At 45.6% G+C, this 71,234-nt stretch overlaps 1 protein-coding gene and 1 non-coding gene across 3 annotated transcripts; one reads left to right on the top strand and one right to left on the bottom strand.

Annotated features, from left to right (window-relative positions):
• Positions 1-4,747: 4,747 nt before the first annotated feature.
• Positions 4,748-51,541, top strand: TRAF5 (TNF receptor associated factor 5). Of its 2 annotated transcripts, XM_032393151.1 has the most exons (12): positions 4,748-4,879; positions 17,763-17,857; positions 31,846-32,064; positions 33,190-33,247; positions 35,686-35,787; positions 38,018-38,182; positions 39,019-39,096; positions 39,425-39,499; positions 42,732-42,824; positions 47,219-47,359; positions 48,846-49,014; positions 49,658-51,541. In XM_032393151.1, the coding sequence occupies exons 3-12, from the start codon at positions 31,847-31,849 to the stop codon at positions 50,233-50,235; spliced, it is 1,677 nt and encodes a 558-aa protein (XP_032249042.1). In that variant the 5' UTR covers positions 4,748-4,879; positions 17,763-17,857; position 31,846; the 3' UTR covers positions 50,236-51,541. The 2 variants fall into 2 exon arrangements, with proteins under 2 accessions (XP_032249042.1, XP_032249043.1); XM_032393152.1 differs by lacking the exon at positions 17,763-17,857.
• A 154-nt stretch (positions 51,542-51,695) lies between these two features.
• LOC116624967 lies at positions 51,696-51,830 on the bottom strand. The gene has a single exon (XR_004297984.1). It is a non-coding gene; the product is annotated as a small nucleolar RNA SNORA1 (small nucleolar RNA).
• Positions 51,831-71,234: the final 19,404 nt, after the last annotated feature.

Here is a 71,234-nt window from a genome sequence, read left to right on the forward strand (position 1 = left end):
AATATAAAAACATCTTTTCAAAAGATGCAACTAAGAAAATAAAGGCAAGTTATTGACAAGGGAAAAACATTTACAGATATATTATCTGATAAAAGATTTGTATCCAGAACGTATAATGAACTCTTAAGAATCCAGTAATAAGAATTCTTACAAGTCAATAATAACAGGACAAAAACAACAGAAAACAATTAGAATGGGTAGAAAATTTGGATAGACATTTGGATAGAGAAGTCATGCAAATGACAAATGACAAAGGACTACAGGAAAGATGTCACATCATTAGTCATAAGGGAAACGCAAAGTAAAGCCACAACGAGGCACCTGTAACACCCACTAGAATGGCTACTAATAAAAAGACTGGCAATACCAACCGTTGCCAGGGTTGTGGAGAAACTGGAAACCTCTCATATGGCTTGTAGAAATGTAATATTATGCAGTGATACAGCCATTTTGGAAACTGGCAATTTCCAACAGATTAAACGTTCACGTACAACACGACTCAGGTATTTTACTCCTAAGTACCTACCTAAAGAGAAATGAAAATGTATGTCCATATAAAACTTGTATTTTAATGTTCATGGCAGCATTATTCATAATAACCCAATACTGGAAATAATCCAGTGTCTATCAGCTGGTGAATAGATAAACAAAATGGGGAGTATCCATACAATGGCATACTAATCAGCAATAAAAAGGGAGAAACTATTGATATATGCAACAAATTGAATGAACCTCAAAACATTATGCCAATTGACACAAAATACTGTGTAGTTATTTATATAAATTTTTCAGAAAATGCAAAACTATAGAAACAGAAAGCAGATCTGCTTTTGCCCGAGTCCAGGACTAGGAGTAGGGATGGACTATAAAACAACACATGGGGTGATGGTTTTGTTCTAAAATTTTATTGTGGTTATGGTTGCATAACTGAATTTACTAAAATTCATTGATTGGGTGAATTTTGTGGTATTGAAAGTATAACAGTAAATATGTTTAAAAGAGGGAAAAAATATGTAACCAAAGTGTGGGCAATGGATGCAGCAGCCGTGGGCTTGTGAACCATAATGAGAGGCCCTCGTTGTGCCTGCTGAGAATTGTATGTGGTTTCTCAGGATAGAGGGGCAAGGTCATAGACTACGATATTGGAGTCAAAGACATTTGAACTTTGTCCGCTTTTCCCAGGATAAGCCCTTTCCTGGCTTATGCCTTTCCTTCTTAATGCTTCTGTCCTGTTTTCTGTGAAACAGAGGATGTGGCTAATCAAGGTTGTAAGAGCATTGTTTAAAATCTCTCCATATAGGGGCACCTGGGTGGCTCAGTCAGTTAAGCATCCGACTCTTGGTTTCAGCTCAGGTTGTGATCTCAGGGTCGTGATCTCAGGGTCCTGAGATCGGGCTCCTTGCTCAGTGCAGGGTCTGCTTGAGTTTCTCTCCCTCTGCCCCTCCCCCTGCTCTCTCTCTCTCTTCCTAAAATAAATAAATAAATCTTTAACAAAATAAATAAAATCTCTTCATATAGAGTAGGCTTTATTCTCAAGAAAAGAAAGAAAGAAAGAAAGAAAGAAAGAAAGAAAGAAAGAAAGAAAGAAAGAAAGGCTGAATAAATGGTTTCCTTGTTACTGACCAATTACAAAGTCTCACAAAACCAGATTGTGCCAATCAAGCCCATGATCTTACTTCATTGTTCCTAAAGCTAAGTAATAACCTTAAAAATATTTTTAATGCCTTACAGTGACTATGCAGAGTTAACATGTTAAAATGTTTTTCCAAGCACTGATGGGAATTGCATGTGTGAACCTTATTAAAGGAACTGTCAAAATGGACAAAATCTGCATTTAGCCAAGCATACAGTGAAGACAGCAGGCCTAATTTTAAAACAATAAAAATCTAATTTCTCCAACAAAAAGGCTGATGATCACACAAACCATGAACAGAGAAGGAGAGGGCAGAACGTGTATATTGAGTGAGGGATCCTCTGGAACAAATACAGACTATATGGAGATGTATATCCCACCAAAACCTGCATACAGATTGATAGCAGCCTTATTCATAATTGCCAATTAATTCCAATTCATAATTGGAAACAACCAACCTGTCCTTGATCATGTGAATGGATAAATAAACCGTGGTACTCCCTGACAATGGATATACCTTTGGAAAAAGAGTCTTTGGAAAAATGAGTCTTTTTTTTTTTTTTTTAATTACACCTGTCCTGGGAAAAGCTCCCTGCCTCCAGCACTCCTTTGCCTCTCTTCTTGTGGTGGTCAGCCCACTGACAGGCAGAGCTGGGTTAAAGGTTATTTGATGAAAGCAAAAGGACCACATGTCACTGGGTCAAAAATTTAAATACAGAAAACCCACAGATATTCATTCATTTATTGCCTCAATGCAGGACATACTTAGTGAGCAAGTGAGCATTCTATGTGCTCAGCACCCAGAGGTTTTGCTGTTATATCATACTTTCCATGTGTTGTTCCATTACAGGCAAAGACTTTCCACTGTGACTTACAGTGGAAGTTAGTGCAATCTAAGGCCCAAGAAGAATATTTTTGCTTTTTGTTTGAGCTCACTGACTTCTAGGTGATGGAAGATATGACCTTTTACTGTGCTCTAACTGCCTATATTGATCAGTCTTGTCACAGAAGGGCAGCATGAGGAAGGTAATACATCCATCTACTTTTCCAGTAGGTGGCGCCCTTCCCGCTGCATCAGCACAATCTTTCCATTGACCGCCAGGGCTGCAATCTCTTACCCTATTAATTTATCCAGCAAATGAAACAGCTGAAAGCCATGTCTTTTTGAAGTTTGAGGATAAACTTAGGGTGTTTATAAGAGACAGATAAAAAATTGAGCCCTTTTCTTTTGTGTAAAAATTTAGTGTATACTCAAGTCTTGCCCTTATTTTTATAGATGAATTTAGTTTGAAGACTGGGTTCTGTTCATAACATTGCAAATATTTTCAGAACACTAAAATTGCTAAAATTTGTCTCCTTCTTGTTTTGTTTGAATTTACACCAACCATTTCTTTGAGAGGCACGGTGGTGTGATGGCTAATAGTGCCAGAAGCAGACTCCCCAGGTTGAAATCCCATCTTTCCCAAACTAAGAATTTTGCAATTTGGGGCAAATTGTTCAAGAGACAAGTTTTCTCATCTATACAATAGGGCTGATGATTAAATGGGTTAATATGAATAAAACACTGAGCACAGTACCTGGCATAGGATAAGACAATAAATGTTAGCTATCATCAGCAAGTACTTAATACTGGTTTTATATGTACGTTTACATCCTGTCCTTCCCATCCATCTTCAAGATTCTCAAGGAAAGGAATCGTATCTCTTCCATCAGACTGGTTTATTCCTAGGGTCTGTCTTCTCTATTCTCCCAGACACCTTGCCCAGGATTCTGCAATCAACATGAGGAGCTGGGAACATGTCCTTTAGTTCCAACTAGTACCTGTCGAAAATTCCTCTACCTCCCGACTTAGATTCCTAGCCCTGAAGTCATGCAGCCCCCACTTCCCACAAAGATTCACTATCTATCCCAGAATCTGATTTCATTATATTTAAAACTCTGATCTGATTCTAGGGACAAATTGTTTGCTTTATTCAGTTGATGGGGAGGAGAAGGGGGGAGAGACCATTGAATCACAGTCAGTGACAGTGTCAGGAACCCCGAGTATGTATGTCTGTTTCCCGCCTGGCTCCTATGCGTATCTGGGTTGTGCATTTCACTAATTCTCCCCTTTTACTGATGAGTAATTAAAACTCAAGGCAGTCAAATTAGGCCCAAATTTGCCTAACTGAAAGTGAGGAAGCTAGAATTGGAGTTCTGGTCTATTTCATTCCAAAGCCATGCTCTTCATGCTCCATCAACCTTCACAGAGGAGATTTATATATATAAATCTATTTTTTAAAGAGATTTTATTTATTTATTTGTCAGAGAAAGAGAGAGAACACAAGCAGGGGGAGCGGCAGGCAGAGGGAGAAGCAGGCTCCCCACTGAGCAGGGAGCCCGATGTGGGGCTCGATCCCAGGACCCTGGGATCATGACCTGAGCCGAAGGCAGACGCTTAACCTACCGAGCCACCCAGGTGCCCCCACAGAGGAGGTTGATATAGACTACAAATATCATTCAGAGCAGATGCTCATGGAGAGAGGTATTGTAAGAAAGAGTCCTGTGTTTAGGAGTCGGGAGAGGCGGGTTCAAGCTGTAGCTAGAGCGCAGCTTCTGGCACTTCACTTCAGGTCACTTCTCTGGACCTCAAATAGCTCGTAGGTAAAATGAGGAGGACCAGGCCTACTTCGCAAGGTTATTTAGAAAATCCAAAGAGATGTTTGGGAAGCCCTTGCTTCAAGGGCAACCTCGACACCTCTAAGGGATTGCTAGACCAGCAGCAAGGAGGAGGGCTGGCAAATTTGCGCTACTGCTAAGGAAGATCAAGAAGGACTGATTGGGGGTCAAAGCATGAAGAAGGGTAGGCTGAGCTTGGTTGTGCCAAGTTGAGGGGTAAGATGTATACAGTTCAAAGGCACTTGAGGAAAATCTGAGAAGCTTTTTATTTGTAAGTACTTGTGATTCTAGTGAGGGTGGGTTAGACTTCTAATGGCTCGGTAACTGTTCTCTCAGCGTCCTACCGAGCACCTTCCCGCGCCTCCGCCCTTCCCCCGGGCCTGCGCCCCTCGCCCAGACCGCTCGCGGGCCCCGCCCCAGGCCCCGCCCCTCCCGGGTCCCGGGCCCGCCCTCCTTCTTCCCCCAGCCCGGCTCGGTTCGCAGGGCTCGGGGGCTGAGAGCTTCGCCCCCGCCTCGCCGCCGGCCCCTGCCTGGAGTAGCCGCGCGCCTGCGGACCAGCGCCGGCGGACAACACGCGCGGAGCCACACGTGAGTCCCGGCAAGTCGCCGCCCCGGCGGTGGCAGCAGCGACCAGCCCCGCAGCTGTAGGGCTGGAGTGAGGGGACCGAGGAGCGCTTTTCGGCCCGTCCCGTTTGCTTTGAAACCGAAAGCGGCGCGGCGGCACGAGCCCCTCAGCCTCCTCCCCGCGCCCGGCGCCGGACTGCTGGGGCCCCGGGCCTGGCCACCCGCCCCTCCCGCCCCGCTCGCGTTCAGCGAGTCCCGCTACCAGCGCTCCAACCAGTGCGGGGAGGGCGCGGCGGGGGGGAAGGCTGGGCGCGAGGCGGCCGGGCCGGGGCCGGGGCAGCCCGCCCGGCAGGTGGCCGCTGCTGCGGGCGAGGGGGTGCGGTGTGGGGGTGCGGTGCAGGAGACAGCTGGGCTCCCTGGCTCGGAGCGGGTTTTCTTAGCAGGGGAAGCGTGCGATGTGGACGCAACTGGGGGTCCGGAGCTGGGGAGCTGGTCCAGAGCGCGGCTGTAGATTGGAGGGACCAGGTTCAGGTTGGGGGAAGCAGAAGGGGGTGGGGGAGTTCGGGCGAGCGTGGTACACACACACACACTGCAAACCCTAGGCTCTCCCTCCGAACCCTTAGGCACCCCCGCCACTTCTGCAGGACTTCTCCGACCAGAGCCCTCCGGAATGAAACTGGAATATTGGGATGAATGGAAACCTCCACAAACTGTTCGATTGACCGTGCTCATTTAGAAACACTACACAACACGAGACAAGCACAACACTGCGTGCACACACACCCTAAGCTGAGCCCAGAGGGGTCTTGGAGGAAACCAAGGTTCAGGGAGGTGGAGTGAGTTGCGCAGGGACACGCAGAGAATTGGTGGGATCTGGGTCTTCCAGGCCAGATTGCCTCCCCCTTGGTCCTGCCCTGCAGGGGTTTGGCGGTTCTGAGACTTTTCAGTGAATCCTGGGGCCACGCTCTTGTGGTTCACTCCGCTGCGCCGCTCCGCCGCTGCCGGCTTTCTCGGCTCGTTCTGCCCCCTCCTGCACAGTTTCCATATTTGGCTATTTCAGATTTACTTTCTCCTAACTCAAGTTATCTCGCTGTGGCTGGAGGGGCTGCTCTGGGCGAGCGGTGAAGGGTGGAAGGAGGCGTGGCTCCCTGCCCAGGCTGTCCCTGCAGCCCCACCCTTCTCAGCCCTGGGCTCCCACCCGTGTGCTGTGAGGACAGGCATCTAGTAACCAATTTAATTCTGTAAATATTTATTGGGCACAAGTGCTGTGTGGCTGGGGCCAGTGGAATACGGTTTCTTCCTTCAGGGGCATTTGCATTTTAAAAGGGCTCTGGAAGACAAAATGCAAAGACACTGAAGTACTTATGGGAATAGAACTGGTTCAGTTCGTGTGAGGGAGTTTTAGGCCGGGAAAAGCCGGGGAGGACCTCCCAAATCCAGAGTGCCGCTGGCCGCTCTGCCCTTCTCACATGGGCCATGAAAGGGTGTTAGCACTGCTGACCGTTGTGAAAACCGCATCATCTGAACACTCCTCCCCCCAGTTCTACTCCAGTTTGCACAGGACAGACATTGCCGCAGGACAGATGGGTGTGGGGTGGAAGCAGAAAATATCCAGCCCCTGTAGACTCTTTCTTGGTTTTGTTATTGTTTTGTTTTGAACTCTGTGGAATGGGTAGGCACTCAGATCCTGGAATCTCCCTCCCCCGGTCCTAGACAGAAGCAGAAGAAAGGCTCCTATCCGAGCTAGCCTCTGGATATCCTGCTGGAGGGGCGGTGATGGAGGAGGTGATTTTCTTTGGTCCTCTGGGCTGAGGTCTGAGGCAATGGGAGTAGGATGGGCAGTGTGTCCATCTGTCAGCAAGCCATCACCTGAGTACCCATTGGCCCTGGGTGGCAGGGCAGTGGGAAGAATAGAGAAAGGAGAGGAGGCCCCATCCACGACAGTACCAAGTGCAGTAAGTGGGATATTTCAGTGGGGTATGATGTGCAGAGCGAGGGAGCTGGGTGCCTCTGAGTCAGTCCCGTTAGGCTACCCATGGGAAGGGCTCACCAGCATTTTAGACAAACAGACCTTCTGTGATTATCTCAGCTTCACTGCGGAGGACCCTGAAGAAAAATAAGTCCATGTTTATAAAACTCTTTACTTTTTGAAGCATTTTCTCATTGCTGTTCTCATTCTGTCCTCCATGAGATCCTAGGGAGTCAGGCCAAAGCAGGATTATTGTCCACATCTCCCAGATGGTGAGGGCGAAGCACTGCCTACAGTAACCCTTTAGGCGCCGGTGCTGGGCCAGGTGTCTGCTTCCAGGCCCCCACCCTGGAAGCTCAGTCTGCCCACTTCCTCCTCAGCCTGGACTCTGATGACGCATGTCTGGTCTCTTCCCACCGACACGGAGCAGGTTCTGGAGACTCTGCCCTGGCCAGCGCGCGAACCGACACCCGCTGTTAGCTCTGCCCAGTTGAGTGAGCTGGGGGCAAGACCTGTGTCTATTCTTGTTGGTATCCTGGAGTCTGGCATAGAGTAGGCCTAAACAGATGTCTGTGTCGAATTCATTTGAGATGTGTCTCCCTTGGGCTCGGAGACTGCTAGGGGCTGATGGCTGGGGGACAGGTGCCGGGCGGGGCTCTAGAGAGGCTGAGCTGCCGGCGGGACTTGCTTAGATCCCAGAAATCAGAAGAGCGCTGGGCAATTTGAAAATAGCCTTTCTTACCTGGTTAACCTCTCCCTCCCTCCCTGGGAGAGGCAGGTGCTGTTCCTTCCACTTATCTGGCTGCAAGCTGGGGCTCAGAAGTGACTGGAAAGATCTCACAGAATGTAGGGACCTTCCAGGACCCCAGCCCAAGTCTTTGGGCTCTACGTCCCGTGCTCTTCAGTTACTTCAGCTAGAGGAAGTCAGGATTCTGGGTTGGAGGAGCAGGAGGGAACCAGAAAGGCATTCATTAAAGGCTGCCTGACACCTTCAGCACTGATCCGGGGTCTTCTAGAGCTAATTGACCGAGGGAAGGGGGGAGCAGTGGCAGACCCAGTCTCTCAAGAGCTTTTTCTGCCCAGATGGTGGCTTTTACTGAGGCTCCTCTGGGGCAGGAGTCATCACCGAAGCAGGGCTGTGTGGGTGTCTGTGTGTGTGTGTGTTGGGGGAAAGAACAGGTCACAGGGGCAGAAGTGATCCCCCAGGGTTGGAGGGTTCCTGCCACGGCTGAGGCCAGGGTTAGGCTCCACTGAGTTTGTTGCTTGGCCCAGAGAAAAGCTTTATTTGGAAGGTCAGACGCAGTGGATCCATATGGCCCCCGGCAGGCCCTGTCTTGTGAGGAAGTGGGCTAGAGGACCAGAGAGGAAATAAAAGTGAAAATACTCATCAGTCCTGACAGAAAAATTCAAAATCCATTTGCAGCGACAGTGATGAGTCTGCATATTGTTATCAGGAGGCAGGTGGTGGTGCATGCTAAGATCAGGTGGCAGCGAGGGCAGGGGACGTCTGCATGTACCTGCAGGGTCTGTGGGCCCCGCGTTGAATCACGGAGCCCCGGGGAGCGCCCCTCCCCGGGGGGTGTGAGCAGGGAAGGGGGACCCATCTCACTTTCAGCAGCTCCCCGTGCCTCATGGCTGGACACGCGCTCCACAGGCTTCTCTGCTCACTAGTTCAGAACATCCCTGGGATTTCCCCCGTGGTCTGTTTTCTCTCAGGGAAAAGTTACTCTCCTGACCCACGGGAGAACACCTTCTCCACCTTACACCCCTGATTCAGCACTTTCCTCCCTCTGACAGGTTACCTCCGTTGTTCCCTGACCACTGACTCCTTCGTCTACCCCACTAGCTCGGCCTCTGTTAAACAGGAAAACCCCATGTTTCTGCATCCCCTCTTCTCTCCCTTTCACTGAGAAGCTTCTGGAAAGAGCAGTGAGCACTTGCACTTACGCTGTATTCCTCACTCAGTGCCATGCACCTGCCCTGCTGCTCAGATTGTGCGAGGGTTTCTGGGGCCTGGTAATCCTCAGTCGCCAGCCTGCTCTGCAGCTGTTGCCCATCTCCTTGGAGGGTGCCCCACTGTCCCCACTGACGCTCCCTTCCTTGACCTCAAGCTTCTCATCCTCCTCCTGCCCTGCAAGTGCTGGTATGAAGCCCAGGCTTTGTCCTCAGGCTGGCCCTCTATCCCCAGCGCTCCTCTCCCTAGAGCCCTCCTGACCTCCCAAGGCTTAAACCAACACCCTTAAGGAAAGGATTCTGTCTCTCCCCCAGCTCTCTTCCCGGCCAATTTGATTTGTGACACACAAAACCTTCACCATGATGTTTCAGGAGCCCCTTAGACACCTGACCCAAGTCATCTGAAGAGAAGGAAGCTCTGAGTTCTCCCTAACCCGTGCAGACACCACGGTTCTCCCACCATAACATCTGGCCTGTCTCCTCCAGCCGGTTCTGGGCACCATGGCTGCTACTTGAGTTCCCATCCAGGCGACCTCTTTCCTGGACTACCTTAATTGTGCATTCACGTGCTGCCCTGCCCTCCTCCTGTTTCCCCTCCTGCCAGCTGCAGAGGGGCCGCCGTAATGCATAGTGGAAATAGTGTGGACTTTTCAGAAGCTGGGAGGTCTGGGTCCGAATCTGAATTTATGGCTTGCTGGTTGTAGTTGTATGATCTGGGCAAGTTGCCCAACTTCCAGGAACCTCAGTGCTTCCACAGAGATAGTAATGTCGCTCACTTGAGGTTAGTGGAAGGATTAATGGGCCAATACGTACCCAGAACCTGGTGTCTGGTGGGTACTCAGTAAAGCTGGTTTTCTTCTTCCATGTGTGTGCTAGCAGTAGGGAGTTGTGGGGTCTCTGGGGAGGCGCAAAATGTGTGTCTAGCCTAAAGGCATTCAAATTTAAATTAAAAACAGACAAACAAAAGAACTGCCAAGTGCCGGGGCAGACCATCATTTATACTAGCCTGGTGCTGTCACTTTGCAATCTCTACACCAGGCAGACCTCAGTCTTGGGGGCGGGGTGGGGGGGCAGGTGAGCTGGGACGGGGCAGGGCATGGCGGGGAGAAGCTGGGACAAGCCCTTGGCAGGCAGAGGGCAGACAGCAGCAGATAAGGGAGGCCCAGCCCCAGGGAGTAGGTTTCAGGGGCAGGATTCCAGTCTTTAGAATAATCTGTGGGCAGAGCAGCTGCCGCTTTGGAGGGAAAAGAGTGCTGGGTAGGGAGGTGAATCAGGCACCCAGCAGAAGAGATAGGAAGGATTTGGAAAGCAAAATACAGGCACTGGCCTGATTACCAGGAGCAGAGCCATTCCTTTAGTGGGATCCAGCTATGCCACCAGAGCAGGATGTGGAGTGAAGCTGGCTGGGTGCAAAGCTGCCAGCCAGAGCCCTTTCTGTGCCCCCCTACCGGGCGGAGGTGGGATGCAGGTAGCTTGGAATAGCCAGGCTGCGTGCTGAGCCCTCTGGTAGAGGGGCCCTCGATGCTGGAGGGTGGAGGCAAGCGGGTGGGGTGAAGCCAAACAGTCATGAAAGTCCCTCTTCTGCCTTCATGACATTAAGATTCTGAGGAAGAGGCTGGGCAGATAGCTATGATACAACCTAGGAAAATTGACGATGCTTCCCTGGGTTAAAGGCAAATAAGTTCACATAAAGTGAAGGCTTCCATGCTAAGGAGTTGCACAATAAAAGAAGTGATTCGACAGTTGGGTGGGGTTATTCCAGGAATCCCTCCTGAGGAGTGAGGAGAAGTGGACCGGAGGGATGGGAGGGATATTGGACTGTGGGCAGAGGCATTTCAAAGGGACAAAGGAAGGAGTGAATATCTGCCCTTCATGGATGGGAAGTAGATTATTCTGGAGCAGACTGATTTCCTCACATTGAGGTTGTTTATTTGAAAAGCCAATAATTTGGGATGTTGCTTCAACTGCTCGGTGGCACTTCTGGAGACCTTTCTGAGAAATGTCCGATGCTGTGGATGTTAGCTGTGGACAGCCAGACACTAAATTCTTTAATCCTTCCTTGGCACTAATTCCATATGTGTGACTTCAAGTGGTTCACTTCACTGATGCTGGATCGTTCGAACAAGTGTGACTTCCCTAGCACCCATCTCTTCCACCTGCAGGCGTGATGCTTGATTCTTTCAATGTCAGCTCTGCTTGGCTCTGTCAAACCGTCTGACTTGTCTGTTTCCAACTTTCTTCACATCATTTCTTCTGCCTTGAATGCCTCCTGTTTTAATTGACTAATTCATGCCCCTCACCCTTTTCAAAGAAAACTCAACTTCATCTCTTGTTAGGAATGCTTCCCCAAGACCATAACCAGGTTCCATGATATTCTCTGAGGACTCACAGGATTCAGCATATAGTCATACAGCTACGATTTGTTACAGTGGAAGGATATAAAGCAAAATCAGCAAAGGAAAAAGGCACACAGGGCGAAGTCCGGAGGAAGCCAGGCGCAAGCTCCAAGAGTCCTCCCCACCAGAGACGTCACAGAGGGTCACGTAATTCCTCCAGCAATGAATTGTGACAATGTGTGAAATGTTGTCTACCAGGAAAGCTCATTAGAGACTCAGTGTCCAGGGTTTTTATTGAGGACTTGTCCTGTAGGCATCCTCTGCCTAACTTATACCAAAATTCCAGACCTCCCGAAGAAAAACAGGTGCTCAACAATAATCACATTGTTTGCAAAAACAGTTTGGGCACAGTGCACCACCTGAATCAGTTAGGAGAACCTGCCACAAATCCACCCTCCAAGAGGTTAACCAAGGGCCATCCTTGGAAGCAGAACTTTCTAAGGATGGCAGTCTCAGGCCTGCTATGTTACCTCTTTTCTGCATGGCTTCCCTGCATAATTTCACCCATCCGTGCCTAGCTGTGATTATGCTGGGAGAAAATCACTCTAGTTAGAAGCCAGGAGACCTAGGACTAGCCCAGCATGGCCATCTACCGCTGGTGACCTTTTGAACCCCTAGACTCCATTTTCTTCCCTCATTTGGAAGAGGGCAATTGTAATTCTTCTTTGTAGGCCTCAAGGGTGACTGTGAGGACCAAAGAGATGACATAGTGGGTACTCCATCTGTCCCTCTTGGTTGAGCTCCTACCTTGTGTCAGGTGCTGAGGGAAGCGTGGTGTAGTGGCTTTGAGAGGAGACCAGCCTGAGATTAAGGCAGCACTTACCACCCGTGGCCCCTCGAATACGTTTCTATAATCCTAATCGGTAGAATGGGAACGCAAATAATAAGACTAGTGCCCATACCTCATTGGGTTGCTGTGCAAAGTGGGAACAACCCATGTAAGTTTCTAGCACATTGTAGGCGCCCAAAGCGGTAGCTCTTCATTCACTCAGCTATCTGAGCGTTTGCTCTGCCAGCACCTGGAAAAGACCCGGCCCCAGCCCTGCCTTCCGTTTGCTGGTGCAGATTCATATTGAACCGATAATTACATAAAAAAACGAATTGCAATCACAGTCTGTGCTATGAAGGAGAAGCACAGTGTGATGAATAGCATACGAGGAGGAAGAGGGGACCGAACCTGGCCAAGGAGGCTTGTGAAGGCTTAGCTGAGTATGAGATGCTTCAGCTGGGCCTCAGGGGGCGTTTGGCTCAGTGAGAGGGAGGCGAGGGCGGACAGGCTGTTTCCGGCAGAGACCGCAGCTTGAGCAGAGGGAGAGGGAGAGCAGCGGGGTGAAGGCCGTGCGGGGGGCAGGTTTGCCGCGGGTGTGAAGAATGACAGGGAGGCCAGGGAGGATGGAGAATAAGGGGGGGGAAGGGGGCTCCCAGATGACACTGGGGATGTGGGCAGGACCGCTGCAGCATGTGTTAGGGCTTGGGGACATTAAGAGGATTGGGAGGCCGTAAAAGGATTGTGTGAGTGACGCAGCTTGGTGTTTTCAGAAGCTCAGTTAGGCTCTGTGTGAAAAATGCTCTGGAGGAGCGAGTGGGTGAGGGAGACTAGTTGTAGGAGGCTGTGCGGTGGGCCCAGCTGACGGGGTGGCGGCTTGACTCAGGGTGTTGGTTGTGAGGGTGGTGGAGAGAAGGAGATGGAACGCACCCATCAGGTACACTCGAGGGGCCTCTGTGACTGATAGGATGGGGGCGGGAGGGAAGGCATTGGCCGGATGATGCCAAGGAACATAAAGAGTGGGTCTTCACCACAAGGAGCTCTGGAGAGAGAGCAACTTGGGAGAGGGGATGTGTTGGCTTTGGAGTGCCTGCAAGACAGTCAGAAGGAAGCACTGTGTAGGCAGCCTGGATGTGTCTAGATGCAGAGGAGGTCCAGGGTGGGGGGAGAGAGACGGTTGGGAGCTGTTAGTTCATACGTTGTCTCTCGTGTTGGGCAGTGTGGTTTCAGGGAATCGGAAGGGAGAGTGTGTGTTTGGAGGAGGGCTTGGGGGGCAACAATGTCAGACATTGCGAGAAGCCAGGTAAGATGAAGACTGAAAACGGACCATTGGCATTAGTGACCCAGCCGTCGCTGCTTTGGGTGGCTTGGTGAGGATGTGAGCCCGGCTGGAGTGGGCTGAGGATTGGATTGAAGAGAGGCCAGTGGAGACAGTCACTCCACTGGGCGAGGGTGAGGGTGAGTGAAGAAGTTTGGCTGTGAAGGAAGGAGAGAGCTCGAACTTTCGAGAAATATGGGTGTGTGGATTTTTAGTGTTGCTTTGCTCTCTGGAGAGACCTGTGTGAGCGCTGATGGAAGGAGCCAGCTGACCGGGAGAAGTTGGCGATGAAGAAGGTGGGGTGGGAGACAATGGATGTCAAGTCCAGTCCCCCCGAGAAGGCAAGAGTTCAGGACAGGGGAAGAGGTTGGCCTAATTCAGAGGTCACCTCTAACACGCCCTGGGAGGGAGAGGGCAGAGCAGCGCCCCCCCCCCCCCCCCCCCCCCCCGTGCAGGGAGACACGCAGGACTGATGTCAGGAAGTGGAGGTCGTTCTGGTCTGAAGACTTCTATTTTTTTCTGTGCAGTAGGAAGTGAAGTTTCTGGGTGAGAGGGGGCCAGGCCCCGGGCGGGTGGCGGGGCGTGGTCAAGGTTTGTGGAGAAGAGAAAGGTTTGAAATCGATACTGAAAACAAGAGAATGAGCTGAAAAGGAAAACCTGGCCTCAAACTCTGTTACCTGTCCGCGTGATGAAGCCTCCAGAAAAGCAACCCTGGCAAATGTGTCAGCTCTCTAGCATCTTGTGAGGCACCTGGGTGAGGGCCCCAAACGTGTTGATTGACTGAAAGCTTGGCCTGTCTACCTTTAAAAATCCTTCTCGGCATCTTCCTCTCCTTCCCCGGTACCTGGCTCCCCTGTGACACGTCCCCAGGAGCTAGTTCACTTTAGTAGGGGTAAGGAGTGGGGCTCAAACTCAGCTTTTCCAGCCCCGTGTGGCTGGACCCTCCCCTGCTGACCCTGACTCTTCGTCCCCAAGTCAGCCAGCGTTAATAGCCAGCTTTGCCCCGTCTAGCTGGAACTGGTGGCATCTCAGGACCTAGGAAGGGTTGAGATGAGAAGGTTTAGGCACTGGGCGACAGGATGGGCGGGAAATGAAGCTTTTGGTAAGGGAGCTGTTCAGTATCAGCTACTCTCCGTCAGTATCTATGGTGTACCTATCACACGCACTGTCCAGCGTCAGGGCCTCGGTAAACAAAAGAAACCCCTCTGCCCCCGCGGAGCTTGTTTTCTGGCTGGGGAAGTTCGGAGGTGAAGAAGGAAACCTATACCGTGCCTGACGGTGGTGAGCCTTTGAAGAAAAATGCCTCAGGGGAGGGGGTGTGGCGTCAGGGAGCTGGTGTTTCCACGTGGGGCAGTTGGTGAAGGCCTCCCTTGTGAGGTAGCGTTTGAGCGGATACCTGAAGTGTGGGAACAAGCCATTCCGCCATCAGGGGGACAGACAGCAAGGAAAGGCGCTCGCACTGGTTAAGAAGGAGCGAGGCCAGTGTGGCTGCAATGTGTGCGCAGGAGGAGAGTGCTAGAAAATGAGGACAGGCCAGATGGTGCAGGACACGAAGAACACTGGCTGTAACCCTGAGAGATGGGGCCACTGGAGCTGAGGAGTGGAATATCTGACTTCTGTTTTTGAACAGATGGCTCTGGCTTCTGGGGTGTGACTGAGCTCTACGGGGAAGGGCAGAGGCAGGAGGCCCGCTAAGAGATTAATGCTGTTTCCAGTGGGAGAGGATGCTGACTTAGAGCAGAGTAGCTGTGCTGAAAGTAGGGAGCAGCAGTTTGAGATGTTTGAAAGAAGAGCTGGGAGGATCTGTGTTGTGGGGTGCAGAGTGAGAAGAGCCAAGGGTGACTCCAAAGTTTTGGCCCAAGCGGTAGGGTGATTGGTGGTGCCATTCTCCTGAGGTGGAGGAAGGCCGTGGGAGGAGCAGGTTGGGTGGGGTTGGCTGTGTTACTTCCGAGGTGACTGGTGAACGAACAGGGAGGTGTGGACCAGGCACTTGGAATGAGGAGAGGTCCAGATTGAGGATAGAAATTGGGGTGCTGTCAGCCTCAGATGGCCTCTATGGCAGGAGCCAAGATGAGCTCACCAGGAAAATGAGCCTGGAGAGAAGAGAAAGGTCCAGCACCAGCCTGGGTCCTCTGAGCGATGGGGCAATGAGGAGCGGCTAGTGGGGAGGAAGAGGAATGGTCTAGGAGCTGGCCCAGTGGTCCAGGTCTGTGTGTCTCACGTGGTAACCCACTATGGAATCTAGCCCAGAAGCTTGCTTAACAAGCAGACTTCTCGCCACTCCTGAGAGATCCCAATTCGGAAGTACATTATAGGGTAGGCTAAGATATTGCTACACGTAGGCTCCCCAAACAGAGGTCTGTTTCTCTGGGGGAAGGTGTCCAAGCCAGCATCTTTATCATGCTCTAGGGCACACTCTTAGGGCATTTGGTTGTTGTACTTCGTATGTAGGCATGGTCCCCACCTGGACTCAGCTGTCTGGGGGACGGGAACTGTCTGGTAACTTGGGGTCCTCCCCCCCTGCAGAATGAGGCATGGGCCTCTGCACACAGCAGGCACTGAATAAATGCTGACCAGGAGGGAAGGATGGACATGCGTGGATATTAAGTGCTTATTTATACGTCAGGCACTGTGTGCTAGCAATTTACATGAATGAACACATTTAATCCTAACCCCAAGCCTTAGAGGCAGGTACTATTATTGTCCCATTTTCTAGATGAGGAAGAGATGACCCAGGGAAGTGGATGGCAGAAGGACGTGAACCCTGCGGTCTGATTCCAGAGCTGGTCTCTAGGCTGTGCTGCTTCTCACCCAGACCTCCGTCCAGGTGTCGGGTGAAATGTGGTGCATTTCCCTGTCGCCATGACACAGAGCAAAGAGCCCTGGACTTGGAGTCAGGAGGCCTAGAGTGCTGTTCTGCTCCGCCACGTGTTAGCTGTGCGATCTGAGGCAAGTTGCTTGACAGCTCGGGCCCCGGGTACGTCCTCCATCAGAAGGGTGACGATGGTAGTATTGCCACAGGGTTGGTGTGAGGACTGCGTGTGATGCCGTGTGTAAGCCTACAAACTGCTAAGGACTAGTGTGTGTGAGTGGTAGTGTTAGAATTATTATCTTGAAAGAGCAAACCGTGGCACCCCTAAGATGACCCAAAAAAGTTGCCAGAGGGGTATACATCGCAGGAAACCCAAACAGGCCTTGTTTCCCCCAAAACAGTTCCTCTGTACACTTTTTTATTTACTGATGTTTCTGCATGAGATTTGGTTTGATGAGTGTCACTGTTTTTTAAAAGCTGTGATATCCTTGGCTCGCTGATCCCTTAAGCCCTCGTACAGTTGACTGGCTCAGTTGTTGGGGGGAAAGTCATTCTTTCAAATTCTTTCTCTTCCTCTTGCCTCCCCGCCCCACCCCGGGCTCCCTTCCTTCTCTCCCTCTTCTGCTGTCCTGATCCCAGGAACCCGACGTCCAGGGTTGTGTGAGGGGCTAGAGCGTTCTGTGAGTACGACTCAAGGACGCCCACCCATGTGTGCGCTGGGCATCTGGGGTACACCTGGAGTAGCAGACCTCAGGAAGTTTCTAGGTTATACTGCCCCAGTACAGAGCTGAGATGAGAGGGCCACCCCTGGTCCCATCCGCTTTCTCCCTGGGCCCAGGCCAGAGCTGGTCAGGACGGGATTGCTCCGTCTGCCCCTTGCAGAACATCGACTCCTGCCCCAGCCCCAGCCTCTCCCGGCTCTGAGGCAGTGGGCAGTGTGTCACACAGCTTTGGAGATGTGACCTGGCCCAGAGGCAGCTGTGCATGAGCTCGTGTGAGAGATGAGGCACGGCTAGAATGATGTTGGCCTTTAGTAGCTAAAAGTTGCCAAAAGGTCAAGCCAAGGTTTCTGAATCCACCTCAGCATGTCTGTTGTGTATCCTGCGTAGGGAGGTCTCAGGGCTCTCCCCTTTCCCCAGAGCACCCGTGGGCCATGGAGGGTGGGGCCGGGCAAGGCTTCTGATTCCAAGCCCGATCTCAACCTCTCAGCCATTGTCTCTTGGCTGCGTCTCCACACTCACACATGGCTCTGCTGGCCGGGCCCCTGGACTCTCCTTCTCCCCGTGTATGTGAGAAGATAGGATGGTTGGGAAGGGAGAGGGCGAGAAAACCGTAAGGCTCAGATGACGCCCCAGGATGTGAGGAAGTAGGGACCCCCACCCACATTTGGAAAGAAGTCCAGTTGGGATGTGGCAGCCTTTCCCGTGAGGAGAGGTGGGAGTTTGGCAAGAATGAGGGACAGAGGCTGACCTAATCTCAGGGGAGTCCCGCAGGGAGCCCCGCAGAAGTGTGGTCAGGGGTGGGAGAAGGCCACACGGCACAGTGTCCCCAGGGCCAAGGGATCAGGGGGTTTCAAGGAGGAAGTACCAAATGCCACATAAAGGGCAACGGGACTACAGTTTAGGACAGACTGGTGAGTCTGATTGTATGATTACAGTTTAGGTCATCGAACTAATATAATATGCTTTTCCAGACTACCTAGGCCACCCCACTTCGCTCACCCAACACCCAGAGGATTCGGGCCCCCCGGCTTGTTCAGGGGCAGGGTACGGAGAACTGGGAGAGCAGGTAAGCTGCAGGGAGGTGCCCATGGGGTCCTAGGAGGGACACAGGTCTGCAGGCCCTGCTCGGGGTGGGCGGGGGGGAAGTGGCCGGTGCGGGAGCTGCTGGGCTGGAGCCCACTGCCCACTGCCCGTGACGGGATGGGGGTGGGGGAGCGGGTGGGGGTGTGAGGAATCCGGGCCCACCGTGCTACATTGCTGTTTCCCCATCAGTGTCTGCGTGTGGTAGGTCCTCAGCAAAGGAGTGATTTACAAAAAGTGATTGAATGAGTGAACCTTTAGTGGGAGATAGTAAAGTGTAACCATGAATTCAGAATAATGCATTGGGTGAAGTGAGGAGGAGAATGTGTTTGGAGGAGGAGACAGAGAAATGAGAAAGGCGGCTCTGGTTAGAGGAAGAGCGGTTAGCTTAGCGAAGGGTCCCCGATAAGGGGGAGCAGCGCCTTGTCTTGGGGAGGGGCTGGTATCTGGGGGAAATCATGGAAGTAGGTCCGACTTAATGCATAGGTGTGAAGATGAGTCGGCGAGGTGCCGTGCCCACCCACAGGGGTGTGGTGTGACTCGAGCCTTAATGGGGGTGCTGACTGTAGGGGAGGGCACAGTGGGTGGGCTCTCAGGACTCAACTCTGTGACCAGAACTGCCACTCATCACTATCACTTCTGGGCCCGGACAGGGGGATGGGGGGTAGGAATATAGGGATGCAGAAAAAGCAAAGTGCATGCACAGCAAACCAGTGAGTGAGGGAACACACACAAGCATGAAAAGAACATAGGAAGGAAAGGGGAATATTTAGGCAAGTCGCACTGGGGTGGAGGTGGGAGCCCGAGGTCATTGTCTCCTGCGTGAAGGGGTGTCTTCAGGAAAAGAGACTACGCTTTCTCCCTATGGTCACAAGTGCCTCCTGACTTCCCTCCCTTTGCCTTCATTCTTCCCCATGTCAGGGAACAGCACCACCTCCACCCAGGTGTTGAGGCCCAATCCTGGCGTCAGCCTCCCGTCCTCCCTGCCTCCCAGCCTCATATTCAGTCACTGGGCCGCCCCATTTCCCTGTCACCACCACGGTCCAGGTCTGCGCTCTCTCCCCGACCGCTGCAGTGTCCGCACTCCATCAGCCTCCTGACTGCTCTCCCCCCGCCCCCGGCCCTCACAGCCCCTTGTCCGTGCGGCCTCCGGAGTGGTCTTTGCAGGCTCCAAAGCAGACACTGCCATTAGTTCCTTAAAATACTCATGCTGCTTCCCGTTGCTTTTTTCTTAGAACAGACCCGGACTCCTTCCTGTGGGCGCCCAGGCCCATGTGACCTGGCTCCTTCCCCAGCTCCTGCTGTTCTTCCCCTTGTCCCTGACATTAGGCAACACGGGCCTCCTCTCTGCTTCTCAAACACAGCAAGGCCTTTCCCAGAACCGAGCGTTAGCCTTGCTGCCCCTGCCTGCTGTGTCCGTCCTGCTGCTCCTCACATCCTCCCCTGGCTGTTCAAGTATCACCTCCTCCATGAGGCCTTCCTGTCTACAGTGGCTGCTTCTGTTTCTTATTTCAACATCCTGTTTATTTCCTTCAGACGACTTATCACAGTTTGTAACTGCCTCCTTTGTTGCTACTCCCTTGTCTCCTCCATTAGGCTGTAAGCCCCACAGGGGGAGGCTTGGACCCTGTCTCTCTTGTTCTTCCCTGGCCCCTGGAGCCTGATACAGTGCCCCACATGTCAGACAGTCAGGTTATCCTCAGAGTGGGGGACATTGATGGAGGGGCTCTGAGGCAAATGCTTAATCAGAATCAGAATCATAGCCCTCCTAGCAATTCCTGTGTACCACCATTATAAGCTCTTCATGCATACGGGGGTCAGCAAACTTCTGTAAAGAACCAGATAGTAAATATTTTAGGCTTTGGGCTATATGATCTGAAGCACAACTGTTCAACTCAGCTGTGGTAGCAAAAACAACAACAATAACAACCAGCCAACCATAGATGATATGTAAACAAATGAACATGGCTGTGTTCTGATAAAACTTTATTTACAAAAACAAGTGGTGGGCCGGCTGACCCTTGATGTATGGTATTAACTTATTTAATCTTCAAAGATTCTCTGAGGTAACTACTATTATCATTATCACTGTTTTATAGATGAAGAAACTGAGAAGCATAGAGACTAAGTAACTTGCCTGAGATCATACAGCTATTCAGGAATAGAATCAGGATTTGTGCCCAGGCAGGTTGACTCCAGAGTCCGGAGTGGTGGCCAGCATCCCACACTGCCTCTTGGCAGGCTTTGGAGAAGCAGAGAGGAACCCCAGCACCTCCTTATCCCCTGAGGGCCTCCACTGCTTCCTGGCTATGAGAAATCTCCAAGTTTCCTCATTCAACAAACTGGGGATGCTAATGATGTATCCGTTATTGGGTTGCTGTCAGGATTAAAACAAGACTGTGCATGTAAATTAGCTGGCTCTGAGCCTAGACATAGCCTCACTGAGTGTAATCCTGACCCATATCCAATTCCAGCCCTTAGGTTCCATTCACATCTTTTCATATCGTCTCCTTGCTGTCTGTCTGCCTCATTCAGATTTGCCCTAGGTTGTCTTCGTGGCCCTCCTTCCAACAGCCCCTTTTCAAGAAGGTCTCACATTAATCCTAGAGTTCCCCTATTAGGCGAACACTGACTGAGTGCTCTGGGCCGGGCATGGTGCTGGCTCTGAGGATCTGGAGACCAATGAGGACAGCCCCTCCCTGAGGAGCTCGCCAAGGAGCTGACCCCACACAGCAGGGAAGACTGGGAAAGGGTTGGAGCTGAGTCTGATGGCTGAGAGACTGGAGTCAAAGCTTCCCAAAGAAGAAGCTTTTGTGTGGGAAGATCAGTAGTGTTCTATTTTTTTTCTCTTGGTCTTAAGTTCTGAGAGCCAATCTAATAGCATCACTTGGAGTCAGGTGGACTCGAGATGGGCTCTGAGACTTCCCCATAGGTGAGATTGATGTTGAGGGCACATGGGGGTGGGCACCCCAGGAGGGGTGCGGGGATGCTCTTCAGCCCTGGAACCCCCTTCTCTTCACCAGCAGTGCTTTTCTGCACTCCCAGGAAAATGGGGAACCGGGCTTCCTGACAGCTTGGAGAGAAATCACAGTTGTCTTCAAAGGAATTAAATCTTACCCACATCATTCATCCTGTATCCAAGAAAACCTTCTCCTGGGAAAGTATAAGGAAAAGAAAAGAAAAAGAAAATACACCCTTACCTCTGCCTCTGCAACACCAAAGCCACCCATCCTGTGGATAGGCAGTGGGTCGTCGGTAGGCTGTTGTCACATATTATCTGGCTGTCGTGGGGTCACCTGGCCTGTGCATGGTCTCCCTCCCACGTTATGCCTGATGGAAAATGGCCTCATTACTTCTGCGTTTCTCCAAGGCCCTTCCTCTTTGTCTAACCAACATGGCTAAAGGTTATTGAAAATAAAACCAGTTTCTCCCAGAGTTCTCATAGTAGTCATATTGTTGTGTTAAAAGCTGTGGAAGTGGTAGAGAGGAAGAGAAGGTCAAGGGTTGGAGCAGAGGCCTAGCAGTTGTCTTGGGGGGTTTCGTCGTCCAAGGAAAGATCTTTCTGGGCCATTGAAGACCGAGGCTTTGGTAACCACTTTAAATGCATCTCACTTCTCCCTCATGCCATGCGGATAACATACTAAATAAAGTGTCTTCTTCCTCTTCTGCTGTCTCCCCCACCTCCATCTCCTCCTCCTCCTCCTCTTCTTCTTCTTCTTCTTCTTTTTTTTTTTTTCACTTTCCTGGTAGTAACTGTTCTTCCTGGAAGAGCAGAATCTTAGAACTCAAGGGCCAGGTGACTGAGAGCAGGAACTGCCTGTCCTTCTAGCAGATGGGCACCGGGCTCTCTGAGCCAGGGAACAGATCCCAGAGTCTCCTTGGGTCATCGCATCTTGGGATTTGACATTTTAACTTTTCCTCATCACTAAGCACATTTCTCCTCCTTTAATTTCAGCCCAGGACCCTTTGTTGGCTCTCGGGTGGGTCTGGGGAAGAACATACTTATACCTGCCCCCTGTTGCCAAATGCAAGCGTCAGTCACGGAGTTGGCTTCTTACGCTTCTGGCAAGGCCTCAGCGGAGCTGAGAAACAGGCAGTTTGCCTTCTAGAAGCCCATCCTGGGATTGGTAGCTTTCATTGGCCAGTGTGGGGTTGCCCCTCCATTGCCCACAGCTCAAGGACCATCCTGGGGCTCCTGGCCAGCCTTTGTGCCCCCTCCTTGTCATCCAGCCCTGTCAGTCCCACCTGTCAGAGAAAGCAGCCTCTCTTGACTCTGCAGCTCTCAGGACCCTCCCTTACAAAGTAGCCTTGGGGCAAGACTGTAAGCCTCTCAAACCCCTCCCAGACACCTCTGTACACTTACCAACAGCCCCTGGATCCTAGAAGTCACTAGCAGGAGGGATCTCGGACCTAGTAAGGGGTAGGGGGTCACACAAGGCTGAATGGCGGTTACTTTGGGGGAAGCAGCACCTGTTAAATCCCAAGTAAGGAGTAAACAAGGGCTGCTCTGTAGCCCCAGGTGTGAGTGGGAAGGGCAGACTTCAGTATTGGCTTCAAGGAATTTTCCCATTGCTATCCCTCTGGGATGTCTTCTGTCTCCAGATCTTACTTTCCTGACATAGATCTAAACCTATTACGTCAAATGCCATCACTAAAATGACAACTGAATTATTTGTAAAGTAAAAAAAAATTTTTTAATGCCTTGGGCAATTTTAAAACAATTATTGATTCCGCACAGGAAATGTGGCCATTCCTAGAAATCATATCATTTATTCTGGAAGAGATGTTGGATGTCAGCTTGTCTCACTCACCTCCACTCTCTTAAGATTGTCCCTAAGGGACCCCAACCTCGAAAAGTCCCCTACCCACATCCTTGCTTCTCTCCTTCTCTCCTTCATCCTCTCCTATTGGTGCCATCAGTTAGTCAGTCTTCCAAACGAACCTGGGATTCATCCTCCACTGTCCTCTCTTTCAGCCCTTCCACTGAACCCATTTCTAAATCCTTGCGTTTTACCTCAGAAATGCCTCACAAACATGGCTTCTCTCTTCCTCTGCCTTAGATCAGGCCATTGTCATCCATGTCTGTTGTATTAGCCTCTTCCCTAAACTCCGTGCGTAGGCCTGTCCTGTATGTTTAGCATCCCTAAAATTTTCGAAACCACGAGGTAAAATTTGGAATTCCTGGCTGTGGCATTCATTCAGGGCTCTTCGCGCGATGCTCCTCCCCCCTGTCTCCACACTCCCAGAGACCTTTTTAGTGGTTTCTGACAGGAATTTATTTAGTTACACAGGAATCAGCTTACGCAGGTGATGGCAAAGCTGGGAAGCCGAACAGAAGACTCAGGGTGAGACAACTCAGAGATGAGTTCTGGCGGGAGGCCTCCCACCCCCTCTAGAGCTTAGGAGCAGGGGACCACTCTTGGCCGGCCTGGCGGGAGCTAGTCCACAGAGACAGGGACCATCTGGTGGTGACAAAAGCCAGGGAGGAGACCCAATCACCGTGGGGATGCTGCCCAGCACCAAGGGACGGGAGAGAAATACCCTGGCTTCTCCCTTCCTCCCACCCTTCAGTCCCTTGCTAGTGTCTCTTATTGGCTGAACCTAGCCAGAAGCCGGAGAGCCCAGAAAACAAGAGTTTGTGGGGGGTCAGCCTCACCCCACCTCATGATGCAGATCAGGGCAGGAGAGCAGAGAGTGGCTCTGAGAACAGACAGGCAAATGACTGGTGTGTTCCCTTCGTTCCACTTGAGCTACAGTTAATTATTAACCATCCCAGAATTTTTATGATATCCTCTGCAAAATTCTTATATCTCCTTCATCTAGAAAGGCGAAGGGATACCTTCTTCATGACCAGCTGAGATGTTTTCTTCTCTGTGAAATCAACAGACACCTCAGAAAGCGTTAGCTACTCCTCACCTGGGCTCAGACAGTTTTTTTGTGGTACTTGCCACCAGGGCATTATAATGCATCATTCTTGTGTCTGGTTGCCTCTACTTGCCCTGGAGACCCTCCACAACAGATGTAATATCACAGATCTCTGCACTCTTGGGATCCAATCGAGGACATGTGCCTGCTGAGTCCATGCGGGGATGGACAAACGAGGGAGCTGTGGGGGGTGTCTTGTTCAAGGTTGCATAGCTGGTGAGTGGCAGGGCCGGGACGGAGCCCAGGTCTCCAGCCCTGTGCCGTTTTCACTCTGGATTTCATCTGTAGTAACTAGTAACTCCCAAGAACCAGATCTTGAAAGCTCTGTAGGCATAGTTCCTGGACTTATGTCTTAGAAAGTATAAAATGATTGGGGCGCCTGGATGGCTCAGTCAGTTGAGCCTTTGACTCTTGGTTTTCGGCTTGGGTCGTGATCTCAGGGTTGTAGGGTTGGGCTCCTCGCTCTGCAGGGAGTCTGCTTGAGATTCTCTCTCTCCTTCTGCTGCCCCCCCAATCCCGCTCTCACGCTCTTTCTCTCTCTCAGAATAAATAAATCTTTAAAAAAGAAAACAAACCCACAAAGTATAAAATGATTTATAAAAACATTCCCAAGTTTTCCAAACCTTCATTAATCTAAACAAGATGTTTGGGATCCTATGGAAGGAGTATGGACAGACAGACAGACAAGGATCTGCCTTTCTTTTTTAAACCTGAGACTGAATTCTGCTAGATATGTGTTTTTTATGGTAACTAAAACCTAAACTCTTGTTGCTTCAGAATGTTAGACTGTTCATTATGTGTTCCCCAAAAATGAATCAGAAGAAATTTGTAAGTAAAGAACTTAAATCCTGACATCCACAGATGTCCTTGGGAATGCCTAGAAAATTCTCAACGAAAAGAGGCAGCAGTTTATGAAGCTAAAAAATGATGTTTATAAGAAACTCAGTAAGAGTCCGTGGGGAGCATATTGTATGTGATTTTCTTTGTCCTTTTAGGTTTGAGTCAATAACTTCTCAGCAGGAGGACCACACTGTGCGTGCCATCAATTCCTGCCAGGCAGGAATAAGGCCCCGTTCACTGCAGTAGGGAATATAGAGGCTCTGACAGTAATTTCAATGCCTTTCTTTTCTTATTTGCAAGAACTGAACTCTTTTTACTCTTCCTGTTACATAAGCTATTATACCCAAAGGGGAAAGATTTTAATAAAATGGAACTCTTTTTTTTTTTTATGATTATTTATTTATCTATTTGACAGAAAGAGAGAGAGAGACAGCGAGAGAGGGAACACAAGCAGGAGGAGTGGGAGAGGGAGAAGCAGGCTTCCCGCCGAGCAGGGAGCCCGATGTGGGGCTCGATCCCAGGACCCTGGGATCATGACCTGAGCCGAAGGCAGACGCTTAACGACTGAGCCACCCAGGTGCCCCTAAAATGGAACTCTTATTTATTTCCACGAAATAGCTGCCTGGGAATGACAGTACTAGCTGGAAATGTTCAATTAATTAGAGAAATATGTTTATTAGATATGACCAACCTTTATGGTCATATTATTGGGACTCTCTCATGTCCGTGAACACACTGAATTGATTCCATTTTAGGGGCCGGTCATGGGCCTGAAGAAACTTCAGAGGAAGGAGCCAGACCCTGCCCTGGGAGCTATCACGGTTCGTTTATATACAAGAACACTGTCCTGAAACATTGAAAGTGCATATTGTGTAGCAGAACATAAGTGCTTATTTAAAAAAAATATATATCTAATGAAATAAAAACTCAATTTCGTAAAAACGAATACTGGGCAAGACCACAGATGAGAGTGAACAAGGTCAGTAGGTGACTCCTGCGTGCTGCCTACAGCTGGGCTAGACACAAAGGGAGGAGCAGGGAGGGAGGGGCATTGGGTCCTCAGGCCTCTGCGGGCCATGCAGCAGGAGCAAGGAGACCGTGAGGGTCACACGAATGCTGGGCGGGCGCCACCAGCACAAAGACTGACAAGGCCCGGTGCTGCCCAGCAGCCTGATAGGACAGTGGTTCCCAGAGTGTGCTTCATGAGCCCCGGGGGTGCCGGAGAAACTCTTTCCAGGAGAGCAGTTGATAGGCTCTTACTTAGTTCAGGTATGTTCAGGCACAGAAATTGGCAAATTGTACACGTTGGCCTCCCCGAAGCCCTTTCAGGGGATCTGCATGGGCAAGACTATTTTCATACTACTACTAAGATATCGTTTGCCATTTTTACTCTCCTTTCCTGAGCATACAGTGGTGCTTTCCAAAAGCCACAGGAGGCGTGATACTGTAATACCCTGAATGCAAGAGTATCACATAGGAGAACCCAGCCGTCTTCTGTTAAACCCAAACAGATGTGCAAAAATGTAAAACAATGCCATCTCACTCATTTTTTCGGTTTGGAAAATGGCTATTTTTCACAAAAATGCTATTTATGTTACCATATAGTTGGCTTATTATTATCTTAAAGTAAATTAAAAAGAAATGTATTTTTTAAACTCAATTTTTTTAAAAAAGATCTATTTATTTATTTGAGAGAGAGAGAGCACGAGTGGGAGGAGCAGAGGGAGAGAGAATCCCAAGTAGACTCTGCTGAGCGCAGAGCTTGACACAGGGCTCGATCTCACAACCCTGAGGTCATGACCTAAACCAAAACCAAGAGTTGGACGTTTTTTTATTTTTTTTTTATTTTTTAAAAAATTTTTAAAGATTTTTGTATGTTCATTTGAGAGAGACAGAGATAGCGAGAGAGAACACGAGTGGGGAGGAGAGGGAGAAGAAGGCTGCCTGCTGAGCAGGGAGCCTGATGCAGAACTCGAGCCCAGGACCCTGGGATCATGACCCAAGCCGAAGGCAGATGCTTAACCAACTGTGCCACCCAGGCACCCCTAAACTCCTCAGTGTTATCTCAAATTGGTAAATATTAATAGCTATAACCCACATAAACAACTCAGGGGGTCCTCAATTTTTTTGAGACTTTATTTTTTAGAGTGGTTTTGGATGCACAGCAAAGTTGAGCAGAAGATACAGAGATTTCTCACAGACCCCCTGCCCCCTGCACAGCCTCCCCCACCATCAACATTCCCTACCAGAGAGGTACATCTGTCACAGTTGATGAACCTACATTGTGTAAGGGAGGAAAAATACCTTCCCCTCTACTCTTCTGAGTTCTTAGCTGAGACGTCTGTGATAAAAGACAGATTAGCAAGAGAAAAACAGGCAGAAGTTTATTAACATCTATAACTCATATATGCGTGGGAGATACCCAGGGAAAAATGAGTAGCTCTCTGAGATGGCTTGAGATTCAGGCTTGAATATCATCCTAAGAGGGAAAGGGGAGGGGGAAGTAGGCCTCTTAGGGGAGAGCAAATGATTTTTAGGAGAGATAAATGGGCCCTTAGAAGATTAGGTGGGATATGTGATAGTTTATGACCAAGTTTGTCTGGGTATCACCTAGTTTCTTCTCCTGTAATGAGCCACTCTTTCCTGGTTGATGAGACTCTTGGAGAGGTGGTTTATAATAATTGAGTTCCCTTTGGAAGATCTGTCTTTAGGCAGATACGGTGTTGTTTTAGGACAAATGTATAATGACATGTATCTACTGTTATAGTATCATACCGAGTGTTTTCACTGCCCTAAAAATCCTCTCTGCACCTCTTATTCATCTTTCCCTACCTCCATCCTAACTCCTGGCAACCACCGATCTTTTTACTGTCTCCATAATTTTGCCTTTTCCAGAATGTCCTATAGTTGGAACTGTAGACTATGCGGGCTCTTCAGATTGGCTTCTTTCACTAAGTAATATGCATTTAAGATTCCTCCACATCTTTTCATGGCTCGATAGCTCATTTCTTAGTAGTGCTGAAGAATATTCCATTGTCTGGATGTACCACAGTTTATCCATTCACCTACTGTTGGACATCTCGATTGCTTCTAAGTTTTGGCAGTTATGAATAAAGCTCCTATAAACATCCATGTGCAGGGTTTTATGTGGACATAGGTTTCCACCTGCCATGGGTAAATACCAAGGAGGGATTCTTGGATGGTAAGACATGTTTAGTAAGAAACTGCCAGGCAGTCTTCCCAAGTGTCCCATTCCCACCCACAGTGAGTGAGGGTTCCTGTCCCTCCACATCCTCACCCATATTGGGGATCGTCAGGGGTGGGGATTTGGGCCATTCTAGTAGGTGAATAGTGGTATCTCATTTTATTTATATTTTCCTGACAACATATGATGTGGAACACCTTTTCATTTGCTTATTTGCCATCTCCCTATCTTCTCTGGTGAGGTATATTTTGGACAACAGTCCTTTTTCAGATGTGTCTTTTGAAACTATTTTCCCCCAGTCTGTGGCTTGTCTTCCCATTCTCTCTTTTTTTTTTTTTTTAAAGATTTTATTTATTTATTTGACAGAGAGAAACACAGTGAGAGAGGGAACACAAGCAGGGGGGGTGGGAGAGGGAGAAGCAGGCTTCCCGCCGAGCAGGGAGCCCGATGCGGGACTCGATCCCAGGACACCGGGACCATGACCTGAGCCGAAGGCAGACGCTTAACGGCTGAGCCACCAGGCGCCCCTCGTCTTCCCATTCTCTTGACAATGTCTTTCACAGAGCAGCAATTTTAATGAAGTCCAGTTTACAAATTCTTTCTTTCATGGTTTGTGCCTTTGGTGTTGTCTCTAGAAAGTCATTGCCATACCCCAGGTCATCTAGATTTTCTCCCATGTTGTCTTCTGGGAGTTTAATAGCTTTGCGCTTTACATTTAGGTCTATGATTTTGAGTTAGTCTTTGTGAAGGGTGGAAAGTCTACGTCTAGATTCATCTTTTTTTTTTTTTGCATGTGGATGTCCAGTTGTTCGGCACCACTCGTGAAAAAACTGTTTTTGCTCCATTGTATTGCCTTTGCTTCTTTGTCAAAGATCAGTCGACTGTATTTATGTGGGTCTGTTTTTGGGTTCTCTATTCTGTTCCATTTATCTGTCTGTCTCTTCTTTCACTGCTTCACAACTATCTTGATTATTATAGCTTCATAGGAAGTCTTGAAGTGGGGTTGTGTCAATCCTCCAATTTTGTTCTTTTTTTTTTTTTAAAGATTTTATTTATTTATTTGACAGAGAGAGACACAGCGAGAGAGGGCACACAAGCAGGGGGAGTGGGAGAGGGAGAAGCAGGCTTCCCGCCGAGCAGGGAGCCCGATGAGGGGCTCGATCCCAGGATCCTGGGATCATGACCTGAGCCGAAGGCAGACACTTAACGACTGAGCCACCCAGGCGCCCCCTCCAATTTTGTTCTACTCCTTCAATATTGTGTTGGGTGTTTAGGGTCTTTGGGTCCTCAGAGTCTAAAGGGTGGGAGGGAGGGTCCTGAGACCAAAAAGTTTGAGAACTGCTGTTGTAGAGAAAGATGGGCCCACAGATGAGTGTATTAAATTCTTTTGTTTGGAAAGAGGATAGAATGTAGTGGAAGGGAACCCAAACTGAGTTTTGTACATCTTATTGCCCTGTTTTAGGAGCTGAGCAAGCTTGTTGTGTTAGGGCACATCTCTGAGAGTCCAAATTTAGATGCTGTGTGACAGAGACAGGAGCCTGGTCTCAGAGAGAACCCTAGAGGGGTGTAGGACATGAATTGTTGTCTTCCCTTGGGACCAGAGAACGCAGGGCAGATGAGGGAGGTTTGGAATTGGTGTTTCCATTTCTCTAAGCGAAAGGTGAGTCTTGGGTATTAGGATGGTGCAGGTGAACCAAGTGCCGTGCCTCTTCATCTCTGCAATTAAGATGTGTTAACTCTCAAGAATAAACCAGGTTACAAGGGCAACAATCACATCTTGTACTGTTCACCTACCCCCCTTGAAGTTCTACAGGAAACATATGCAGAGTGGGAAAGGTGGGGCTTTGGTCTCAAACTCCAGGATTAAAAAAAAACAAAAAAACCCCCAAAAACCCTGTTGTGTGGGTCTCCTCCAGAGAGAAAGCTTTATTTGCTGAAAGAGGCCAGTTGCTTTCTCTGCTCCATTCTTGCAGGCCACACCCCAGACTCAGACCACTCCTGCACTGGGTGAGGCCAGCAGCTGACTAGAGCGGGCCCGGGTGCTGGATGGCGCCTATCTCCCACCTGCACTGTCAGGCCACCCAGCTGCTCTCAGGCCCAGTTGAACTCATCAGCTGCAGGAGAGTCTTGAGGGATCCCAAGAGCAAGCCAAAGCAAGCAAGCCTGAAGGCCAAGCCTTCCTGTTGCCTAACCACGTGGAAGGATATCACTCCCAGGGACCACCCTTGATTGCCTCCCATCCTTTGGCCACTTGCCAGACACGCTGAAAGCACCAGTCCAGGCCCTGTGCCCAAAGTAACAGCGTTCTTACTGGGGAGGCAGGGCTGTTGTTAACCTGGGGAAACCAGTGGGTTCAGAGGGTCTGCAGAGGTCCAGAGATCAGGTGTCTGTGCTGTTTTACGGGGAGAAGGTCTAGACTTTTCATCAGATTTCAAAGATGGGGAAAGTCCTTCCTTATAAAAAGTTAAAGGATCATTGTGTTAGCGGGCAACACTAGTTAGAGCCGTCCTGTTGCAGGTTAGTCAAAGAGTCCATTCAAGCATATTAATTCAGCAAATAGTTGATTTGCTCTCCATGCCTGGCTCGGTGCTGAGGGCTGGAGACGCAACATTGAGTAAGACCAGATGGGATCGCTGTGTCATTGAAGCGCACGGATGTAAATCAAATACTCACACAAACGCATGTCTAATTTATGAGACTGATGCACTCCCACTGCGCCAAGAGGGCCGCTACGCATGTCTAATTTAAAAAATCAAATGTTGCTCTGAATTTCAGAACCCGGTTCTATGATAGATACAACAGTGGATGTTTAGTTTTTGTTTTTGTGTATTTGTTTATTTTTGAATAGGTACTATATTCATGTTGAAAAATTCAAAAGGATTATATAGTGAAAGACCACTCCACCCACCCACCCCCAACCCCCCGCCACGCGCCACCCACTTACCATTATCCCTCAGCCACTCCCTGGAGGCCATGCATGCTTCATAACATGAGTGGCTGTTCTGCTGTTCAGCGGGGGCGGAGGAAGGGAAGTGTAGAGAAAGCTTACCTGAGGATATGACACTTGAAATCTGAATCATGAATGTGAAGCAAAGAAGACTGGAAGGCATAGGGGAGGCATTCTAGGTAGAGGCAATAGCTTATTCAAAGGCCCTGTGGCAGGAGACAGAAGAATGAAAAGAAAGCCTGTATGGCTCAAGTGCAGAAAGCAAGGGGAGGTGAGGTCCAGGATGCTGCTGGGTGGAGAGGGTGCAGTCTTGTAGCTCTCTTAGCATTGTGGACTTTCCCCTAAGAGCCTGGCAAGCCACTGAACAATGAGAGGAGGTAACCTTCAATCACACTTGCATTTTGAAAATGTTACCCTGGCTGTAGTATGGAGAATGGATTGTAGGAGAATGGATTGTAGGGACTTAATAATTGACCTGCATCCTGGGGAATGAATGGGAGTTTTTCAGCAGACTGGGGAGGTGCTGAAGCTACAAAGGGCGGGTGGGGGAGAGAGAACCCTTCCTGGGGGAGGGAGCGGCAGTTAATATGCTTATTTCGTTCAGGTGAGAAATCATGTGGCTTGGTGGTGGTGATGTATCTATATATATTGCAAGAAATGCATTGGTATACAAGGTTCTTCTGAAAAATGTTAACAAAACATTTGTTTCCGTTCTCTCAACCGAGTGGAAGAGTCAGCTTAGAATGTAGTTAACACCCTGGTTGTATTTGGTCCAAGTGCGTGGCCAAACTAACGGGATAATTTAGCATCCTGTAAGAGGCTGGTGGGCAAAGGTCTGAAGTCTCCTAAAATCTTGCTAGAAGTCGTCTGGTCCAGGCTCCTGCTTGAGCACCGTGAAGACATCTCCCCTGTGCGGGAGCCCTCCAGTGGCTGGAGGTTGTTACTGTTGTTACCAAGTCATAACAGAATGACCGTGTGGGTGATGTGCGCTAATTAGGAAACAATTGTTTTGGCCTCTGCACACTCAATTTTCCTTCTCTTCTCCTGACCCCCCAAGAATGGCTTATTCTGAGGAGCAAGGAGGTATCCCGTGTGGTTTCAGACGCCAGAATTCCGGCAACTCCATTTCCTTGGACTTTGAGCCCAACACGGAGTTCCAGTTTGTGGAGCAGTTAGAGGAGCGCTACAAATGTGCCTTCTGCCGCTCCGTGCTGCACAACCCCCACCAGACGGGCTGTGGGCACCGCTTCTGCCAGCACTGCATCGTGTCCCTGAGGTGAGCTTGCAGGGCTCGCAGCTCTGGTCACAACCAGAGGCGGGGGGGGGGGGGGGGGGGCGTGGGTGTTCCTGGGACCCAGGTGTCCAGAGCGAGCACTCGATGGGAATTGCCGCGGTTGGCCACAGAACCGCGAACACGAGGAGGGGCCCTCCCGGAGCCCTTCTCCGAGAGACTAAGGAATCATGTTTTGGTTTTTTAGTTTTTGGTTTGGGGGGCTTTTTTGCCACTCACTAATTGATAGTCACCTTCCCCCCCCTCCCTTTTTTTTACATCAAGTGTAATGAAAATACAGTGTTCTATTAGTTTCAGGTGTAAAATATGAGTCAAGAATTCTATACATGACTTGGGGCTCATTTCAGTCACCTTTTTTTTTAAATGTAGACCACACCTGTTTTGCACGGGAGGGCAAACCTTGATGCACAGTCTGTGTTGGGAAGGACCTGTGTTTCACCAGGGTCTTTGTGGTGGTTGCTTGGACCTTTCCTTGCCAAAAGGCAAAGGTGGTGTCCCATCCGGAAAGGGACCGCACCTCAACGGGGGCACTGTCTGCTTCGGAGGCAGCTGTAAAACCTGGGTCCTGCCATTTTGAAGGTGGAGACCAAGAGAGATGTGGAAGCAGGCTTTGGGGGCTTATTTAGGGCAGTAAGTAAGCTGTCTGCTACCAAGCTTGGAAAGGGGGTTAATTATAGCACATTCTCATTCATTCATGGGTTTGTCCATTCAGCACCTGTGTGTTCCAGGCACCTTACTAAGGAAGGGCTGGAGGTTCGGTGTGGAACAGGAGCCAGCGTCTGCCCTCTAGAATGCTCCAGACTAGTGGTGTTACAGGGTGATAAGCACTGGCAGACGACATTGAACTCTGTCTGGGGGACTTACTAATTGACTGCATCCTGGGGAATGAATGGGAGTTTTTCAGCAGACTGGGGAGGTGCTGAAGCTACAAAGGGGGGGTGGGGGAGAGAGAACCCTTCCTGGGAGAGGGAGCGGCAGGAGGGGAGACAGGGCCCGGCCTGTCCGGGGGGAGCTCTAAGGGGTCAAGCATGGCGGGAGTGCTAGGGCTGCTCTTGGAAGAGCTGTTGGGGTCAACTCTTAATTCGGCTCTATTTTTATTTATCTCTCCAGAGAATTAAATGCAGTCCCACTCTGTCCTGTAGATAAGGAGGTTATCAGATCTCAGGAGGTAAGAAAATCCCCACTTTGGTTTAGCAGTTCTCTGGGTGATGGAGAAGCCAGTGTCCTGGGTTGAATTGGACATGGAGGTTGGAGCAGTAGAGCAGGGGAGGGGGCCCTTTCTTAGAGTCCACATTCCTCTCCTATGGGGTCAGGTCAAACCCCACTTCTACCACTGTTTCAGAGGCTTCTTTAGGTCTTTATTGACTCCACCCCCCAGTTTTTCCTCTGTTCTCTCCTTACCCCCTTCCTACACCAGCTCCAGGTATACTGAGTTGCTTGGAGAAATGAAACACCCTGTTCCCTGGAATTCACTTTCTCCTCTGGTCTATTTCTAGAACTTCCTTCTATTATTATTATTATGTCTAACAATAGCTTCATTTAGATATAATTCATATGCCATAAAATTTACCTTTAAAGTGTACGTGTTTCTTGGGTATACACCCAGGAGTGGAATTACTGGGTCATGTGGTAATTCTGTTTAGGGTCATAATGGTCACTCTATGTGTAACATTCTGAGGAACTGTCAGATTATTTTCCAAAGCAGCTGCACCATTTTACATTCCATCCAGCAGGGTGTGAGAGTTCAAATGTCTTGGATCCTTGCCAAAAGTTGTTACTGTCCATCTTTTTGATTATAGTCTTTCTAGGGGGTACCTGTTTTGATTTGCATTTCTCTGATGATTAAGGATATGGAGCATCTTTCATGTGTTTGTGCATTTGTATATCTTCTGGTAGAAATGCCTATTTAATTTCTTTGCCCATTTTTAAGTGGATTATTGGTCTCTTATTGATGAGTTCTAAGAGTTCTTTTTATATTCTAGATACAAGGCTCTTATCAGATATACGATTTGTAAACATTTTCCTCCCATTTTGTGGGTTGTCTTTTCATTCTCTTAGTGGTGTCCTTTGAAGCATGAGAAGGTTTTCGTTTTGATGAGTCTTACTTGTTTTTGTTTGTTTTGGTTGCTTGTTCTTTTAGTGTTGTATCAAAGAAATTGTTTCCTAACCCAAAGTTTTCCTCCCTTAAAACTTCCTTTTTGCGGGGGAGGGGGGTGCGGGCACGGAGGGAGAGAGAGAGAATCTTAAGCAGGTTCCACATTCAGTGCAGAGCCCAACGTGGGGCTCGATCTCATGACCCGGAGATCATGACCTGAACTGAAATCAAGAGTTGGACCCTTAACCAACGGAGCCACCCAGACACCCCTCCCTTAACACTTCCTTTTAAGCTCAGTTTTCTTCCTTTACAATTCTGCTAGAGGACATTCAAGCATCACCTCCTCTAGGAAGTTCCCCCCTGAGCACCTGGTCTGATGTACATGCTCCTGCCTTTTTTTAAGATTATTTTTTAAGAGTATTTATTTATTTATTTATTTATCAGCGAGAGAGAGAGACAGAGAGAGAGAGCATAAGCAGGGGGAGTGGCAGACAGAGGGAGAAGCAGGCTCCCTGCTGAGCAGGGACCCCCGATGCGGGACTGATCCCAGGACCCTGGGATCATGACCTGAGCTGAAGGCGGATGCATAACTGACTGAGCCACCCCGGCATCCCTCCTTCTCTATGCTCTTATGTTGTGTTTTGCAAATGCCTCGCAGAGGACCGTGCTGTGTTTGTGTGTGCCTCACCCACTCGATTAGGGGTTGGCATACTACAACATGAGATTTGTTGGCACAAATCCAGCCTGCCACCTGTTTTTGTATGGCCTGTGAGCTAAGAATGGTTTTCCTATAAATCATTGGAAAAAATCCAAAGAAGGGTACACAGGAGCTCTGTACTATCTTTGCAACTTCTTGTGAGTCTTTGAACTATTTCAAAACAAAAAACTTATTTTAAAAATCAAGAGAAGAATTATGTTTTGTGACACATGAAAATTACATGAAATTTACACTTCAGTGTCCATTGATAATGCCTTATTGGAACACAGCCATATATATCCGTTTAAGTATTGTGTACAGCAGAGCTGAATAGTTGAAAAAGAAAAGGTTGCATCGTGGCCTGCAAAGCTGAAAATACTTACTCTCTGACCCTTTATGGAGAAAGTTTGCCAACCCCTGGTGTGCGCTGGAATAGCAAGTCAGCGCAGCCTCGGTGACACTACGTGATGACTAATACAAACTGTTACACTATGACAGGAAGCTAAAAGCGTTACCCTCCCCCACAGCCCACCTTCTGACCTTTGAGCATCCGAGGTCAAGTGCACCGTGAGATTCTCCTGCAGCCTACTGCACCGAGCATTGAATTTCCTGACTTGTGTTTAGTGGCTTGTCGGAAACATGTATCTGAGAAAGCCTCTTCTTTGATGGTGCTGAATCTGTTATTTCCATTCCAACTTGTCTGGAAGTTTCCACTTGACTTTTGAGATGTATTTGAAGACCAAATTAATAATAGTTTCATTCACATTGCTCTGAAGCTTTGGAGTGTATGAGACCTATTATGTTTCTCTCTTAGGTGTTCAAAGACAATTGCTGCAAAAGGGAAGTCCTCAATTTGTATGTGTATTGCAAAAATGCTCCTGGATGTAATGCCAAGATTATTCTGGGACGATACCAGGTTGGTATTCCTCATGACCAATATTTGCCTTTGTCATTTTTTCCAGTGACGTGTATTGAACACCTTTATGTGTCAGTTCCTGGGCCAAGCATGGTATGGGGCTCATTGGGTTGCTCTCAGAGAATGCCTGTCTAGCAATACATTTGGCTACAGTACAGCACACCAAAGGCTAAGGTGTGAGTGAAAAGGTCCATTTTGTTTGGAATGCATGGAGGGAATACTATCTGTGCTAGACCTAAATTATGGGTTAGGGGTCATTGATCCAAAAGAGAAGATGGGGGTCATGCGGGGCAAAAGGACGTGTCATTTGTGGGGAACTGTGAAGGATTTGGGGTCCCCAGGGTGGAAGCTATGGCAGCCTGCAGAAAGATATGATTGCAAGAGACCCTGCCTGAAAGTCCTGGCAGGTGGTGGGTGGGTGGTTCCCAGCAGCTGTGGGCCGTGGCTGTTAGTTTGTGATCTGAGGCATATAATGCAGACCAGATCAGATTTGGGATGTGGTTTAAAGGTGAAGCATTGGTATGAGCTGCAAACACATGAAGTGTAGGGGTAGCGAAGGGAAGTTACTTTCACATGAAACTGCCCTGCCTGGTTCTTCCATCCAGCTGGGGAAGCCAGAAGCTTGGTAAATGTCAAACTGGAAATGGGGCAACGGGGCTCTGCCATGGCAGGCCCATAGCGGATTTGATCACACTGTGCAGGAATAAGAAGCAGGCATCTCTAGCTTCCAGAGAATGGCTTGGGGGCTGCTGAAATTTTCCTCTCCCACCCACACATTTTGGAATACATTTCAGGTGATTCAGCCTTTTCTCCACCTTGCCTCCAAACCCCCCAGGCACTGAATTCCTAACGTGTAAATGCTTTCCCTGTTAACCCCAGGATTTTTCTGGAGGTTCACCGAACTTCCTAGAACTTTCTCACATTTTGATAGTCAGGCCCTAGAGCAGGGCCTCTTTTCCAATTTTGTTGTCACGAAGCCTGAGCAGGAAGTGAGGCTCAAGTTAGACCATCCAGCTCATCAGCTTTTGTGACCACATCATCAGCTTCTGGAGAACAGTGGCTGGTTTCTTTTCACCTGTTTTCTTCTGTGTTTCCCCTCATTCCTGCCCCCCACCTGCACCCCGGCTTGCATGGTGAGGTGTAGGTCCTCCCCAGGTAGTGGAATCCTGATGAGTGTTGACTGTTTTCGGTGAGAGTGAATTTTGGAGAAGATACGGATTTCAGTGGTCACTCTTTGTTTCTTATTACTAGAGGCAAAGGAGAGTAGCTATAATATTTATTTACCTCCTGCAGAAAAACTGGTTGCTTTTTCTCTCGTTCAGGAAAGGGGTCAGCAGACTGTTCTGTCGAGAGCCAGTTAGTAAAATGTTTAGGCTTTCCTGGCCATACAGTCTCTGTATCCGCCACTCAACTCAGCTCTTCCCTTTCAGAGGGAAAGCAGCGCCCCCCCCATCGTCCCCTCCCCCACAGTATGTAAACAAGTAGATGGGTGGCTGTTCTCCAGAAAAACCTTATTTACAAAAACAAGAACAGGCCAGCTGTGTTTTAGGGGATCTCGCAGGGGACAGGACCATCACAATAACTTGCTGTGATCCAGAGGTTTTATTAAGGTACGCCTCCTGCTTTAAAAAATCTCTACCATGAAGAATACTGGAACGAGTAATGTCCATGTCATCGTTATCTCATATTCTGGTGGAGAACATTTTCTGACCACAGCCTGACCATTCCCAGCTTCTCTTGGGCCTGGGATCCTGTATTTCTTCTGTCTGCTTTTCTTGACCACTTCTGGAACAGCTCCCACTCCCTCTCCCCATTACTCTCTTGAATCCTTTCCCTTCCTTCCTGCACTTAGGACATGCCCTGCTCTTCTTCCGTCTTTCCCCTCCATCCTGGCTTTTGCCATCCGCTGTGCAGAGATTAGTACTTGGTGCCGGGGGTGCAAAAAGAAATTAAAAATGTCTTTGGAGAATGGGTAAATCACTCAGCAAGCCTAAGGAAAATATTCAGGAACTAACCTGAGAATCTGAGCTAATAGATAATCTGAAGTAGACTCAACATGCTTCCTTCTCCAGCCATCTTCCCTGTCCTCCCAACTCCTATCAAACAAGGCTGGCACGGTCTCAGTCTGCCCAGCTGCCCCCCGTGTCCTCCCTCCCTCCAGGCTTCCAGCTGGCCCCCCGTCCCCCTGCCCCAGTCAGTGCGGCCCACTGGCCTGTTTTTTCTGTTGCAGGACCACCTCCAACAGTGCCTATTTCAAGCTGTGCAGTGTTCTAATGAGAACTGTCAGGAACAAGTCCTTCGGAAAGATCTGAAAGAACATTTGAGTGCACGTTGCCATTTTCGAGAGGAAAAATGCCTTTATTGCAAAAAAGATGTGGTAGTAATCTATCTACAGGTAAAAAGAAAGAAAAACGAATCGTCTTTATGGGACTAAATTCTACCTGAGTGGTCACAGTGAATCGGGACATTACTGAATTTATTTTTGTACAGAAATAGGTCTGAATGGGCGCCTGGGTGGCTCAGTTGGTTAAGCGACTGCCTTCGGCTCAGGTCATGATCCTGGAGTCCCTGGATCGAGTCCCGCATCGGGCTCCCTGCTCGGCAGGGAGCCTGCTTCTCCCTCTGACCCTCCCCCCTCTCATGTGCTCTGTCTCTCTCATTCTCTCTGTCTCAAATAAATAAATAAAATATTTAAAAAAAAAAAAAATGTTAAGAAATAGGTCTGAAGAATTTTCTGAGAGTTCTGTAAAAAGCGAAAAGTCTTCTTGTTGGACTCTAGAGTAGGACTCATTTATCATTGGCAGAAGCATTGTTTGAGCACCTACTGAGTGTGAGTGTGCAAGGAGCGCTGCTGGGTGCAGGGTCACAAGGAGGTGACGATACTATGTCCTCAGGGGGCTATGATCTGACTGGAGTGGCAGGATGTAGGCAGAGAAAGAGATCATGGCTACCTTTTACATGTACTGAAGGAACCATATTGATGACTCCCATAGTCTGCCCTCCGTGAGTCCTCTGCCCTCTGACCTTCTTTTGGAATAATTGGAAAACTGAATTGAATTCATGGGAAGGAGGCGGCCATCTTTAGTCCTTTTTGGAACTAGGCTGTACCTTCCTGTAGAGGGTAAGCCACATAAGATCCCCAGAGACATATGCATAAACACTCTGAGGCTGTAGAAGGGAACCCTGGGAAGCAAGGATTGGCTCTGTTTCATCATCCTTTCTCTGTTTCAGAATCATGAAGAAAACTTGTGTCCTGAGTACCCAGTATCTTGTCCTAACAGGTGTTTGCAGATTATTCCAAGAACTGAGGTAACTGTAAATGAATCTCTTAGTAGATTTTATGTAAGATAAAGTTTTAGTTAACCACTGTGGTGTGTGTTTGATCAAATCCCACAGGCTGAGGCCCAAGATTTAAAGCACATCCACGATAACCACGTCTCTGTGTCCCCTTCCCTTTTCCCTGAGAGTTCTCCATTTTTACCGTAGCTCTCCCTCCGCCAGGCCTCAGCGTGGCTTTTCCCCTTCTGTTTCCTCCCTCCTTCCCAAGCCACCCTGGGGTTCCCTGCATGCTGTAGTTCTCTCAGGCAGCTGGAGAATTGGTGATGAATTTCGGTAGCATGAGGTGTCCCTTTTGTAGGTGGATGAACACCTCGCTGTGTGTCCTGAAGCCGAACAAGACTGTCCTTTTAAGCACTATGGCTGTACTGTAAAGGTATGGGATGCCTTTTTGTTTCTGCCTCTACATTCTACTGTGTAATTTATTTGGCAGGTTTATTTTACTCTTTGATTCCATTCAGGATGCAGAAGGACATTCACTTTGGAAGAACTTTAAGACTGGCAGTGTTATTAGTCGGGGTTCTCCAGAGAAGCAGAATCAATAGGAGATATATATCTACATATAGATACATAGATAGAAATTTATTTTAAGAAATTAGCTTATGAGGGGGCTGGCAAGTCGGATTATTTGCAGGGCAGACCAGCAGGCTGGAGTTTCTATGTGATAGTCTTGAGAAGTGCTTCTTCTTCAGGAGACCTTATTTTTTGCTCATAAGGCCTTCAACTGGTTGAATGCAGCCCTACAGCATTATGGGGAGTAATCTGCTTTACTTAAAGTCAACTGATCGTAAATGTTTATCACATCTACAAAATACCTTCACGGCAACATCTAGATTGTTTTTTTTTTTTTTTAGTATTTTTATTTATTTATTTGACAGAGAGAGAGAGACAGTGAGAGAGGGAACACAAGCAGGGGGAGTGGGAGAGGGAGAAGCAGGCTTCCCACTGAGCAGGGAGCCTGATGTGGGGCTTGATCCCAGGACCCGGGGATCATGACCTGAGCCGAAGGCAGCCGCTCAACCGACTGAGCCACCCAGGCGCCCCTTAGATTAGTTTTGACCAAACAACTGGGCACCATAGCCCAGCCAAGCTGACACATAAAAATTAACCATCACGGTAATTTTTCTAATTTGGATTCCATTGCCTCTACCAGAGTTTGAGACTTTCTGGAGTCATTCTTCTGATGATTATAAATCTTGGTTTTCTGGTACCCTCGGTCTATCACCAAGTATTCTGAAATAGAATTGATTTGAAATCATGTTTTAAAGTGTATTTTATTACCTATTAAAGACCTTTAAAAATATTATTCAATAAATTGTATAAAATAAATTAAAAAAAAAAAGTTTGATTCCTACCTCATTTTAACATATTCCAGATGGATCAAAGTTTTAGGCATTAAGATATATCGTGCACTGTATTATTTCACACTTTGTGTACATCTAAAATTACTCCAAATAAAAAGTTTATTTTAAAAAATCATAAAAATACTAGAAGAAAAGGTGAGTGAATTTTTTTTTATTCTTGAAATAAAGATCTTTCTTAGATGACTAACACAAAACCAGAAGCCATAATTTTGATGTTTAACCACAAATATTTGAAACTTTTATACAATTTTTAAAAATACCATAAATAAAGTCAAATGGCAAACCACAAACTGGAAGGAAATATCTCCAACATATGACAAGACAAAAAGGGTATTTTCCTTAATATACAAAAATTGTTACATGTAAATAGCTTTTCCAACTTAATAGAAAAATCGGCAAAGGAATATATGAGTAGTTCCAGAAAAAATTCAATTGACTGATAGATGTAAAAAAAAAGACACTCCATCTCACTCCTAAATAAATGTAAATTATAGCAAGAAATAAAACTTTCACCATCAAATTGACAAAGATTAATACAATTTATAATATATAACTTTTTATGAGGGCAGTTTGGTTATTATCTAGGGAAAGTTGAGGGGTGCTTGGCTGGCTCAGTCAGATCTTGATCTCAGGGTTGTGAGTTCAAGCCCCATGTTGGGCATACAGCTTAGTGTTTTAAAAAATTAAGTAAAATAAAAGGTTCTTTATTTAAAAAAAAAAAGTGAACCCACACATTGACCTTATAATTCTATTGCTAGGAATTTCTCATAGATACTCTTTCATAAGTATGCAATGATTACACACATACACAAACACACTCACACAAAGATGTTTATATAGCAAAAGAAAACAAAAAACTAAAAACCTGTAAGCCCATCACTAAAGTGCTGACTATGTAAGTGTATATATTTGTATTTGGGAATGGCATGCATTTGATAAAAAGAATAAGGTACATATTTTTAAAAATTGAATATGGTTATGATCTCATTGAGTTAAAAATGTGTATATATCGTCGCTGACTCTGGTGAGTGAGAGACTAGGGAATTGGGGATGGTGATGGAGAGAAGGAGCCTTTTGCTTTTCATTCTCTATCTTGCTGTATTATTTGACATAAGCATACATTTCTCTTATTTTAAAAACCTATTGGAAAAAAATGTATATTGTGAGAAGCCTTTTTAAAAAAAATTAGTGAAGAGGGTGCCTGGGTGGCTCAGTTGGTTAAGTGACTGCCTTCGGCTCAGGTCATGATCCTGGAGTCCCTGGATCGAGTCCCGCATCGGGCTCCCTGCTCGGCAGGGAGTCTGCTTCTCCCTCTGACCCTCCCCCCTCTCATGTGCTCTCTCTCTCATTCTCTCTCTCAAATAAATAAATAAAATCTTAAAAAAAAAAAATCAGTGAAGAGTCCATACATTTTCACATATCAAACCAGTGATTGTCTTGGCTGCAAAACAGATAGGGTTTACCTTTTCAGTGCACGAAATACAGAATTGCTTTCCAGCTCTGAGAGAAATCTTCTTTACAGTTAGGCCTAAACTCCCAGTTGGGCTGTCCTCTAGAACTCACCTCAGTACCAAAGCTGAGGATGAGACTTGTTCTCTGGAAGAGGGGCCATTCCTAAACTGGAGGGAAATTGATGGTTAATGTACGCTTAGGTCCACGGAATCACCCAGAACACCTAACATTTGCTTTTACTAGGAATAGAGGCAGTTTGCAATTCAGTATTTTAATGATTAGGGAAGAAGTTACCCTTTATTCTTGCAAACATATTGCTTGATTTTGAGGGCAACAAATTTGTGTGGGCTGAAATTACTATCAGGTTGCGTACCTTTGGCCTTTGGTAGAAGGCAGCATGGAAATGTGTGCTTCGTAGGAGAGAGAACTCACCTAGGCTTGACACTGATCTGAAGCTAACCCACCAAGGAGATAGATTTTATGTGGGACTAGTTGAGAGATGATAACTACACTTAACCCACAGTCCTAGATTTCCAGCGCACAGAAGGAAATCTGCTTTTGAGAATGTTGACAGTGGCTTGATTCTCTGTTTCTGTAAATTTAAAATTGTCTCATGGGCACCTTAGAATCCTGGAGCTGGAAAAGGGACCAGGAGGGGCTATTTTTTCCTGCAACCCACCTTTAGACAAGTAAGCAAAGTTGTCACAGTTCTGCGTTAGCAGAATATCCCACCACCACCTTCATTTTTGGAGCCTTTCAACAACCTGACTTCCTTTCGTCTTCGTATTGAAGGATAAACGGGGGAACCTGCAGGAGCATGAGCATTCAGCCTTACGGGACCACATGCTTCTGGTTTTAGAAAAGAACTTCCAATTAGAAGAACAGGTAAATATTCAAGGGTTCACACGTAAAGGGAGGAAGCACAATTGCTGGGATTGGTAACTCTTGGTGTTTTTACATTCTCCTCTGTTTCAGTACGAGTCGGCTGGAGGTAGATGTTTTTCTACTAAGCAGCCAGGCAGACTCATAGGATTATAGAACATTAGAACTGGAAGGTGCCTTTGAGGTCTTTGGGTCCAACCGTCTCATTCAACAGATGAAGTGACTAAGCTCAAAGAAATTTTGATGTGTTTGTAACTTGTAAGTGGCAGAATTGAATCTCAAACCCATGTCCCCTGATTCTCAGTCCAGTGCTCCGCATGAAATACCATACAGCCTCTCTGCAGCCTAACTTAACACACCTTCTGGTTAGTATTTGGCACCTGGTAGGTGACGAGTAGGCATTTGATGTTTTTTAATTAGCCCAGTGTTGCTTTGAAACAACAGTTGACTATCTGTTCTAGGCATTATGGGTTTTATATATTTTGCAGTAAGTCTTAACTCCTGCCCCTGAGAAGCTGTGCAGGCTGCTAAATGCATACATCCCTCTTTATTTCACTGAGTTGGGATTATCAAGTGAAATTGTGTGTGCGAATGCCTGCCGCAGTCCCTGGAATATTCATAATGGACCTCAATAAATGCTGCTTCTGTGGAGTAATTATTCTAAGAGTTAATTATTTTGTTAGAACCTCTCAGAGGATCAGACTTCGCAGGCCCATGGCAGGAAGAGAGGGAGCCAAATTCTACTATTGCCCATCATTTTTTGATGTCTGGTTCCATATTAAAGGAGGTGTGTGAGTTTCAAGGTCAGATCCTGGAGAAAATTGGGAAGACCAGTTAAACTGTAACTTTGGTAGAGCGCACGCTGCCTGGTAACCATTCCCAAGTTCTTTCTGTACCACTCGCTTCATCCGTCCATCCATTCATTCGTTCAACAAACACCTGCCATATGTCAGGCATGAGGTTAGTTGCTAGGGGCTCTGAGTGCAGGAGGACACGCCTTCTGCCCTTGAAGAACTCACAAAAATGCAAACAGATAAGTTGCTGTGCCCTGGGACATGCTGTGGCTCAGTCTGGGGTACAGAGGCTGCGGCGATTTCCTCTGTGGGGGTTGGGGGAGGCTCTTCAAGGGAGCACATCCGAGCTTCGCTTTGAAGGAAGAGAAGATTCGTCAGCCTAAATGTTGTGGAAAGAGGGTGTTCCAGAAGAGGAAAGACAGGGAGGCATGAGGCTGATGGTTCAAGGAACGGGGGTTTTGGGGTGATGAGGCTCCTGAGTGTGAGACGGGGAGAGCTGGAGACTGGTATGCTGGATCCACATAGCAATGGCCTTCCATGTAAGCTAAGAAGTTGCAGATACTGTACATTCAATTATTTTTTTTTATTCATTCATATTCTGCCTTGTTTCAGAAAGGATTTAAGGGCCCAAGTTTGAACTAATGTTTGTCAGTAATAGGGAGCTAATAATGGAGGTTTTGAAATAGGAAAATATAGGTTTCCCCCACTATGGGAAAGTAGAGCAATCCTATGAAACCTTTCATAGGCTGAAGGGGTGTAAAGCAAAGAAGCGGTTACCATTTCGTAAAAAGCGAAAATCCTCTTTGACTTCTTTCGGTTAGTGAAAACAGGTACTAACATAGGTCTTTCATAAAAACAAAGTGGCATTAGGTGAACTTTTGGATAGTGGGGGCAGGCAAGGACCAGTACGTGGCCAGCTAATTGTTTGTTTGGCTTTGAAAAGTAAGACAGCTGTGGGACGCCTGGGTGGTTCAGTTGGTTAAGCATCTGCCTTTGCATCAGGTCGTGATCTCCAAGTCCTGGGATGGAGCCCCATGTTGGTCTCCCTGCTCAGTGGGGAGCCTGCTTCTACCTCTTCCTCTGCCCCTCCCCTTCCCCCTGCTCGTGCTCGCGCGCTCTCTCTCAAATAAATAAAATCTTAAAAAAAAAAAAAGTAAGACAGCTGGTGGTAGCATAGAAGATGGATAGAGGGAGAGAGGAGCACGAGGACAGGGGGACCAGGCAGAAGGATGTTGTACTAACCTAGACAATGTAGCAGGAGAGCCTGGCAATGGATGGGTGGGGGCTCTGGAGCCAGAACGCCTGCTTTGAAGACCTGGCTCTTCACTTGCCATGTGGGTTTGGACAAGCTACTTAGCCTCTCTCGTCCCTGTTTCCTCATTCATAAAATGGGGTTGTGGTGAGGGTTAAGTGAGCTAATATATTTAAGCTCTTTGCATAGTGCCAGCATGATCAGCAGCTCAGGATTAGGCGAAGGCAAGATACTGGAGCTGGCGGGCTGGTGGTGCTGGGGAAGGTCAGCCAAGGCTGTGTCGGGATGGAGAGGGCATCGAGAGAGGTCGGCATGACAAAGCTGTAAGTCTAGAAGGCAGAGGACATGGTAGTTGTTACCTGAGATGGGCGCTACAGGAATGGGAGCAGAGGAGAGGAGAGGGTGGGGACAGGAGACACCGAGGTTTGCTTTCGATCAGGGAGATAGGTCTGCCGGGTAGGTGGAAGTCAGCTCTCAGGGTCTAAATGGAAGACTCTAGGGCCAGGGATCACATGGTTGTTGCAGCCATTCATGTACTCATTTATAAAACGTGTATCAGATGCCCCCTGGGTGCCAGGCACTGTGCTAGGCTTTGGGGATGAAGAAATGAGTGAGATGTAGCCTCAACGATTTAGTGGAGGAAAAAGAGCGAAACAACCCCAGAAAGCAGTAAGAGTAATGAGGGTAAGTTAAATGCTAGAATGTGGTCAGGGGGTCTTGGGACTTGAGAGAGGACCTAGGTTGGTGGTATGGTGAGGAAATATTTCTGAGAGAAAGTGCCCTTGAGTGGAGGCTGAAAAATTGGTGGTTTCTAGATGGAGAAGGAAGCATCTGAGAGAGCAGGACCCAATGGACAATAGAAGTGTGTAGTCTTGCTGGGCAGGGCACATGTGAGATGCGGATGGGCAGGCGGCCGAGAAGGTAGCCAGGGGTAGATCATGTAGGGTCCTGTAGGGTCTGTAAAAGAAGGCCACTGAGGATGGTTAAGGAAGGGGGGGAGGCGACAAGACCAGATATGTCTCTCCATATAACTCTGGTTACGGCATGGAGGATGAATTAGAGGAAAACAAGACTAAAGAAAGGGAGAGCATCATTCATTCATACAGTCACTCAACAAATATTTATCAAACACCTGCCGGGCACCAGACCAGTTCCTGGGGTTACAGTGGACTGTGGGACCCATGTCCCAGTTTCCATAGAGCTTCCCTTCTGGCGGGAGTGCGAGGGATGGTGTAGGACCAGTTGGGAAGCTGTGGTCACAGCCCAGGTGAGAAATAATGGAGGCTAAAACAGGTGTTGAAATGAAATGAGATGAAATGAGAAGTGGATATAAGAGTCGTGTTTGTTTTGTTGTGTGTCAGGAGTTAAAGTTGGTAAGTATGGAGGATTGAATGGATGAGGGGATAAGAGAAGAGCTGTCCAGGCTCTCACAAGGCTTTTGGTTATTTCCCTCAAATAAATTACAGATTCTAAGAACGTAACATGTTTTTCTTTTAATTTTATTGTTATGTTAATCACCATACATTACATCATTAGTTTTTGATGTAGTGTTCCATGATTCATTGTTTGTGTATAACACCCAGTGCTCCATGCAGAACGTGCCCTCCTCAATACCCATCACCAGGCTAACCCATCCTCCCACCCCCCTCCCCTCTAGAACCCTCAGTTTGTTTTTCAGAGTCCATCGTCTCTCATGGTTCGTCTCCCCCTCCGATTTCCCTCCCTTCATTCTTCCCCTCCTGCCATCTTCTTCTTCTTCTTCTTTTTTTTTTTTTTAGAACGTAACATGTTTTGCCTACCACTTGCCAAGTTAGCTGTATGCTGGGCAGATTACTTAAACTCTCTGCCTCTGTTTCCTTGTCTGTAAAATGGGACTGATAGTCATACCCAACTCATGGGGTTCTTTGAGGATTAAAAGAGCTAGTGAATATAAGGGTATGACAGACATTCAGCAAATTTCAGCTGTTACTACTGATACTGTGCAGATAGCATCTATTGTGGTGTGGTGACCGGGACTCTGTGGTTGTTCCTAAGTGCGTGCGGAATGAATGAAGAGAACCAGTCAGTAAATTTAGTCAAGTGATGTCACTATCATTAGATGAACCATCATAGCTGGGTAAGTATGGAAAAGACTGACAAGAAATCTTTGGATCTGATTTTTTTGAAGTACCTGCAAATATTATATAGGAACCTACTGGTAAATATTTTCCTAGAAATGTATATATATGTATATATGTATATATTTTTCTAGAAACACTTTCTTACCTGCAATATTTTCCTAGACCTGTATTTACATTATTTTAACTTGTATACATGCATTTAAATGATCTCATTCACATTCCTGTTATTAGATTTCTGATTTATATAAGAGCCTAGAGCAGAAAGAGAGTAAAATCCAGCAGCTAGCAGAAACTGTAAAGAAATTCGAAAAGGAGTTCAAGCAGTTTGCACAGCTGTTTGGCAAAAATGGAAGCTTCCTCTCAAACATCCAGGTGAGAAATGGCCTCTCTATTCATAGCCAAGATTTAGCCTTCAACTGGCAGTCCAGGTTTTCCTTACAGCTTCTTAAGTGGAGATAATTTCAAATGTAAAGAAAAGCTACAAGAATAAGATAGTGCTTAAAAATACCTGTGTATTCACCCAGATTCACCCATTGTCAGTATTTTGTCCCGTCTCTCTCTGTCACGGTATGTGCGTGTGTGTTCTTTCTGAACCATTTGAGAGTAAGCTGTGTATATTAGGGCCCTTTACCCCTACAAACTTCGGTATGTATTTCATAAGAATAAAGATCTTCTTTTATATAACCTCAACATTTAACAATGTCAGTAAATTTAACATTGATATAATACTTTTATACAATTTATGGTAGTTGGGGTTGCAATTAATGTTGGGCCAATATTAGTCCCTTGATGTCAGCTTCATTGAGAATATCTATAGTTCTGCATTTTGCAATCAACAAAGTGAAACTGTTCATTCCCTTGGGAAGAAAATGCTTTAAACAATACTAAAATATAGCAAAAATTACTTTGCAAATCATGACTGTTAAATAACCATAAACACATTTCTAATGGATAATGTCTTTATTGTGATTACAAAATTGGTAGTGAAAAATATTTTAAGACCTGTGGCACGGGTAGTATTTTTGAAATGTAGACTCTCCCAGAAAAAGGCAGGCCATATATTTTCCATACTTTGTCAGCATACTGTGTGTGTGTGTGTGTGTGTGTGTGTGTAGAAAAAAAGGAAATCCCTGCCCCCCAAAAAAATAAAAAAGAAAAAAAGGATCCATCATATGTGTGTGTGTGTGTGTGTGTGTAGAAAAAAAGGAAATCCCTGTCCCCCAAAAAAAGAAAAAAGAAAAAAAGGAAATCCATCATATGTTACTATCTCAATTCTGACCTTAGCTAACACAGAAACCCGTCAGAGTTAAGGTACTAAGGGGCAAGGGTAGAGGAGTAATATAGGTCTAGTTTTATTTAATCTCTTCCATCTAAGGAGAACAATCAAAAGTTAGGTCTTACCTCAGGGCACTTTGTACAACCTCTAGTGCTCACACCAGAACGGGCGGGTCTACTTCCAGCTCATTCTCTGCCTTCTAGGAGAGCAGGAGCCAATCAGGAGAGTAGCCTCTGAGAAGGAAGTTGTAAGGCAAGAGGAGAGACAACAGGAGACTAGAGATACAAAGATAGGTTAAAGAACCAAATGGAGAGAAATTGAGGGAGGAGTAAAAGTCAGATGAAGAGAAGTTCAAAGATTTGGAACAGCAGCTGGGGCAGGGAGGAGGAGGAAGATATTAGGTGGCTCATCTCTCTGTGATCCTCACTGAATTTTCTCTTCTGGACTGTGCCTTTTTCATTTCATTAATTGATTGATTAAATGTGAAATGTTTGAGTTGAAAAAATTCAATCTTAGTGAATTACTAAGATAGTAACGATTTTTTTTTTTTTTTTGACATTATGATCCATGTTGTACTGAAAGGTTCTCGCCACTCACATTGACAAGTCAGCTTGGCTAGAAGCTCAAGTGCGTCAGTTATTACAAATGGCTAACCAGCAACAAAATAAATTTGATCTGAGGCCTTTGGTGGAAGCGATTGATACAGTGAAACAGAAAATTACCCTGCTAGAAACCAATGATCAGAGACTAGGTATGTCTCATATTTTTACTTCTCTTTTGATGATTCTGTTGTCTGCACCTGGCCAAAGGGAGAGTTGCAGCTGTCCAGGATAAACAGTGGTCGAATCTGGTTTTTGTGAAACAGAACAGCATGAGATTGTGGCCAGTCGGGGGGCCGGGGCGGGGTGGGGAGTGATGGAGGGTGATGGGCAGGGGCTGGAACAGGCAAGGGGTGGAAATGGGCCAGGAAATTCCAGAAACAGGGAGTGGTGGTTTTTAAGGAGAGTGGAAAATAATGAGAAAGCTAAGAGAGAGATGTGGCAGAAACATTGTTTTAAGTGTAAAAAAATATAAAAGGGTTTGGCTGTTTAAAAGCATTCCAGTTATTAAATAATGGGGCTCACCTTGCTAATGCACACTAGTTCAATGCTGTGTGTCTTCTCTACACTTTGGTGAGCTTCCGTTCAAGAGTATGCATTTGGGTTTTCTTCCAAGACACAAGATTCATTGAGTTAATTATTAATACAAATGGTCCATTGGTGGACAATGAATTCGGTTCATCATGAGATGTCAGAATTTTATTGGTTCTCTTCAGATACCAAATTCCACTTTGGGCAAATTCTAAAGACAGCTTTAAGGCCTCTGGAAGCTTTTTTTTTTTTTTTTCTTTGCAGTTGTTTTGGAAGGAGAGACTAACAAACATGATGCCCACATTAATATCCATAAAGCCCAACTGAATAAAAATGAAGAGCGATTTAAGCTGCTGGAAGGGGCCTGCTATAATGGAAAGCTCATCTGGAAGGTGACGGACTATAAGATGAAGAAGAGAGAGGCACAGGACGGGCACACGGTGTCCATCTTCAGCCAGCCTTTCTATACCAGCCGGTGCGGCTACCGGCTCTGTGCTAGAGCGTACCTGAACGGGGACGGGTCTGGGAAAGGGACACACCTGTCGCTGTACTTCGTGGTCATGCGAGGGGAGTTTGACTCCCTGTTGCAGTGGCCATTCAGGCAGAGGGTGACCCTGATGCTTTTGGACCAGAGTGGCAAAAAGAACCACATTATGGAGACCTTCAAGGCCGACCCCAGCAGCAGTAGCTTTAAAAGACCCGACGGGGAGATGAACATCGCGTCTGGCTGCCCCCGCTTTGTGGCTCACTCCACTTTGGAGAATGCCAAGAACACCTACATTAAAGATGACACCGTGTTCCTGAAAGTGGCTGTGGATCTAACTGACCTGGAGGACCTCTAGTCCCTGTTTCTGGGGTGAGGAAGGGCGTGTTGGGCCCAGAACCATGGAGGAGGACACCTGTGATTATCATATGGACGGACTTAGAGCTCAGTACACATTTGTAGTTGGCTTTTTGCCCCTGGTGTTTGAAGTCCGTTTAAAACTTCTCAAGTGCTATCATCGTTTTACATTTTACTCTGTCCCAGTTTGAAACTTAAAACACTTAGACTATCCTCTCATTATTTATATTTTTATATCTCTTAAAAAGATGTTAAGTTTCTTGAAAGCAAGGTCTGGGGCCTGTCGTTTTTACTGGTGCTTGATAGTGTCTCCGGGTAGGCACTGTGTGAAATGTTACTGAGGACACAGAGGAAGAATTAAAAATGCTTCGGCATTTTATTACTTGGCCTGCTGATTCTAGACCTGACCGTAAGCCTATAAAAGCCATCTTTCAGGATAGGCTGTCCCAATTACATAGTTGGATGGCATACTTTCAAAGACAGTATGCCCAGTTTGGACCAGACTTTATTTGGTCAAATGCTAAATTTGTGGAAATTACTGTACCTCTAAATATTTTCATTAAAAATCAGTCAGCAAGTACAGTTTTGCAAGGCTGCATTAGAACTGGTGAATAGAGAAAGATTTTCATTCTTCCTGTTGAAGTAAACAGAAAATATTGCGTGGTGTGTGTGTGTGTGTGTAGAAGGATACAGTATATACATATATATATGGAGATATAGGCATCCAACTAAAGTTCATATTTTATTAGGTTCAACCATGTGAAAAAACTACTTTCATACATCAGAAAATGTCAAGTATTAACAGTTTCAAGAGGTTCAGTTTAGTACTTGTACATGTATACACCTGTATATATATACACCTAGTTTAAAGGTATTTTGGTAATAATAGTAAGTTAATGTGAGCATGGGCAGAATTTAGCATATGAATGAGAAAATGTCATAAATGGATAAGAGAAATTTAAAACCTAGGGAGAACACCATTTTTATTCCTATGTTATCAAAAGTTTTCTCATCCCAAACTGATTGCAAAAAGCAGTATCTCCTATTCTTTTTTTTTTTTAAAGTCAATAAATTTTTATTTAAGGAATTTTACATGTGATTCCTTCCGCTTCCAATCACCATAGTTCCTCCAAAGTCACAATCATAATCTTCAAAATAGCCCTTTTAGAAAGAACTTGTTCAATCCACAGTTGTCACTGTCAGTCCAGAGTTCTTTCGGTTGGGCTTCTTCAATCTCCACTTGAATATGGACATACTTCATGACCTGAGCCGAAGGCAGTCGCTTAACCAACTGAGCCACCCAGGCGCCCGAATATGGACATACTTCAAAAACTCCCCACCTGTAATCTTTGGGATCCAATGTCTTTACTCCAGGGCCCTAGAAGTCAAATTGTAGAAGTACACTGATTGCTATTTTGGCAAATAGATCTAATTGTTTCTAATGTTGAAAAGTCGTAACAGAAATGTTACAGGCCTCATTGTCACCACAACAATAAACTTGCTGTGATGGAAGCATAACCTGTGTCTCAATGTAGCCACATCAACAATTTCTGGACACCATGAACAACAGTGCCCATTTCCATCTAGAATGAGGCTTATCTCCTATTCTTTTTGAGAGAACTTTTGAATTCACAAATCGGTATGAAAATTTATATAAACTTGTGACTTATCGAAGTGTGAGTACTTTGTGAAAACAGAAATGATTATATTCTTATGCATCTATCTGTGTGGGTCTCTATTCAAGGATGTATATAAGTCAAAATGAGTACTTCTGACTGTTGTTAAGCCTGAGCTGATCAAAAAAGTACCCAGTTTTCCTGAGCCCTCCTTCATTGTTATGCAACCGAGTGTTCACTTACACTCAAGCTGGCTCCCTTGAGTGTGTAAGGGCAAAGTGCCATGGGCTGAGAGCCAGTTAATGCAGCTCACTCAGGTGATGACCATGCACATTACAACTTTTGAACAGTTGAATCTGATAGAAGAAACATGATTTTTATACCAGTAGCTTCTGGAATACTTGGAACTTTCTTAATCTCTTCGTGAAATTTTTTAAGATGCTAAAGACTCATATTGCAGAAATCATCCCAAAAGCTTAAATTCAAAGAAGTAAGTTCACAATGGAAGCATACTAAAGAACCACACTGTAGCCCCTGGTGAACTCAGATACAACTGATGGTCGGCAGATTGACCTCACACAAAGTCAGCTCGCATGGCCAGACCTGCTGGTTCTGCGTGTTTGTTTTCAGTGTTTTTAATCCGGCCCGACTCCTTGGGAGTAGAAGGTCATATTGTTGTCACTAGTTTGAAGTAGCTGATATGGAAAACACTTTAAAGTGAATTTATCAAAATACTGGTTTGGTTTTGTGTTCTAACCAGCTTCTCTACATAAAAAGCTTAAGTCATGGCATGGTTTGCTTACGAGCTCAGAGTCCCTTCATCATTGAAACAGTGAGCATGGAACAAGGTATTCCAGAGGAAAAAGCACTCCTTTCTCAAAAGTAAGAGTTGTGATTTTTGTTATAAAGAAGTGGATCCATGTAAACTATTTTTCCCCTTTTATGATCTGGGCAGTTATTTTTATTCTATATCAGAAATATTTAAAGATTTTATTTTTTAAATAATCTCTGTGTCCAGTGTGGGGCTCGAACTCACAACCCCAAGATAGGGGTGTCTGGGTGGCTCAGTCAGTTAAGCGTCTACCTTTGGCTCAGGTCATGATCCCAGGGTCCTGGGATCGAGTCCCGCATCAGGTTCCTTGCTCAGCAGGGAGCCTGCCTCTCCCTCTGCCCCTCACCCTGCTTGTGCTCTCGCTCTCTCTCTCTGACAAATAAATAAAATCTTAAAAAAACAAAAAACACAACCCCAAGATCAAGAGTCACATGCTCTACAACTAAGCCAGCCAGGCACCCACTCTCCCTACCACTGCCAACCCAGGACTCCTCCCATTTATTCTACCCCAGCTAATGACCTCATCCCCCAAGCCAGATGTCTGGACACTATCCTAGATTCCTCCCTCCCCTTCCCCATCCAGTCACCCACCCAGTACTGCCAACTGGACCTCCAAGTCATTTCTTTAAACTATCCCTACTACCTATCCCTACTGCCCACTACTTCCCAACAACTGCCCTGTTTGAAGGCCAGCATCTTTTGCTACACAACTTGTTTTATTTTTTTTTCTTTCGCCACTGTCACATCTAACCTCACACTGCTACCCAGTGATCTAACATGAAAATCTGAGAACAACTCCTCACTCCACCCACTATCGCTGTATCACCAACAGGACAAAGCCCGGCCTCCTTGGCATGGCACACAGGGCCTGCCATGCCTGCCTCAGCCCCTCCGCCCACCTCCTGCCGGTCCCCCTACTTCACCTTTAGCAACAGAACCACAAGCTGATTGGCATTTCTCTGTGCTGGTGCTGCACTCTAACTGGAACACTCTTCTCTATCCTTACCTCTTTCTTTGCACAGTGAATTCTCTCTGTTTAAGATTCTGCTCTGGCCTCATCTTCTCCAGGATGACTTTGCAAACTCCTTACTCGCTGCTCCTCCCCTCCACCCCCTGCTGACCCTTCGCTAGGCCAGGAGCTCCTGCTCTGTGCTGTATATTTCCTTCTCTATACTTCAGTTGTTGGCCTTTTCTTTTTTTTCCAGAAAACAAATGTTAATTGGCTTTGTGTTTGTCAGATTTTTGCGTTAGGCACAAATAGAACAGATACTGTCCCTGTCTTCGTAAAATTTACAATCCGGAGGTCAGACACCTGTGGTGAGCCAAAGTGCTCACTGTGTCAATGTTCTCAGCCTCCTCGGTCTCTCAACTGCTTCCCCCCGTGCCCGGAGAAAGATGGATCTCCCAAACCAGTTCGGAATGTCTGTGATGCAAGATAAGAGAACAGGCAGAAAACATTTGAGGAGAGAGCCCTGGGGCAAAATTTATGAAGAAATGCTAAACCAATGCATGGTTGGGGGGAATGAACAAAGAGAAAAGGGAATGCGAACCTATGAGAACGGTTGGGAATTGTGACGGGAGCCCCTTTAATAATTTTTTCTTCCAAGAGACCCACGTTAAAGACTGAAGTACATTTTAAAATTATTTTTGGCTGGGGCGCCTGGGTGGCTCAGCCGTTAAGCGTCTGCCTTCGGCTCAGGTCATGATCCCAGGGTCCTGGGATCGAGCCCCACATCGGGCTGCCTGCTCGGCGGGAAGCCTGCTTCTCCCTCTCCCGCTCCCCCTGCTGTGTTCCCTCTCTCGCTGTGTTTCTCTCTCTGTCAAATAAATAAATAAAATCTTTAAAATTATTTTTGGCTGCCTGAGGGACACTTAATGAAACTCCACATGGAGACTGGACTCAGGCGCCAGGATTTATAAGGCATTTGAACCAATAGACAACAATAGAAGTTGTGGCAAATGCCTTGAAGAGGATGACGGAGCACGGGACTATGGGGCTGGGCTGGGGACAGTATGTGTATACATAGGGCTGTCAGGGAAGGCCTTCTGCTGAGGTGACGTGATATTCAGTGTTCATGTGACAGGTTCTCTGAATGTCCAGCACTTTTGAACACCCATTTGATACCTGAGGAGTTTCCTGTGAGAAGACTTGCCCCCTGGGCCCCCTCTGCAGCCCAGGCAGAGGTGACTAGGCATGGTCACACAGAACTTCAACTTGAAAGATGAAGTCAGAAAGATTCAACTTTTTTGTTGCAAGAAAGATTTGCAGGATGAAGAAGGAAACGTGCCAAACTCTGCCCTACCCGGTGGTGAGTGTGGCGAGCGTCCCAGAGGGAAAGCCCTGAGTTTCGGAGCCTGTGTTTGTAGAAGTTGTGTTGGTGTCAAGTGCAGCAGTGGATTTTCGCTAGAGCTGCTAGTGTGTTACCTGGCTGTGCTGCACCTACATCTGGCTGCTGGTCTTCCTGGACGCTCTGTGGGCTACGCCGTATTGATCAAGGCCCTTTCTCAGCCAGAGTGGATTCTGCTGTCTGTAACTAAGAACCTGACTGAGTCAAGCTGAGACCTGAAAGATGAGTCAGCCATGATGAGTCAGCGCAGGTGGGATGAAAATTCTGGGCAGAGGGCACCCAGGAGTGAAAGAGTTGGTTTAAGGAACCAAGAGGAAGCCTGTGTGGTAAGAGTCACCAGAAGAGGGGAGAGTGGCACTTAATGAGACTAGAAGGGGGCGGGCAGAGCCCAGAGTGTAGTGTTAAAGTCATAGTCAGGAGACTGTGGTTCATGTAAAGTGTAACGGAAGTGGAAATCATTTTGGCAGGGGAATACGTGATCTGATTAATGTGTTCTGAAACTGCTCTGTGTGGAACATAGATAAGAAGGGGACAAGAGAAGACATGGGAACAGTATTAAGGTTATGTCATACTGCAATTGTGTTTCTGTGTCTGGGTCCTTACCAAATCATGAACTCCCTGAAGCCAAAAACCATGCTAATTCAAGTGCGTAGAAGGTGCTCATTATAGTAAACTGAGTAGTGTATATACGATAATGTATATCTTTATAACAAATCTGGTAGGCAGATATTATGCCCATTTCATAGATGAAAAACTAGTGATTAGAGAGACCTATGTGCTGCATGCTAGGCAGTGTCCTAAGGAAAAAAAAAAGAATTTTACATATTAATTATACCTTAACACACTAATCCTCACAATAATCTTATCAGTTATATGCTGTTTTATCCCCATTTTACAGATGAGGCAACTGAGGCACAGAGAGGTTATTTAATAAGCTCTAGGTCACACAGCTAATAAGTGGAAAAGCCAGAATTTGAATCCAGGCAGTATGGCTTCAGTCTCTACTCTTAACCACTATATAAGACTGCCTCATAAAAATGCTGATAAACTCCATATGCTTATATAAAAATAGAAATTTAAATGAGCTAAAATATAATAATAATAACCACTAGATAAAAATTTAACCTGTAACTTCCAAACTACTAAAAAAAAAAAAAAATCTGGAAAAAGAAACTTCATCAAACCAAAGACAGAAAAGAGAAGAAAACAACAGGAAGCACAATATATAGAAAAAATAAGTTAGAATTAAATCCAAGCACATACATATGAAAGGCTTAAATTTTACTATTAAGGGAGGAAATATTTCCAATGTGGGGGCACATACATATGCTTTTTAAACACATATCTACACGGGGCGCCTGGGTGGCTCAATCATTAAGCGTCTGCCTTCGGCTCAGGTCATGATCCCAGAGTCCTGGGATCGAGCCCTGCATCGGGCTCCCTGCTCCGCGGGAAGCCTGCTTCTCCCTCTCCCACTCCCCCTGCTTGTGTTCCCTCTCTCACTGTGTCTCTCTCTGTCAAATAAATAAATAAAATCTTTAAAAAAAAAAACAAACACATATATACAACAAAACAGAGGGGTGCCTGGGTGGCTCAGTCAGTAAAACGTCTACCTTCAGCTCAGGTCATGACCCCAGGGCCCTGGGATGGAGCCCTGCATCGGGCTCCCTGCTCAGCGGGGAGTCTGCTTCTCCCTCTCCCTCTGCCACTCCCTCTGCTGCTCCGTGCTCTCTCTCTCTGTCAAATAAATAAATAAAACCTTTAAAAAAAAATAAGGAAGAAATTAATGAAGGCATACCTTAACAAAAGAGAAAAAACTTCTAGATAAAGGTTATCAATAACAAAATCAATCAAAATTAATAAAAAATCAGAAGGTGGTTCAATAAATCTGATCAAGAAAAAGGACTCCAAAAGAATATATATGAACAAGAACAATATGAGATTAAAAAAAAAAGTTAATATCAGAGTGTAGAGAGCAAGATGGAGTCTCTCACGTCCAGCAGGGGCCTGTGTCAAGCAAGGACGCCAGCATTTAAGGGCACTGCAGCCACGAGACATTATCGCAGAGACCAGCACCAGCTGACGACACCCCAGAGCTGATCCCAAGCAGAGGCAGAGCAGGGCTGCAGGGGCCCAACACCGATTCAATCCCTTTAAAAAGGGGAGGATTTTTGCAGCAAACTGTCAGATTCTCCAGACACTGACCCTTCCATGTCTGATCACTTAGAAAAGGCCTCCGCCGCTGAAGGCTCTGCCCCACTGGTCTCCGAACAGAGCTGAGACCCTTCACTGCTTGAACGTAGTAAGATGCAAGTGCCAAGAGCTGACTGACCTAAACCTGACTGAGGCCTCATCTCAACTGCGCACCCAGACGGACTTTGCATTTGGATTTTTAACTTCCTAGCCCCTGTGTTATCTTGTTTGCTGGGTGACCTGTGTTCTGCTTTGCATGCCATGGAAGAAGCCAAGTTAACCACCGGTGAAATGTCATTGAATTTGGAATCCTGAACCTGCTTTATAATTATGTTAACCTTGGTTTATGACAGAATCAAGCCGACACTGTGGAAAGACACATTCCTGTGTGTGCCTTCATAGCGTGCTTACGACACAGAGACAATTTAATACCAAAAAATTTGAAAATGTAAATGAAATTGATACTTTTCTAGGAAAAACATATATCTATCTCTCAAAAAGGCACCACACTCAGATAGCTCTAAAGATGAGTTTTTCAAACCTAAGGAATAGATCATTCATACGCTAGGTCTATTCCAGGTCATAGAAAGAAATTAATCTGAGTCATTTTGAGACCTACCATACACTAATATCAAAACTGGACAAGGACAACTAAAGAAAACCATAAGCCAATTTCACTTACGAACTTAGGTTACAGGATCACAGGGTTCTTGTCTCATGGAATCGAAGAATGAATCTCTCGGACACAAAAGGGTGAAGTGAAGTGAAAGTTTATTAAGTGAAGATGAGAACAGAAAAGAGAGAAGCAGCTCTCTAGAGTGAAGGGGTCCCGAATGGGTTGCCATTGAGGGCTTTTAGTGGCAATCTTTTATTGAGAACTGACTGGGAAGCTTGTAGCCTTGAGATTCTTGTGCTGTCTTGGTTTGAGTAAGGACTATTGATAACACCCTTGATGACTTAATTCTTTGAGGTTTGGTCATTTTCTATGATACACTGTAGCCGCCAAAGAAGAATACTCCCGACCATCCGAGGCCAGGTGGTCTCTTTCCTTATCTTTTTTGTTCACTCTGTCTTAACCCTCGGCCTGCCAGGAATAGTCTCAGAGCCCAGCCAGGGGCTCCCTATCTCTCCCAGTCTATACCTTAACCCTTTCCCTATTCACTTAGACACAAAAATCCTATATGAAATACACAGCAATTTTCATCCAGCAACATACTGGAAGAATACATACCAGGACTGAAAGGACGGCTCAACATTAGAAAATCTATTATTGTAGTCTTATTACAGCAGGGTAATGGAGAAAAGCTATATGATCATCTGTGAGACTAATACTGAAAGTATTTGGTAATAAATACCCATTTCTGATTTTAAGAAACAATAAAACAAATTGGTAAACTAGAAAAAGAAAAAAGTACAGATAATTTTTTAAAAAGGTAACTGCCAGAAACCTTCAGAAAATATCATGAAGGGAAAGGTAAGATGCAATTCAAGTAACTTCTGGAAAGAAGGAGGCAAGCCCTGAGGCTAGTAAACAGTGTTGTGTGGGATTCTTGGGAAAAGCCAAAATTGTTATTTACAGATGAATTCTTACCTACAAAATCCAAGAGAATTATTAGAAAACAAAGGTTCAGCGAAGTGACCACACAGATCCACATACCAAAACCCAAATTATCCTAGGGTACAATAAAAGTCCATTAGGAAGAACAAACAAACCAAAACAGCAATAAAAACTGGCAGGAAAAAACCTAATAAGAAATGTGCAAACCGCCAAGAAGATTCTAAGACTTCAGAGGAACAACGAGGGCAGACTCGGATTAACGGAGAAGTATCCACAGTGCTGGACAGGAAATCTCAATATTGTACTGATACCAAATCTGGGCAAACGAATCTACGGGAAAACAAATCCCAGGAAAGCGTTGCCATTTGGCGACGATCCATTACAGAATTTCAAATGGAATCCCAAACAAATGCCGGAAAAACGCTGCCATTTGGCGACCATCTGTTACAGAACTCGGCCCTACGGCTCCAGGTTCCGCACGTCGCCTTGGGAAACGCCCCGCGAGGAGCGTGACAGCCAGCGCAAAACCTCGCGCCCGCAGCCCCGGCGGGAGGCCGCGCGGCCGGAAGAGGCCCGTGGCCCCGCCTCCCTGCGTCGTGGGCGGGGCGTTTCCGGCCAGCTGACGCCCCCGCGCGTCCCAGCCGCGGGTACCAGCCGCGCGCCACCGCGCCGTCCCACGTCCGGCTCCGCGGCTGCTGCCTGAGCAGCAAATGGTCGCTTCCCCTGTAGTTTCCAGTACGTGATGGTCGCAGTGGGAGCTGTGGCTGGAAAGGGGCCGCGTTGGCGTTTTCTTCCTACCTTCTCCTTCCCCCAAGCTCCCTTAAATTGTCTCCCGACCTCTCGGTCACCCCCTGGGCCATCCAACCCCTCTCCTCAGATGAGGCCGCTTCCAGCGCTCCAGGTTTCTCCAGAAGGTGAGAACTTTCTCATAAGCTTCGTTCATCTTATCCGGTTGCTGGCCTCTCGTATATATACTGTGGAGGGTGTGTTCTTGGTCTGACACTTCTGGCTATTCCTGCCACTGTGACGGGTCCTGCAGGTACACACCGTGGAAATGTGACCCCCCCCCCCCCCCAGGTTCTTCGAATATACCTTATCTGTCTGCTACAGAATCTCCCACCTTTACACGAAAATCTCTACCAAGGACCACAGCACCTCCTCCCTTCCTAAAACCCCTCTTCTCATTAAATAATAGCAACAGTTAACAATTAAGGAAGGAATGCCTTAAGAGTAAGACACCTAAGCACTCCACAGGCATTATTTTATTTAAACATGGCAACAATCCTTAGGTAGAAACAAATGACAAAACTGAAGCACAGAAAAGTTAATTTGCTCAAGGTGATGAGTAAGGGACAGGTGAGGCTAGGTAGGGAGAGACAGGAAAGGGGCTACATAACCAGGCTCACAGAAATTCCGGATGTGGAGAGATGTTATAGACAAGATATTAACCAGAGAGAAGGGAACATAACAAATCCACCTTGATTGTTCTAAATGTAGAAGAGGTATTTTCATAATATTTACAAATCCACCTTGTTTGTCTTAAATGTTATAGATGAAATATTTACCAGGTTCCCTGGTCAGTTTTCTACCATAAAACCGCTCAGTGGCAACCCATTCAGGACCCTTCTCACTCTAGAGAGCTCTTTTCTTTCCTTTTGCACCTTCACTTAATAGATTTTGACTTCAGGCCCGCCTTTTGTCTTTGAGATTCATTCTTCCACTCTGAGACAAGAACCCTGTAACCCTGCAACAGTGACATAGCTTGGATGTGGTGTTGACATTTGAATCCGTTGTGTAGCTCACTGGAAAGCAGGTGCTATTATCTGTTCTCTTTACCATATATCTGGGCATACCCCTTTTAGTTGCTTCTGAGGAATTTTTTCTGAATGCTGTCTAGGAATCCTCAAAGCTCTCCTCACACAGACCCCTGAGTGTTACATTTTATAAGATATCTTAAGCTCTGGGCTTAATATTTTGCATCCCCCAAATGTGCTTATGCTTCCTTAAAAATGTGCTTCTAACTCAGTACTCACTAACCAGCCCCTTTCCTTTGTCTCAGTATGACTGTCTTATCATCATCACTGTTCTCAGCAAACATTTGAGCAGCTAGTTTATGTAAGATGTAAAGATAATTGAAGTTTCAAAGAACTCTGAGGTTTAGTTCCTGACTGCAAGGAGAAATATGAAATTTATTCATAAAAAGACCCACAAAGTAGCACATCAGCGCTCAGTTGCACAGAGAAGTTCTACTGGAGCCACTTTGGACAAAATTTGTTAAGTGCTAGATTGTGTCCTCATCTGTAAAATACTAAGTTTAGGCTAGATCATTAAAGTTATGTGAATCTTAAGTTCAGAAAAAGGAGTGATCACTACAGATGTGGGAACTATTGGAGAAGCTATATACTGTATTCTGTGTATATATATAGAATATATATGTATATATTGTATTCTTGATGCATTATAGAAACAAAGATTAGGTTGAAGGCTTTTCTTAGCACATTTTTTTTTCACTTTGAACATCTGGTAATGGTTGTAGCCTTGCTCTAGAAATAAAGTTCCCATTCATACAACATTTTATACTCAAATTTTAGGAGATTCATGACCCACCCCTCCCTTCCAAAGCCTGCATGTTAAAGACCCTTGATTTAGGAAAATAAAATGAACTGCAACTCAGAAGGCCAGACTAAACCAGATGTGGAGGGTCCTTATCTTGCAGGCAGAGCGGAACCGTTGGAAGTTAAGAAGTAAAGTCTGGCAGGGGTGCAAAGGATGAATTACAGTGGGCAATGGCAGTGAAACCAGTTAGGCAGCCAGTGGAATAATTTAGGTAGATAGTTTAGGAGATATTACAGGGCTATGCCTAGCATTATAGGGGATGGGGGGAAACTGCAAGAAATATTGCCAAGGACAAATGAAAAGGATGGATATAGAATTGAAAGACAGGAAGGAGTCAATGATAACAAAGTTTGAGGTCTGTCCAGCTGCAGTTATGTACCTTCTCTACTTTGTCTTCAGTTTTTTATTGCACTAGGTCATTCCCATAGCATAAATGCTCTAAGAGGAGATGTCACTACTGACCCAATGGATATTAAAAGAGATACAACTATATACTTATAAATTCAACAACTCAGATGAACTAGACCACTATCAGAGCTACCAAAATGTGCCCAAGAAGAAACAGATAGGTTGAATGTACTGTAACTATTTAAAAATTGAATTTGTATTTAAAAATCTAGGAGCGCCTGGGTGGCACAGTCAGTTAAGCATCCAACTCTTGATCTCAGTTCAGGTCTTGATCTCAGGGTCGCGAGTTCAAGCCCCGTGCCAGCCTCCATGCTGGGTGTGGAGCCTCCTTAAAAAAATAAAATCTAAAAAAAGGGTGAAGTCCAGGCCCAGATGACTTCACTGGTAAATTTTAGCAGACCTTTAAAGATAAAACGATAGTTCTGCACAAGCTCTTCTAGCAGATAGAAGAAGGAAGACTTTCCAACTCATTTTATGCAGCCAAAATTACTTGATACCAAAACCAGATAAAAACAACATAGAAAAGAAAACTGAATCAGTATCTCTAATGAACAAAGATGAAAGAATCCTCAACAAAATTGGAAGATTGAATCCAGCAGCATGTAAGAAGAAAAATACTTTGTGATCATGTGTCATTTACCCCAGGAATTCAAGGCTGGTTCAACATTTGAAAATCAGTTAGTATAATCTACCACATTAATAACCTAAACAAGAAAAACTACATGATCCTATGAATAGGTGCAAAAAAAGCACTTAACAAAATTCAACATTCATGGTTTTTTAAAACTCAGCATCACAGACTCAAGAGATTTCATCTGTGTTCTTAAAAAAAAGTAAAAAGTTGGTTCAACCAAGATGAGGAAAAATTAACATTTTGAGCCCAAAAAAGAATCGAATCTATCTAGAGTTCATTGGTTCTTCAATAACTGTAGAAATAACTACCATCTGTTATCCAGAGGACTGGCCAGTGTGATTTCACAAGAGGACTCTCTGGCTGGGGATCCTTGACAGTTGAGCTTTGCCTAGCCTGATTTTGGGCTTCCAAGCAAGACTGCTCCTGCAATTCAGCACTCCTGCTCCTACCCTATCAAAGAGACTACATTGCTGAAATGACAGAGAGATAGTGAAAAGTGAGGGGGGTGGTACCATTTGACATGGTCTTAGTAGTCTCTCTAAGAGATGGCATTGATTACTTTTCTATGCTTTTCTTTCTGTCTTAAAAATTGTGTATTTTGGCATGGCTCAGTCAGTTAAGCGTCTGACTCTTGATCTTGGCTCAGGTCTTAATCTCACGGTCGTGAGTTCAAGCCCTGCACTGGGCTCCACACTGGGTGTGGAGCATACTTTAAAAAAAGTGCATTTTTACAGATAGCAAACAAAATGTGAACATAAATTTTAGAAAGTATGTAGCTGTCTTCATATCTCATTAATGTTTTAAAAAAAACACCCAACTCAGCAATCCAGGAATAGAAGGGAATCTGATAAAAGATATCCACAAAACCTAGAGCTAACATTACACTTAGTGGTGAAGGACTGAATGCTTCCTACTCCCAAGATTGGGAACCCAGCAAAGATGTACATTTTCACTACTCATACTCAATATTTTACTGAAGTCCTAGCAATTGCAGTAAGGAAGAAAAATAAAAGGCATTCTGATTGGAAAGGAAGAAATAAATTTATCCTGATTTTCAGATGACATAATTGTCTATGTAGTAAATCTCAAGAAATCTACAAAAAGGTCTTAATGCTAAGAAGTGAATTTATGCAGGATAAAAGCTTAACGTACAATAATCATATTTCTACACTAGAAATGAACAATTGGAAGGTGATGCACTCCTCTCTTCCACAGATGAAATACTTAGGTATAAATCTAACAAAGTATGTGTAGGATCTTTATGCTGAGAAGTACAAAATGCTGATGAAAGAAATAAAAAAACACCCATACTGTGTTCATGGATTAAAAGATTCAGTATAGTTAAGATGTCAGTTCTCCCCAAATTGATCTATGCATTTAATGCAATTGTAATAAAAATCCCAGCAGGATTTTTGTACATATAGATTAGTTGATTCGAAAGTTATAAGGAAAGATAAAGGAACTAGAATAGCAAAACAATTTTGCAAATGAAGAGCAAAGTTGAAGAATCCACACAATCTGCTTTTAAGATGTACTATGAAGCTATAGTAATCAAGACAATGTGGTATTGGTGGAAGGACAGACACATAGACCAATGGAATAGAATAGAGTCCAGAAGTAGACCCACAAAATTTGGCCAACTGATTTTTGACAGAGGTGCAAATGTAACTCAATGAAGAAAGGACAGCCCTTTCAGTACATGGTGCTGGAAAAACTGGGTATCCACATGGGAAAAAAGTGAATCTTGACCTATGTCCCATGCCACATATAAAAATTAACTCAAAGTGGATCATAGACCTAAAAGTAAGGGCTAAAAATATGAAACTCTTGAGGGAAACACAGAAGAAAATTTTTTGAAACCTTGGATTAGGCGAAGAATTCCTAGATCTAACACAAAAAGCACTGTCTATAAAGGGAAAAATTGATAAATTGGACTTTATAAAAATTGAAATCTTTTGCTACATGAAGGATATTACAAAGAGAATGAAAGACAAGGCATATACATAACAAAAGACTTGTATCCGGAATATTTAAAGAATTTTTCAAAACCTAACTAGAAAACAACTCAATAAAAAATGGGCAAAGTTTGAACAGACACTTCGCTAAAGAAGATACACAGATGGCAAATAAGCACATGAAAAGATATTCAACATCATTAATCATTAGGGAAATGAAAATTAAAACCACAAGAAATATTATACACCTATTAGAATGGATAAAATAAAAAAAAATAACAATATCAAGTGCCAGCAAAGATGTGGAGAAACTGGAACATTCACACATTGCCATGGAGATGCAAAATAGTACAGGCTCTCTGGAGAACAGCTATTTAGTTTCTATAATAAGTTAAACATACATTTACCATTTAATACAGAAATTCCACTTTTATATGTTTATCTCAGAAATGAAAGCAAACATTAACACAACAATGTGTATATAAATGTTTATAGCAGCATTATTAATAATTGTCCCAAATGTCCCAAAGCAAAGCTGATTCAACATTTGAAAGTCAATCAGTGTAATTCACTATATTAGCAGACTAAACAAGAAAAACTATATGAACTAAATGCCCTTCAGTGAGTGAATGGATAAATACACTCTGGTTTATCTGTACAATGGAATAGTATTTAGAAATAAAAAGGGGGTCTGTTATGCGTCAGACTCGTGATTTTGGCTCAGGTCATGATCTCAGGGTTGTGAGATCAAGCCCCATGTTGGTCTCCACACTGGGCGTGGAGTTTCCTTAAGATTCTCTCTCTCCCTCCCCCTCTGCCCCTCTTCCCTGCCCCGAGTTCACTCTCTCTCTCTCTCAAAAAAAACCACAAAAAATAAAAAAACAAATTATTGATATATGCAATGACTAAAATGTATTTAATAAGCAAAGGAAGCTAATCTCAAATGGTTACATACTGTAGGATTCCATTTATATGATATTCTGGAAAAGACAAAATTAAAGGGATAGAGAACATACCAGTGATTGGTCGGGGTTAAAGGTAGGGAGAGGGTCTGACTGCAAAGGGGTAGCGTGAAGGAATATTTGAGATACTGGAATTTTTCTGTATACTGTTCTGTATACTGTTAATATTCTGTATACTCTTATACTATTCTGTTTACTGTTACAAGAATTTATGCATGTGTTAAAACTCAAAGTTCTGTGTACACACACAAATTTTTACTGTATGCAAATTTAAAAGTATTTTTTAAGTTAAAAAAAAAAAAACTAGTTGGTCTAGAATCTCTTTTAAAATCCTACCCTTGACCTCAATGGTCCCTCCAACCACTATGCCACTTTCTGCTCTCAAAAAACTGTATTTCATAAAATATAGATTACGTTTCTTGGCTCTATTTCCTTGATTACCATTCATTCTTTTAAAAAATATCTTAAAACATTCAGCAACATAATCCACGCACATGATAAAAAAATCAAGGAGTGTAGAGGCCACGTGAGTAAATTTGGAGCCCCTTGTTAAAAAGTTATTAAGAGTTTCAAGACAGGGGCGCCTGGTGGCTCAGTCTTTAAGCATCTGCCTTTGACTCAGGTCATGATCCCAGGGTCCTGGGATTGAGCCCCGCACCGGGCTCCCTGCTCAGCAGGAAGCCTGCTTTTCCCTCTCCCACTCCCCCTGCTTGTGTTCCCTCTCTCGCTGTCTCTCTCTCTGTCAAATAAATAAAATCTTAAAAAAAAAAAAAGAAAATATGTCAGAGCTAAACAAAAAAGAACTCTTCAAACTGAAAGAACCCACTAACTGCTAAAGAAGATAAAAGAAAAAAAAAATCTCTATGCCTATATACATCATGGTGAAATTTTCAAGAGACATTACCAAATGCCTCCAAAAGGATAATGATCACAAAGAAAGATTTAGACTAGCATCAGTCTTTTTACCAACACTGAATGCTAGGACATATTGAAAAAGATCTTTAGGGGCCCCTGGGTGGCTCAGTCAGTTAAGCATCTGCCTCCAGCTCAGGTCACGATCCCAGGGTCCTGGGATTGAGCCCCGCATCAGGCTCCCTGCTCAGCGGGAAGCCTGCTTCTCCCTCTCCCACTCCCCCTGCTTGTGTTCCCTCTTGCTCTCTCTCTCTCTCTGTCAAATAAGTAAATAAAATCTTAAAAAAAAAAAAAAGGAACTAAATATACAAAAGATTTAAAGTGTTTGTGAGGAGCTGGATCTAAAATGAGAAGAAAGCAAGTGGGCTGGAGACTGTTATTTTTCATTATAAACCCTCTACACTCCTTGATCTTTTAATCATGTGCATGGATTATGTTGCTGAATGTTTTAAAAGAATGAATGGTAATCAAGGAAATAGAGCCAAGAAACGTAATCTATATTTTATGAAATACAGTTTTTTGAAAGCAGAAAAGTGGCATAGTGGTTGGAGGGACCATTGAGGTCAAAGGTAGGATTTTAAAAGAGATTCTAGACCAATTAGTTTTTTTTTTTTTAACTTAAAAAATACTTTTAAATTTGCATACACCATTTTCTCTTCTTTCTGGAATTCTTATTATACTTACAGGCCTCTTGGATTTATTCTCTGTAATTCTTTTTTTTTCTCTCATTTTTCTAAAAAAAAAAGGGGGGGGCAACTTGGAATCTAGCAGGTAGAGGCCAGAGATGTAGTTAAATATCCTACATGCATTTGAAAGCCCTTCACAACAAAGAATAATGTAGCCCCAAATGACAATAGGGACAGGGCAGAGTCTGCCCTATGCCAAACCACCAAAATCTCTTACTCAAAATACCATAAGAACCATCTAAATGTGTTACCTGCTTCTACTTTTACCCTTATACAATCTCTTCCCCACAAAACACAGCCATATGATTTTTTAAAAACACAAATCAGATTTTAATCAAATTTTGACACTCCCCGCTTAAACCTCTCCAGTTCCTTCCCACGTACTTAGTATGAAACCCCAAGTCCTTAAACATGAAGCTGGTTTTATAGTTTTACATTGTCTGGTCCTTGCTTACTTCTTACCTCATTTCATACTACTCTCTCTTTGACTATGCTTGAGGTTTACCTACCTTCTTTCTGAACATCAAAAATGCTGAACTTCTTCCTGTCTCAGGACCATTGAACTTGTGTTCCATCTGCCTGAAAGTTTTTTCCTACAAGTTTTCACATGGTTGGCTGATTTGCATCTTTCTTTTTTTTTTTTTTTAAGATTTTATTTATTTGAGAAAGAGAGTGCGTGCGCACGAGCTGGAGGAGGGGTAGAGGGAGAGGAGAAGCAGGCTCCCCGCTGAGCAGGGAGACCAGATTGTAGTCTCAAGCATTCTTGAATCACTACAGGTCTCCCTCCAGATCTTCTAAATGAAGATTTCTATGTGCGGAACATAGGAATTTGTTTTTTAACAAGGTCCTTGGTGTTTCTTATGTGTTCAGGAACCAGTGGAATAGTGTATAGAGAGGAACAATCAAAAGATTCAGGAGTGAGCCCTAAGATGGACTATCTTTAAATGTGGGAGGAAAAAAGTGAAGCCCCAGATTGAGATAGGGAATGCTATGTGGCAGGTACCAGGGAGACAATCTCAGTTTTGAACGGGAGCCAAAATCGCCGCTCTCCTTGACTGGTCCATTGCTCTACTTGTGCTGCCATAACAAAATACTACAGACTACATCAACAGGAATTTCTTTTCCCATAGTTCTGGAGACGGGACAGTCCAAGATCAAGGCTTCAGCAATGTTCGGTTTCCAGCGAGAACTCTTCTGGCTTCAGATGGCCACATTCTTGCTGCACCCTCACACCCTCACATGGCCTTTCCTTTCGGGTGCATGGGGAGGAGAGAGAGATCTCTCATTCTTCTTGTAAGGCCACCAGTCCTACCAGATTAGGACTCTACCCTTATGACTTCATTGAACTTTAATTACCTCCTAAAGATGCTATCTATAAAATGTAGTTACATTGAGGGTTTTGGGACAAAAGATATGGAAACTATGTTTTAATGAATAGAGGGGCGCCTGGGTGGCTCAGTCGTTGAGCATCTGCCTTCGGCTCAGGTCATGATCTCAGGGTCCTGGGATTGAGCCCCGCATCGGGCTCCCTGCTCTGCGGAAAGCCTGCTTCTCTTTCTCCCACTCCCCCTGCTTGTGTTCCCTCTCTCGCTGTGTCTCTCTCTGTCAAATAAATAAATAAAAAATCTTTAAAAAAATAAATTCTGAATAGAAAGAGGGTCAGATATTAGTGACTCACAAATGGTTTTATATTTATATTCCTATTAAATGGTAACCTTTTGTACACCTAATTTGAATATCTGTCCTCACAACAAAAACCAATTATGTATTTCTATAACCTTGGTAAAAATCTCATGCAGATTCAATCAAACTAAGCACCCTGTTTCACCCTGAACTTTGCTTTGTAGTCTAAAAGAACAAGAATTCAGTAGTGATGTGATGATACTCTTGGATCACATTACGTCAAACTGGTTCTCTTCATTGATAAAGGGAAACACCAATTGCTACAGACTGAACTGTATTCCTCCAAAATTCATTTATTGAGACTCTAACCCTCGATGTAACTGTATTTAGGTCTCATTTTGCTTTTTAAATTCTCTAATAAACTCAATATTTTGGTTTTATAGACATGGAAGGCAAGTTGTATAGACATGGATAAGAAGCCCACACAAGGGGGCGCCTGGGTGGCTCAGTCAGTTAAGCACCTGCCTTGGGCTTGGGTCCTGATCCTGGGGTCCTGAGATTGAACCCTGCGCCCAGATCCCTGCTCAGTGGGGAATCTGCTTCTCCCTCTCCCCCTGCTCTTGCTCTCTCTCTCATATAAATACATAAATAAAATCTTAAAAAAAAAAAAAAAGAAGTCTGCACAAGTCCCAAAGATGCCTGGACCGCCAGAAACAGAGGGAGGAATTTTACTTGGTTTAAGACCTTCTGAATATTTTCATGTATGTTTTAGAAATTACTGTGTTTCTCTTTCATTTGTTGTTAATATTTGAGAGGATAATTGTGTAACATTTTATATCAATCAAGATCAACACAAAAGAAAAAAGAAAAGCAAAACCTAAGCCACCACTGATCCTAATATAGATCATCAACATCTTATTCTTCAGATGGCTATGTGTTTTCTTCTTCATCATAATCTTAAGGAAGCCATATGGATTCAAGTAGTGAAGAGGGTATGTTTATTATCTTGTTAAGGTTTTTCCATTTATAAATTAGATAATTTAGAAAAATTCATTAAAACTCCTCCATAACTTCTGTTTATTAACAAATTTCATTGAGAATACCCGCTATGTACCAGGCATAATGGTAACCATGGTATAGTCCCTTCGGCCAAGGAAATTTTATTATATTGAGCAATAAAGACAAAGAAGTAGTCCACTACAGTGCAAATGAATGCTATGACTTGGTATGCATGTGTTAGAGGACAAGGAAAGGCTTTGGAGAAGAAAATGATATCTAAATTGAAATCTGGAGGATGATTAGGCATTTTCCAGACAGCCAGGAAAGTGGAATTCAGGAAGATTTGTTACAAGCTAAAGGAATTGCATGTGCTAACTACTGTTGACATTTGGGTTTCTGATTCTTTCTCAAGTAATATGCTAACACTTGTATTTCTTGACTTATCAGTGGACCAATCAGAGTTCCTAGTTGTAAGCAAAGGAAACAGACTCCGGCTTATGTAAATAGGAAAGGGATATATTGAACGGATATTGAGTAACTCACAGAAATGTCAAGAAACCCCGTGAATGAATCTCTGAATATAGATAGGAACAAAGTAAAACTTGGCAGCTAGAGCCATAGGCAAAGGCATGCCACAGAGCCCAGCCTGGTAAGGGCACACCAGCACCACTACGGAGGCTGACCGCCTCTGTTTGCGTTGCTGTGGTCACCAGTGCCCCACTCCGTCACTGCCACTAGACCGCCTCCACTGCCGAATGGACTCTTCACCGTCTCTGCTTTTTTGTGTCATTAGCTCCTAACAGGGGTTGACTGAGCCTCAATCACATGCCCGTGTGCTACCTGCTTAGGAAACTGGGAAAGCAAGCATTGGCCTTTTCAGCATTGATGGCAGGAGGCGTGCAGAGGAATATTCACCAAACATAGAAAGGAGAATCAGATACAGGGCAGGAAAAATAGTTAAAATAAAACAAATGTTGTTCACATTCAACTCTGGACAATATCTGTTGATTAGTTCACTTTAAATTGTTCCTTTGTCTCACTTACTTTATCCTGTCAGTGTTTGTTACTTGTGTTATAATTAGTTTTTCTTTTTGCTAGTTTGGCATCACTAATATTATACTTGCAATTCTACTTTTTGTTCCATTAACTATAGTCAGTTATTTTACTCTTTTTTTCTATAGATACCCCTATACTTTCCTCCATCTTTTCTCTCTACTGTCTTTTTTTTTTTAAAGATTTTATTTATTTGAGAGGGAGAGAGAGCACAAGCCAGGGGGAGCAGCAGAGGGGGAGGGAGAAGTAGGCTCCCCGCTGAGCAGGGATCCTGACGTGGGGCTGGAGCCCAGGACCCTGGGATTATGACCTGAGCCAAAGGCAGACGCTTAACTGACTGAGCCACCCAGGTGCCCCAGTTGGGCAGTTTTAACCTGGGGTCTTTCGTGGGGCTGTAGTCATCTGAAGAGCACGTGCTCTAGGGCTGGATGACCAAGAGGGCTCCCCCCTGTGGATGGTAGTGGAAACTGACCAGGAGTTGGGAGCTCTTCTTTGGCTGTCAAGTCTACAGGTGCCCTGGCCAGGACACTTGAGTTTTCAAGCCTGGTGGCTGAGTTCTGACAGGGGCGTTCCAAGAGCAAGCATTCCAGGCAGAAGCTGTAAGG

Source organism: Phoca vitulina, unplaced genomic scaffold (genome assembly GCF_004348235.1).
Source record: "Phoca vitulina isolate PV1807 unplaced genomic scaffold, GSC_HSeal_1.0 scaffold71, whole genome shotgun sequence".
In the NCBI taxonomy this organism is placed as follows: domain Eukaryota; kingdom Metazoa; phylum Chordata; class Mammalia; order Carnivora; family Phocidae; genus Phoca; species Phoca vitulina.

What these genes read in the sequence shown, in the direction of transcription:
- TRAF5 (XM_032393151.1), top strand. Translation starts at nt 31,847, where the DNA reads ATGGCTTATTCTGAGGAGCAAGGAGGTATCCCGTGTGGTTTCAGACGC. An exon ending in TGGTAGTAATCTATCTACAG is followed by an intron (nt 38,183 to 39,018) that starts GTAAAAAGAAAG and finishes TCTCTGTTTCAG; the next exon opens with AATCATGAAGAAAACTTGTG. An exon ending in AGATTATTCCAAGAACTGAG is followed by an intron (nt 39,097 to 39,424) that starts GTAACTGTAAAT and finishes TCCCTTTTGTAG; the next exon opens with GTGGATGAACACCTCGCTGT.